General features: G+C 49.6%; 4 protein-coding genes and 2 long non-coding RNA genes across 8 annotated transcripts; 3 read left to right on the top strand and 3 right to left on the bottom strand.

Annotated features, from left to right (window-relative positions):
- The first annotated feature begins 16,243 nt into the window (after window positions 1-16,243).
- Window positions 16,244-24,863, top strand: LOC125333076 (putative P2Y purinoceptor 10). Its single transcript, XM_048318632.1, has 2 exons — window positions 16,244-16,719; window positions 21,894-24,863. The coding sequence occupies exon 2, from the start codon at window positions 21,896-21,898 to the stop codon at window positions 22,916-22,918; it is 1,023 nt and encodes a 340-aa protein (XP_048174589.1). The 5' UTR covers window positions 16,244-16,719; window positions 21,894-21,895; the 3' UTR covers window positions 22,919-24,863.
- Window positions 16,956-41,528, bottom strand: LOC125333078. The gene is made up of 3 exons (XR_007206747.1): window positions 41,187-41,528; window positions 18,833-18,922; window positions 16,956-17,914 (listed from the first exon to the last, which is right to left on the bottom strand). It is a non-coding gene; the product is annotated as an uncharacterized LOC125333078 (long non-coding RNA).
- Window positions 28,454-34,232, top strand: LOC125333074 (putative P2Y purinoceptor 10). Of its 2 annotated transcripts, XM_048318628.1 has the most exons (3): window positions 28,454-28,860; window positions 30,366-30,438; window positions 32,058-34,232. In XM_048318628.1, the coding sequence occupies exon 3, from the start codon at window positions 32,108-32,110 to the stop codon at window positions 33,221-33,223; it is 1,116 nt and encodes a 371-aa protein (XP_048174585.1). In that variant the 5' UTR covers window positions 28,454-28,860; window positions 30,366-30,438; window positions 32,058-32,107; the 3' UTR covers window positions 33,224-34,232. The 2 variants fall into 2 exon arrangements, with proteins under 2 accessions (XP_048174585.1, XP_048174584.1); XM_048318627.1 differs by lacking the exon at window positions 30,366-30,438 and having other exon boundaries at window positions 28,455-28,860.
- On the top strand, window positions 40,556-44,662 carry GPR174 (G protein-coupled receptor 174). 2 transcript variants are annotated; one of them, XM_048318633.1, is made up of 2 exons: window positions 40,556-40,596; window positions 43,222-44,662. In XM_048318633.1, exon 2 carries the CDS (start codon window positions 43,603-43,605, stop codon window positions 44,575-44,577), a length of 975 nt encoding a protein of 324 aa, XP_048174590.1. In that variant the 5' UTR covers window positions 40,556-40,596; window positions 43,222-43,602; the 3' UTR covers window positions 44,578-44,662. The 2 variants fall into 2 exon arrangements, with proteins under 2 accessions (XP_048174590.1, XP_048174591.1); XM_048318634.1 differs by lacking the exon at window positions 40,556-40,596 and adding an exon at window positions 42,774-43,000.
- Window positions 44,663-54,619: 9,957 nt separating this feature from the next.
- On the bottom strand, window positions 54,620-64,412 carry ITM2A (integral membrane protein 2A). The gene is made up of 6 exons (XM_048318947.1): window positions 64,240-64,412; window positions 60,556-60,687; window positions 60,150-60,338; window positions 58,974-59,084; window positions 57,734-57,884; window positions 54,620-55,695 (listed from the first exon to the last, which is right to left on the bottom strand). The coding sequence occupies exons 1-6, from the start codon at window positions 64,321-64,323 to the stop codon at window positions 55,607-55,609; spliced, it is 756 nt and encodes a 251-aa protein (XP_048174904.1). The 5' UTR covers window positions 64,324-64,412; the 3' UTR covers window positions 54,620-55,606.
- LOC125333197 lies at window positions 61,359-64,224 on the bottom strand. The gene is made up of 2 exons (XR_007206796.1): window positions 63,476-64,224; window positions 61,359-61,940 (listed from the first exon to the last, which is right to left on the bottom strand). It is a non-coding gene; the product is annotated as an uncharacterized LOC125333197 (long non-coding RNA).
- Window positions 64,413-69,395: the final 4,983 nt, after the last annotated feature.

Here is a 69,395-nt window from a genome sequence, read left to right as displayed (position 1 = left end):
TCAAGTGAGAACTGAGGTTAAAATACCTTGTACAGGGCTTGGGGATAACCCGGCACACTCCCAGGGGCCTTCACCAGTTCTCTCATGTCACTGGGATGGCTCAGGAGACACCACAACAAACAGAAATGCAAATTATCCCGTCTCAGATACAACTCTGGAACAGGAGCCACCTTTTCTTCCAGCTTCCATGAACAACTCAAACATGGCACACCCAAAATGGGGCTTTGCATGCTCAGCAAGGGGCTCTGACTCCTCACCTGTGATCCAAGGGGCTCACGGGGAATGGGATGTGATCAGAGATCTGTGGGCAGGTGATGCCCCTGGAACACCACAGGGCTGATCAGCTGGGGTCAGGCTGGAAGGTCATCCCAACCCTTCTGCTGTGGTCTGGAGTGGGACCCTGGGAAGGAACAGGTTCATCAGGAGCCTGTGTTTGTGCCCTGGGGGCACAGGGATGGCACCTGCTCCAGGCAGGTCCTGCTCACGGAGCCTTAGGGCACTTTTAAAGGTAGAAGCAGCCTTAGTTCTACCTTTCCAGCATCCACCTGCCCTTGGAAATCCACCTGGATGTTGCCTGGCACCTGCTGCTCCCCAAACATCTCCTCAACCTACCCTGAGCTTGGTTTTACCAGTTAAACGTGATACCCTGTGTGAAAAATCATAGGCTGGGATCAGCTAAGATGGGCTGAAGGCTTTACCTAATTAAAAAATAGAGGAGACAGAGTTCAAAGTCCTTCTGTGATCCCAGGGGAATGGAGGATACAAGGAACAATGGATAGAGATGAAAAGAGGATGTGCAGACAGCCGGGGGAAAGACATGAAGGGGTAAAAATAAAGAGATAAAAGGAAGCCTCTAAGAACTAGAGGGAAGGAGAGAGCTGCCTAGGAGCAAATGTAACAAGGCAGAAGAGGAAGGTGATGTAGGACAGATAGGAAAGAAAACCCCTAAACAAAGCATAAAACGCAAAATAACTTAAACCAGCATGAGTCACGTTGTCATAGTCAGCCCATCTATCACATGCTGAAACTGCCTCTCCCAGGCACCAGGCAAAGGGCAGAGGCTCCGAGGTCCAGAATCACTGATGATATCACCTCCTACACAGACGTTTCTCAGCCCAAAAAGCACCCACACCCCACCAGCCCATCCTGTTCCCTGCTGCAGAAATGACTGTGCTGGGGTAACGAGGCAGGAATTAAAAACACAGCAGTGCCTCTGCCAAAAAACAACAAGGTCCAGCTTTTGGGGGGATTTTGGTCTACAGGGGCAAGCCAAAACCTCCCACCACTGCTTCCTAAATAATTCCCAGGCACAAGGCAGTGAGACCCTGGCACAGCTCTGCTAAGCAGAATGCTACTGAGCTGCTGCTACTACAAGTTTACAACCCCCCTCCTCGTTAAAGTGATTGAGTTTACTCAGACTCTGCAGAGCAGATTGCTGGGGAGGCAACTGCTGATTTACTTTGAGATCGCTCAGGGCTGAGGCAGCTCCCTTGCCCAGCAGCAACCCCAGACCCCATTTTCTGCAGGATCCTTTTCCTGAAGACTTCCTGGAGCTGGTTGCTGTGCAGCCCCACAGCCCCCATCCCACCTCGAAACTCCTCAGGATCCAGATCTCCTGGATCCATTAGGAGGGCTCTGACAGCCACGGATGGGTGAGTGACTGACACCCCACTCCCACCCAACCTCCCTCCCTGCAACTCTCCCAGACTCAGCAGCATTGAGGGAGTTGCTTCCACAGAGAAGGGGCTGCTCCCTAACCCCAGACCCTGCCAGTCACCCTCTCCAGGGATTTTCTCCTGCTTTCTGCCCTGCAAAGCTTCAGGAGGTGACGAGTCATAATTCCACTGCTTAGAGATGCTGATTTCCCCCCTCCCTGCTGTTCGTGCTGCAGTCTGCAGGTGAGGGGTGCACCACTCCTAGACTTGGAAAAGGAGGGATTTTTCAGGGCTGTGTCTTGTGCTTTCCAGCAAATCAAACTCCTATTCCCTAAAGCACAGCATATTGAATTGGCAGATTACACAGCAAAACAAGAAATTAATGTTAAACCTGAGAAACCAGGACTCTTGGAGACCCCTTTTAGCAATGATGGGAAGGAGGTTTTGGCGAGTTTCAATCAATATTTTTTCCCACCCAGGGGACTGGAAGGTGGCCAGGGCTCCGGGGGAGCATTGGGGCTTTGTTTGCCTCAGTTCCCAGCCCTTGCTGTCATTAGAACCTGGGCCTCATTAATTAATCTTTTCAGGGTGGAAAGTGCTGTGCTGAGACCTGGATTCCAACATCCTGGGGCTTTCAGGACTCTCCCCAAGGCAGGCATAAATCCCTGCTGGCTTTCCCAAAGGACAGCTCTCAAAACTCCGCTGTCCTTTCCTTTTTTAAGGCAGTTTTTGTAAAAGTCTGATCCCTGAAGGTGCCAAAGGATGCTCCTCGATTTTATCCATGCGATGATTTGGGTTCTGAGCACAAGGAGATCTTTCTCCAAGGATAAATAATTCCATCCACACCATCAGTTCTTCTCTGGGGTTTAGAAAAGCAGGAACATGCTCTTTACAGAGCTTATTTTCCCACTCTTCTGCTAGAAAACATTATTTATTCACAGTTAGGTAAATGTGTGCACTCAGGGACAAAAATCTCAGGGACAAAAATCTCACTTTTAAGCCTTGAATTTCACAGGCTTTTTGCCTCTTATTTCAGTCACCTTGAAAGGGCGAATCCAAGGTGCTCCCAAATTCCTTAATCTGATTGCTTGGCTTTCTGGACCAAAAGCGTTGAAGGGAGCAGAGCTTTAATTGCAGCCCAATTAAAGAAAGAGCCACTCTTGTGGGTTTTTTTCCTGTGTGAAGTTCAGCGCATCACAAAATTGTTATATGTATAAAAAAGACAGCAAGAAATGTTAAATGAGAAGGAAAGGGGTACAGAAACTGCGAAGAACACAAATGTGGGTGTAAGAAACCGCATTTTACGGGGGAAAAAATCCATTATAACAAAATGTTGTCTTTATTAGGGCTTGTTCATTTAAGTCCTAAATTATACTTTCAAATGCAGTAATGGCACAAGAGAAGCAACATGAAACAAGCTCTCGGTAGCTGCAGGCTATGAAATCTCAATGAAAATCTGCTGAGTGATACCCAGGGACCTGCTCAGAGTTTAGAGAGCACCAGAGGGCAGCCGCGGGACACGAAAAATCTCCTCGGAGCTCAGGGAACCAGGAAAACACAGCACAAAGAGCTGCCTTCCGTAAATTCATCCCCTGACAGAAAAAAAAAAACAAACCTGAGGGTATTTTGCAGGAAAAGCATCCACATGAGCCCTGTAAGTAGAGGGAAGATAAGGAAAAAAGAATTCATGAGGGCTCTTCAAAACCAGCTCATCCAAAAGCTGCTTATCCCAGGCAGCCTGAGATGCTGCAAATCCTCTGCCATTTATTCACATCTCTCCCCCTCCAGCTGCTTTGAGGGTCCTGTTCCCCTGGGACATCTTTATCCCAGCACTGACAGATTCCTTGGATGAAAGGTTTGTTATTCCCGTGCCAGGAATGGCTTTTGCCACGGCGGTGCCCTGAGCTCCAGGGTGAGTGTCAGTCAAAGCTCGGCGTTATCTGCACAGGGGAAGCCCCATCCTGCACAAATCCCACTGGGACTCAAAGCCACAGGCACAGCCCCAGGAGGAAACTCAGCAGTGTCAGGGATAAGGGCAGAAATTAATTAAAGGGGGAAAATAAGGGATGGATTGCATTTTTATAAGGGAAAGGGAGAGATTTAGGCACAGGGGAATAAATCCTTCCTTTATCTCTTAACAGGCTACTGCAGAGGAAAGGATTAGAATTAGAGAGTCCTGGAATGGTTTGGGTTGGATGAGACCTTAAAGATGATCCCACCCCTCCCATGGGCAGGGACACCTTCCATTGTCCCAGGTTGCTCCAAGCCCTGTATAACCTGGCCTTGGACACTTCCAGGGATCCAGGGGCAGCCACAGCTTCCCTGAGCAACCTGTGCCAGGGCCTGCCCACCCTCACAGGCAGGAATTCCTTCCCAATATCCCAATTAAACCTTCCCTCCTTCAGCTTAAAGCCATTCCCCCTTGTCCTGTCCCTCCATCCCTTGTCCAAAATCCCTCTCCAGCTCTCTTGGGGCTCCCTTTAGGCACTGGAAGGGGCTCCAAGATCTCCCTGGAGCTTCTCATCTCCAGGCTGGACACACCCAACACTTTCAGCCTGCCCAAGTTTGTTTTTAGGAGTTTGTTTTCCACAACTCCCACAATTACCTGGTGCAAGCAGCGTTAAGGCACCTGCTGCCATCCCACATCCAGAGGGAAAACACTCCAGGCAAGAAAAGGAACTTTTAAGCAGCTCAGAGTAGGGGTGAGAACAGCTCTGCTGTGCAAGCCCTTCAGCTCATCCTGGAACATCAGCTACTCACTGGCACCAGTGTTTGGTGTGGATTTATTGCTCCAAGCAGCTCAGGTTGTTCGTCCAAACAACATCTAAAATGTCCCTACAGAAAGAAAGTTTCCCCCCAGCAACACTGCTGTACTTCCCCAGGGTGAGGAGCAAACCCTCCCCTCAAATGGCACCGAGAGAATCCACAGAAGGATGGTCAGAGCACAAAAAACCACCCAGAGCTACCCTAAATCCAATTATTAACCCACTCATCACACAAACTCTTCTTCTCCTGCCATCCCCATCCTGGGTCAGACCTGAGGATGAGGCTCAGGTGTGAAACAAACTCCAGCTGGGACTATTTTCCACCTTCCTTCCCACCACTTTCCCTCCTTGCCATGAGAAATTGCTCATGGATCTCAAATTGCTTCAAAGCTGCAGTTCAGAGCCACCCCTTGGCACCGAGGTGGCAGAGCCACAATGCCACAGGAAGCAGTGTCAAAATTCTGGGAAGGAGTGTGAGACCCTAAAAATCCAGGTGCTGTTTTTAGTGACTTTCCTCATGAACCCCTTTATTCAGGGTGTCCTTGCCCTCAAAGGAACCCAAGTTCCCTTGGTCATTAGAACAGACTTTTCAAACCATTACAAACAGTTTATGGACATAAAAAGGGTGAACTTCTGCTATCTTCACAATTCCCCAGTAAATCAGGAACATCCCTAGCAGACACAGCCTGAAAATCATCCCATTTCCCATGCAAAGATGATGTGAAACCCTGACCTTCAAAGCTGAAGTGGCTAACAGTACGAAAACCCCAAACCAACACATCAAAAACACCTGTTAAAGTGTCAGCCCAAGCAAAGTGATTTCTCCTTTGAGGTTTACAGAACAAAACTCTGTCTCCTCCCCACTCTCACACCATTGGGAAAGTTATTTAATTCTAAATTGAAAGCATTGATAATGACACTGGATGTCCCAGATAAATTCTGGGAGATGAATTGTGTCATGGACTCTCCTGGGTTGGAAAGGATCCCATTATCAGCACCCCTTGAAATCTATTCTTAATTAAACCAGCAGCTGTAGAGAGGAAGGAGTATGGGAGAAATGAAGCACTTGCTGAGAGAAATTTTCCCTTAAACACCCCAGGTTTGTATTTACTGCTAAAAGAAATTCAGGCTGGATAGAAAAAGTGTCAGACCAAAATTGGGAAAAGTGCTTTGTATCAAAATTCCATCAGGTTCTCTCTTTCAATAAAACATCTTTTCCTCCTCTCAAATCTTCTCAGTAACAACTCCTGCTTTCCCTACACCTTTTCGCTCTTGTTTTCATTTCAGCCAGAAAATACTAAAAGTTCATTTAAAACCACCTCAAGTGGAGGTTTTTTTTTTTTTTTGTGATTATTTTGTTGCTTTTGGTATTTTTAACAATGAGCATTTTCTTCTATTTCTTCTCCACCTCCATTTTATTCCCAGCTCCACATCCTTAGACTCCTGCATTAAAAACTCAAGACAGGATCCAGATTTTAACAGCACATTTGCAACGTTTTATATGGATAAATCCCTTCATTTCATTGCTTTCCAGTAGCTGATACCTTCCAGCCTGGGGCAAATAAGGGCTTACAGAAATTTTACTATCTCAAGTGGAACTGAAGCTGATTGTTACAAATAGTCCCATAATGAGGTTAAAAGGGCCATAAATCTTCACAAAGTCAAGTTCCTTCCTGCTCTGAAGGCACATTTTCTGCAAGGGAAAGTCTATTTAGGCAGAGCTTGGAACTGAAAAAGAAACTTAAAACAGCAAGTCCCAAGAAGCTAAAAATTCATTGTCAGAGAAATTATTTACCCTGGAAATACAAGTGTCTGAATTTGGGATGAACTCCAGGGAGCAAGAAATGGGTGCTCAGGAAGAAGGGGGAGCCACATCATCCCGTTATTGAGAGGTTCATGCTTGAAAAGAAAAAAAAAAAGCAGGCTAGGCCCTGAATTGAAGGAGAAGGGGCCCTGCTTTGACTTTCATGCCAGATGTGCCAGGTCAGAGCAAAAAAGGATTTTGGCAGCTCATGGAAAGGGAAATTGAGGAGCTGAAATTGTAAGAGATTTTCCTTTTCCCTGGGAACACGTGGGAAGCACCAACACCTTGTCAAGCTCTGCATCCACTCCAAATCCTAACATTTCCCCCTCTAACACCGGCCTCAAAGCCTACCAATCCATTATTTGCTCCAACAGCCTCCTTTGGGAGGAAGCAGCTCTCCAGGCACCCTCAGGAATTTGGGTATGGCCTTGGGCTGAGCAGGAGGCTGCCAGGGAACACGAGGGTGGCTGGGATCCACGGATAGCCCTGGCACAGGCAACACCCTCATCCCTCAGCTGAAATCCTCCTGGAGGGGCAGCTCATCCCATCAACAATCCCAGCCAGGACAAGCACAGCCCAGGGTCCATCCAGGCATTCCAGGCAGGAAAAAAGGCAACAGAGCCAGGACTGGAGACAAGGCTACAACAAGACCTCAAAACTTCCCCCAAGAGCCAGGGTCAAAACCCAGCCTGGAAACAAATTCAAATATGCATCCAAGGGTTCACCCCAGAGGGAGATTACCTGCATGGGGATGGTCTGTACTGGAGGCAGGGTCAGAGCCAAGTATGCCCAAGGCAAGGAAGGGGATGAAGGTTCCAGGCTGAGCTTAAATGGAACCGTGGGCAGGCGTGGGGAGCCCCAGGTGAGGCTGCTCAGGGCCATCAGGGGGTATTGAGGTGGCAAATATTTATGTGGAACAGCTGCTGAACGTCCCTGCAGGGGGCTGGGCAGCTCTGCAGCTTCCAGACTTTTCCACAAGAACACACTGGGCTACTCCCACACAAACTTCCATCCTTCCAGCAGCCCCCTCAAGATCTTCCTTTTCTTGCAAACCAGTGTCCTGTCTGCACAGTCGAGTCCTCTTTCCTCTCCTCGCCACCACCCTGACTGCTGATTCCAGGCTGGGAATGTGCTTCTGTGGATCCAGGACTGGTCCTTTCCCTCCAGCAGATCCCTGCTGGGTTCCTCCAAGCCCAGGGCAGGATGTGTTTGGGAATGGGTCCAGGGACTGAAGTTTGGGGTTGGAAGCACAGAAATAGGGAGAGCTCTCAGGATTCACCCCTGCTTCCCTCCCTAGACAGAACAGGGAACGGATTGAGAACCTGCTGCTGTTCCAGAGGGAAGGATTTGGGACTGCTGTGGTCTTTAGGAAGGTTAAAAGACCCCAGAATCTGTGAGGATGTTTTGGGGCCTCTGATGTGGCCCAGGGTGCATCCACTCCTGGGGTGCAGGAAGGGGACTGAGCTCTGCACAGGGAGGGCTCTCGGCAGGACAGGCAGCGCCAAAGCAAAGCCAAGCCAGCGGTGACATGAGGGGCTGAGGACAAAGGGACCAAAACCAACATGAGGAATTAGAAGAATTAAGAAGTATCTTAGCCTTTGCTGTTTCTTCATCCTCTCTGTGAAACAGAGCTCACCCCACCTCGTCACCCGCTGGGCTGAGCCCAAGAAAGGCCACGAGGCGCTCGAATAATTAATCAGAGTCGTTATCTACTACCCCAACACTTCTGCCACAGCTCGGTGGCCTGCAGACCTGGGGAGCTAACGACAGTTTAGCCACAGCTGCACGAAACCAGAAGAGGCTGTGAGCCTGCACGCAAAGCTGCAGAAATATCCCTCCACCTCCTGCTCCGGGTGCTCCTGCGGCCCCTGCTCAGGGCTGAGCACTCCGAGGGAAAAGGTTCTGCAGCAGCTGCAGCACAGGGACACGTGGGATTTGTGTCCCATGGGATTTGTGTCCCGTGGGATTATCCAACACGCCAGGGTTGGTTTGGGTTCTGGTCAGGGCTGTCACGCTCCAGTCAAACACATCAAGACGAGCAGTGGGGAGGAAAGGCCAAATTTATATAAAGGGACAGAATTCCCAACTTGCCACTCCAAAGGGAGTATTTCCTGAAGGAATGGGAAACCCCAGGGAATTCAGGCAGGCTCCTGTGCCAGTCTCAGCAGCCTTTTGCCTGAATTTACTCTTTTGTTTAGGAAAACGCATTTTCCCCTCCAAGCCGTCTTTGGTGACCTCCGTGGGGAAATCCTTTGGTGTCTTCCCTGGTCAGCAGCTTTCCATGAGCCAGGACACTCCCAGACACTCAGGCTGAAGCTGGACAAAGGACTGGGATTCTCAGGAGTGGTTTTGCTAAGAGAAGAAACAACTTGACAGCAAGTAATGGGCATTTCCTGCGCCTGACCCTTTGTCTGTCACTGCTCAGGGGCCGTGGTGACACTGGGTCCCTCCCTCCACCTGCCAGCCCAGGACTGCTCAGGACACAATGATCCCTTTCCTACGCCTTTCCCACGGCAGCATCTTCCAGCACTTCTTGCTTTCTGGGCTGTCTGAGCACCCCCAGCTGGTGAAGCTGCTCAGCCTCCGGTACTCACTTGGAAGGTCCCTCCTGCCCCGGGCGCTGCTCTCCCTGGGGAAGGCACAGCTCCCCTTCCTCCGGCGCATCTGTGAGGCTGCTGACAAAAGGCAGGATATCGTTTTCCTGAAGCCTGATGGCTCTGGCTCTGCAGAAATCTAATTAATGCATGTTAATGAGGCTAATTCTAAATCCCTGATCCAGCGACTGCCCAGCGCTTTTTCCAGACTTCTGTTCTCCTTCCAGCTAGAAAGAAAGGAAGAAAAAGGAATTAGCAGAGCTGATCTTTGCATCTTGACACTGTTACAGTTTCAGTGATGTCTAAACCACAAACCAGCAGTCTCCTTTTTTTCCCCCCTCCACCTGTACAAGAATTCTCAGAAATAAAATGATTGCATCATGAATTTATGAGCTGCAGCTCTTCCAGACAAGGTGCTTGGTCATGAGGTGACTACACTGCACAAAGGTTTTTTATCCAGACACAAAAATGATGAGACATCCTGGGAAAAGGAGAGATGGGGCTGAACTAGGTGGAAGAGGAACCTGAGAGTTACTGACGAATCTGGGAAACACCTGGGTTCTGCTTATGAAGAGAAAACAGGAAAAAACCCAACCCCAAAGCGTTTTATGTAAACTCAGCAAGCAAAAACACCAAACCAGACCCAAACAAAAAACCCCAAAGCCCCAATAACTCAGTCTGAAATGAGAAAGTGAGAAGTGCAGCTCTAATTCACAGATGATTATAATTTCCCAGTCAGAGCCCAGTGCAAACTGGGATTAGCTATGGCCTGATTTATGGGGGAATCATAGGACTGTTGTGGATTCTTCCACTGGTTTCAGGGGGAAGAGAAAGGAGGAACTTTGCTTTTAGTCTAAAATTAGACTCTTTAAGAAGCCAGTTCTGAACTGTTTGTCTCTCTCACTTTTCACTGGGATGTTCTACGTGTGGAGCCTCCCCTGTGCTCCATTTTCTCTACAGAACTTAAAGGTGGAGGAGTTATCCCAATCCCAAAAGCCTCTTCTCGATCTCCCAAATGGATTCTCAAAGGTTCTCATTTGAAAGCAGCAGGATTTGAGAGTTCCAAGCCAATTAAAACTCTTTGGAAACTGGTGGGATATTTGTTATCTGCAGAGAGGAAGGACTGCTGGGATCTGGTGCCTTAAGGAGGTATCTCAGCTGAACTGCAGATTGATTGTGGGATGTGTCTGCAGGAAACATCCCTTAAAATGGGATTTTGCCAGTTAAAGTTTGGATTTAGCCCCAGTGAAGTTGTGGTACTGGTTCAAGGGGGATGGAACTGGAAGTTGTGGTTTCCCTCTCTGAGTACAATTGGAATATGGGGGGAAATCAATTTAGACTGACTCAAAGGCAGCAAATATTCCTTCTCCCAGCTCCTGAATCTGGGAATACATGGTTGGAAACATCCATTTAGAATAAATCGCTTAGTAACTGATACCCCCTGTTCAGAAACACTATCCAAGGAATTGGTAGTTTGATACAATCCACATTATGGATAGCAAATTAAAAGTGAGACAATAAGGAAAAAAAATTGGAGAAACAGGGTGTAGCTTAACTGTTGTTTGATCCCAGAATCTGAAGGATTCTGTCTGCAAGACTGGAATGCTGCAAACATAACTTAGGTATGATAGTGCTGCATTTCCTCCCCAGGTGTCAGAGAAAACTGAGGAGTGAAAGACAAATCTGAAAGAGAAAATAGAAACAAGGGGCGAACCTAAACACAGGAGAAACCGTCAGAACACAAAGCAAAATCCAACAGGACCAATGAATTTTGGCTGCCAAGGAAATCTTGACTCCTCTGTCCAAAAGAACTCTTGTAAGAGTAAAGACTTACTCATCCTTTCCAACACCCAGCTGGATTTAACACCCTTGTGTTAATTCCAGCTGGGATGTGAGCGAAGGACAGCGCTCTCCGAGACGGGAAGCAGGCTCCAGGTGCTGCTGGCTCCTGCTCTGCTCCTCCCACCAGCTCCAGGAGACAAATCCACCTTGTGGGATGCCACAGCTCCTTCCCAGCTCTCCTTTGCCTGTTGCTGAGAACTCGCTGGACTGAAGGTCTTCAGATGTACCTCTGGAGGGCAAAAAGCTGGAGTTTGTGACTGGTGGGGTTCAGCTTCAGCAGAATCCAGGCACATCCAGGCACTTGGAGCAGGACTAAGAGCTGACAGAAGATCTTTGTAAGGCAAAATCCCCCAAACAGGTGATGCTGAGCTAATGTTTCTCAGGAAGAGCTGAGATCAAGCTGTTCCGTCAACATCTGCATGCATCATTGCACCTCTGCTGTTGGGCAGGGAAACCAAACCAGCTCCCAGGATTTTATCCTGCTCATTTAGAATCCTGGGAAGCAGGGATAGAGCAAAATCATCTCATGGCTTTTCATTATTCCAATCAGCCAGTGGAATCTGGGCTGTGGATGTTGTGATTTGTTGGTGCTGCCAGTGTTTCTGATCTTATTGAAATGATAAAATGTCTCATGAGGCTGTTCTCTCCCAGGAATCATTTTCCTCAGAGTCCTTCTCCAGCCAGGAGCACCCAGAGCAGACCTGAGACACAAGTGCTGCTGTTGATCTCTTGCTGTCAGCTGTTGATGGTATTGAATTAAATTTTTGCTCTGACCAGATTTACATCCTAGGCCCAGGCCTAAGCCTGTGTTCGTGTTTGTAACACACCCTACACGTGTCCTCTCTGGCAGCTGACTGGTTCCAAATCTGGGCTGGACAGGAATTTGAGCAACCATGTCTAGGTGGGCACCTGGAAGGTGTCCCTGCCCATGACAGGGGGTTGGAGGAGATGAGATTTAAGGTCCCCTCCAGCCCAAACAGTCCTGTGATTCAATGAATAAAACCTGACAAGAATGAGGTCCGGCCTGGCCTTGGACAGTTCCAGGGATGGGGCAGCCACAGCTTCTCTGGGCACCCTGTGCCAGGGCCTCCCCACCCTCACAGGGATTTCCTCCCAATATCCCATCTAAAAGTCCCCTAATTTTTAAATGCAATCAAGCTTTCTCTTTGCTGGAGTCTTTGCTGCTGTTCCCAGATGAATTGAAAGGGGAAGCAGAGCCTCATGAAGAAAATGTCATGAAGAACATGACTGGGGTTGATCATATTCGTTGGGAGGGGGTTTTCCGGTCTCGGGAATTCCCCGTGGAGTTCATTGGGTTTGTGTTCCAGTTCTCTTGAACATTCTCACACTTCTCTGTGCAGCCTTCATGGGGAGGCTGCACCAGTGTCACAGATGATATTTGGGACGTTGGCTTTCAGATCATGGAATCCCAGGATGGTTTGGGATGTGTCCAAGGTCACACCACGGATCTCACACTTGTCCTGCCACTACAGAGGGGTGAGTCACCTGTGGGTGAGAGGTGACAGAATTCCAGGAGATAGTTCCAGGCTGAGTTGGTTCCCTGAGCCTGATGTTCCAGCACCAGAAGATCCTTTTGCTGGAAGCTCTAAATTAACAGATATAACCTTTACATTTAGTTGGATCTCAGCACATTGCGCTGATGATTCTCCTCTGGGAAAACTGAACAATGCCCTTGGCATAAAGCTCCAGAAGGAACACAGACAATGCACTCAATTCCCTGTGCACATAAGGAAAAGGAATTTCATGTGCCAGCCTGTGGCTGCTCCAGGGTAACTCACCACTACAAAGACCCCCTTGGGAAGAGAACTTTTGCAAAGAAATTAAACTGGGCAAAGAAATTAAAACCACCTCAGGCAAAACTAAGAATTCATTTTCCTCCCCAGGTCTCTCTCCCTCAAAATTTTCATTTCTCCCCTCCAGAAAGGCTGCTGGAATCTGTCTGTCAAGGGATTCTGAGCTGCAAGGGATGAAGGAGAAGTTTCGGCAAAGAAAACCAATGATCATTTTTAGCATCAGCTGCATGGAAAATACTGCTCAGAGGCTCTGCTTGGCTAGAGGGGAAGATACATTTTCTCCTTTTTAGTTCCTGCTAAAAACCAGAATTTAGGAAGTAAAGAACTCTGTCAAAGAGCAATGGGTCCGACAGGCAAATCCTTGCGGCCGGCGTTGGCAAACCCCAGATCTGCCATTGGAAAAGCTCCTCAGATTCTCATCCAGCTCCAGGGATTCAAGGTGCTCAGCTGCTCTGAATTAAATCTGGGCTGAGCTTCCCAGGGTTTGGGCACCCCCACTTGAGAGCATTCCAAGATCTCCTTTCTCTTTCTGCTGTCAGGGAGGAACATTTTCGTTTCTTTAGGAACCCTTGGTGTGAGCGTTTTCAGCTCGTTACTTATCCCCAATTCCAAGAGCCCACGGAAGGGAACGGCTGTCGTGGGAATGCAGGGATGGGCTGAGACACAGCTACCAGGCGGCTCTGGCAGGAAAAGCTGCTGTTTTGAATTAAAAATCGATTTCTTTGGAATAGAATCAGCCTCTCTTTTGGACAGGAGGAACGTGTGTGTCTGTACTGGGGGCAGAGGAAATCGTTAACGACGTGAGTTAACGACGTGGTGCAATTGTAGCTCTGTAACAGTAGAGAGAGTGGCACTAATGAGCAATGATATTTCAGTGGCCAGCAAATGCAGGTAATTAGAAGTCATTTCTCACAGAACACAGATCTGACTTTTTGCATGTGCCTCCTGCTCCTTTTTGTTGCAAGAGAAAAAATGATTATCAACTTGAGACCCAAAAGAGAAACAAAAGGGCAGAATTTTGAAACGTTTGTCATTCTCTGTTCCTCTTTCTGTTATCTGATTTATTAGAATAAACAACACCGTTATTTAATTTAACCTCCACCCATCCATTTCACCTTCCTTTAAATAATCCTTTAAATTCTCCATAGGAAGAATCACAGAACCAGGATACAATTATTTATTTTCTCCTTGTCAGAGTACAACTTTTGACCAAACTTAGATAAATTTCTTGGTGTGATCTTTTGTTGAATATCTGCTTTTCCACACTCCAAAGGCTTGAGTTGACAGCAAAAGAAATTTGACATGAAATCTAAATCTTTCTGTTATTTATTGGCTGCTCCATCCAATATTATTATTATTATTATTATTATTTATTGGATGGCCCATCCTTGGAAATGTTCGAGGCCAGGTTGGACAGGGCTTGGAGCAGTCTGGGATAGTGGAAGGTGTCCCTTCCCATGGCAGGGGGTGGAGCTGGATGGTCTTTGAGGTCACTTCCCATCCAAATAATCCTGTGATTCTGTGATTTTAGACAAATTTTAATAATTATGTACTATTATGAATATTAATACATTAATAATACTATACAATGCACTACATTAATATTGTATATATACTAAATAACACATTTCCATAAATTACATCCCTATCTCAATAATAATTTAGCAATGCAGCTGCTTTTCCTCCGGCTCCCACTGAAGGGCTGTAATTTGTTTTACGGGAGGGTTTTTTTTCCTTATTTGATTTCTCCCCATGTAGATGGGGAAAACCTCTAAAAAACCAGTTACAAATATTCTATGGAGCAAACCACAAAAAAGCCACGGAGCAGCAGCTTAATTCTGGATTTGGGGAAAGAACTTGGAAAGGAAACAGAAACATGGAAAAGGCATGGAAACTTCTTTCTCTTTGGGATCATCACACATCAAACCCAGCTCCTCAGCAGCAAACAGGCAAAGGTGGAGCTATTTTTTTGAGTTAAAACCATGGTATTGCTCAGTTATCTGATGATGGCACTGAAGTCCGGGTGGCCTTGCAGGAGCCAAGCTCTCCTTTAATCCAGGTAATTGTGGTAATGAATACTTCTGGGAAGCCATGACCCAGAGGAGGAAGAGCGTTGGCTGCACAAATCGAAGTTTTACCCTCATAATGAGGGCAGAGAGCTCTGTAGGGAAATTCCATCTTACCCAGCATAACTGTCTGCAAAGTCTCCAGGCAGTTGTGGTTTATCGGCAGAAAAAGCCACTTCCTGAGCCCTTGTCTGCAGGATAACTGATAAACCACCCCAGCAAACAGGGCTCCAATCCTTGGGCTGCTCCAGTCCCTTTCCAGCTCTGAGGTGCTGCTCAGGTCACCCAGAGCTTTGGGACTGTTTATAATTCCCAGCCGAGCCTTCCAAAAGCCCAGCCAGCAAAAGTCCTTCCGCTTCAGGTGCTCCCCACTTTGCAACTGCACCTGTTTAAGGAAGAAGGAATTCAGCAGGATATTCTGCAGGTGCAATGAGTTCCGTTTTTAAATTTCCTGCATGGCCCTAAAACTCTCGTGTAACAACCTGCCCCGAACCAGAGACATTTATGGCCATGGGGAAGGGCAGGAATGGCAGCTGCATCTTTTCCCTCTCCTATTTTTTACAAGGATTCTGGCTTTTGCTCAGATCAGTCATGTCTGTCTTAGATGGAGGTTCATGCAGAGAAGAGCATCTGCACAAGAGCTGATAATGAGGGTGGGGAGGCCCTGGCACAGGTTCCCAGAGAAGCTGCGGCTGCCCCTGGATCCCTGGAATTGTCCAAGGCCAGGTTGGACGGGACTTGGAGCACCCTGGGCTAGTGGGAGGTGTCCCAGCCCATGGGAGGGGTGGAACAAGACAAATGCTTTAAACTCCTTTGCATTCCAAACCATGCCATGATTCTGTGATTCTCTGAGTGTTTTTCTGCGGATGCTGGTGGGGTCAGTCAGGGAAATGCTGTTCCCAAATTCTCAGCTTGCCGGGCTGCAGAGTTCTATGATTTTATGTGAAAGACAATTTTGTGATTGGATAAATTCCAGCAAATATGTTTCCATTGCTGAGGAAAAAAAAAGTCAGCTAAACAGGATGTGCTGATAAACACTGCAGCACCGGCCAGAACCTCACTATTGCTTTGCACAAGCACATATAAATAATTCTAAAATAAATGCCTGGCAAGCTCCCAACTTCTACCAACCTCCTTTGACAACTCATGGAAATGATACCATCTGGAAAGCACAGCACTGCATTTTAGGGAGTGCTCATATGGAATTTTCTGAATGAGAGCCATCAGTTTTGTTTCTGAGGTTTCTGAGCTGTCAGACATCAACACTTACATTGTCCCACATCAGGAAGGAGCTGCTGTGACGTTTGACTTCACACTCTCAAACCACAATAGAGTTCAGCTGGTGAGGACAGGGACAGTCGAGTGCCGAGAGCCAGAGAGGCAAAGCAGGGAAGATTCCTGGTGGCTTCCTGAAAGTCCAAACAGTGAGATCCTCCAAGGGGGTAAAGCTGTAGCCCCAGCTGTGTATTTATCCCCTGGGATCAGGTGAGGCTGGATCTGTGCCCGTTCCTTGAAGCAATGTCAGAAGTGCCACCCTTGGGCATTGCTGGCAGGGAGATACAGCGAGTGTAAACTGAGCTGGAAACTTATTCAGTTCAGCAGAAATGTCAGGCAAGGCTCACGCTGTGCTAAAAAAAGCTATTGGGAAGTCGGGCCTCAGCTGCAGGAGGATTGAGCAGGAGCAGAGCACCCAGCAGGTCCCCAGCCCCGGGGGCAGGAGGGGACAGCAGGGCTGAGCTGCCAGGCAGGAGCAGGCAGAAACCTCGGGAGCGTTTCCATGGTCTGCTCAGAGCTGCGCTTGGAGCGGAGGAAGAGTTGGAGGGGAGGAAGAGCTGGAGAGGAGGAAAGGGTGCCCTGCGCCCAGCTCCACTTGGGATCTTCCCAGTGGGTGCCGAGCCAACCTGGCAGGGACACCGGACAGAAAACACCTGGGACAAAAGCACATAACCCCATTTTGGGGTCACTGTGGGGACACCTGAACAGGACTGGGCTGGCGGGGCTGGGAGCAGAGAGGGGCAGCAGAGGGTCCCAGCAGAGGGGCAGGGCTGGAGCAGCACCTTTTGTGGCACCTCGTGATGTCACCCAGGTCCCCTCGCTCGTGTAAACAGCGGCGCAGGGGACATTCCACTTCCTCCTGAGCGCTCACTCGGCTGCGCTGAGCACGGCTGTGCCTGCAAAGGTAAGGCTGCTTTAAACCCTCTCCTCGGGGTCTAGAACGGCGCCCGTGCTGCTTCCTGCAGAAACCTCCCTCTCCCCGGGCTTTTCCTTAGGGGGTGGCTCTTGCCAGGAGATTTGTGGCACTTGGAGCCCCGCAGCAGCGGCAGGCGCTGCTCTCCTCGTGTGCCAGCGCTCTGGGTGAACACATGGAGGAGTTCAAGCAGCGGCTGCTGCGCCTGCAAAAACACAAATGTCAGGCGTGGGCAATTAGCGGCGCTGCAACTGTTCTCCGGTGTCATTAATAGCGATTATTTCCTTCTTTTGCCTGATTCCTCCGGGAATATATTTTGTTTTAAAGTCGTACGTGACAGTAAGGGTAACGTGCAAATCTGTTTTTTTCCAACGGTGATTTATGTTGCCGTAAAATAAAATCCATGTGCTGCCCATCTTTGTGTCATCCAGGGCTCTGTGAGTGAGCAGCGACAGGAGGAAATTAATACTAGTGAGGGGACACAAGATGACAAAAAGAGCAGGATTGCTTGGACTTGCTTTTGCTAATGAGAATCCTGAAGTGGTTTTAATTCCTAATTCAGACTGCAGTCACTGCTCTGGGTTAAAACTTAACTTCGTGGGCTGAAGCTTTTAAACTTGACTTCATGGGCTGAAGGTTTTAAACTTCATGGGCTGAAGGTTTTGAGCTTGACTTCATGGGCTGCAGGTTTGCAGCTGTACTTTGTAAAAGGTGCTTTTCTGCTGGCTTTGCTTTCATCTGCACCAGCAGCTCAGCTCTGCTGGGAGCCCAGCAAACAGCCCGTGGGGGTGGTCACAGACAGGATTTAGAGTGGGTGGCCCTTGAAACTGAGATTTCTGCAAGTGGATCAAGAGGGAATCTCTCAGAAGGTGCATCAGGATGTCAGGATCTGCAGGAGGGGATTCCTCAGCAGGCTGGAGCAGGAGCTGTGCAGGGACAGTGGGTTCTTTTCAAGGGCGTGTTTTTGGGGTCAAGTAAAAGTGCTGGGATTTTGGCCCCGGTGCCAGCATCATCAGCCATGGCAACTACATCCCATGATGGAAGTGCATCTGTGGGACAGCCCTTGCCCAGCCTGGAGGCAGCGCTCTGAGGGGGCTGTTGGTGTCTCTGCTGGAGCTGCAGGGAGGAGCTCCAGCAGTGCTGCAGAACAAAAAGACCGCAGACAACCCAGACCCGCTCTTTTTCTCTGAAAGAAAACAAAAAAAAGCACATTTAGCCGTAGAAAGTTCCACTGAGTGCAGAGGTGCTACCCTGGTGTCATGGCCATGCACTGAGGGCAGAGCATGGAGATGTTTGTGCTCCAATCAAATCAATTAACCTGGCTCTGATGGGCACCTCAGACAGATCCAGGACTGTGGAATTACATCCCTGTGATTCTCAGCCTATCCAGATGAACATCTTTTTCCTAGAAATGCCATGCTTAGCTTCCAAAGCTCCAGTAATAACACACTCACTTCTTATATCCTTACTGCAACAGCATCAGGGATACAGAATCTCACAAAAATATAAAAAATAGTGGTTGGATCTCAGCATGTTTATTTGCTACCAATTGTAAAAATAATCACATTCTGAAAGCAGTGTTGCAGTGGGAGCTGCCTGTCTGCAAGATGTAAATGAGCACTGATGAAATCTACTGGAGCTTTTCACACCCACCACGAAGTAAAGGACATTGGAGATGTAATTTTAGGACCCTCAGTGGTATCTCGAGTGTTTGCTTTTGTGCACAGGTGGGAAGAGAAGGAGTTGCTGTGGGATTAAGCCTCAGTCTCAGCCAAAGTGAGAGGAAAGGCAGAAATGCAGTAGTTTTGTGGTGTCCTGTGAGTGTCTGGGTGCATTTTGTTTAAAGAGATGGTTTAATCTCGTTATGTTTTTATGGCTTTGTAATGAAATCATTCATCCTCAGAAAGCGCCCTGCTGATGAGCCAGCAGACACCACCCCTGTGCATATTAATTGTGTTACTGTATTAATTGTGTGCACTGCCAGCCAGGTCACCCTGCTCAGACCCTGAGTTCCCTGAATGGAGAGAGGGATTTTCTGACTCCAGGGCATCCACCTCCTGTTCCCTGAGTTAGATCTGCTGGGTTGGTGGGGCTGGGACATCACCTGCAGGGTGGGTTTTGTAACCTCTTGGCTCCAAGGTTCGCCACAGCTCCATGATCTCCATCAAAGTGCAGCTTTTCGGGACTCTTCTACCTGCAAATTGAATCATAGAATCATTTAGGTTGGAAAAGACCTTTAAAGATCATCAGCAAAGATACCAGCAACCAGACCCACTCCTGGGAGCAATTTCTTCCCTAACATCAGTTATTCAGCAACGCTGGATGTTTTCAGTTTGGGATCTTCCTAAATGATGGCAACATGGACTCATCAGAGCTCCCACTGCTGCCACTCAGACAATACTTGGGGTGAGAAAAATAGCGTAGAGGGCAAAGAAATGAAATTTGGATGAACTCTGACACCTTGTGGACAATTAGCAGACGAAGGTGATGGACAAGGGGGAAGCTCTCCATGTTCTGGGCTTCCCCAGGGCCTCAGGCTCCTGCCTGGGCAGGGTTTGTCCCACCAGAGAGCCAAGGCTGAGCTCTAGGATGGAGTGTGTGCCCTCAGCATCACCCCCGTGTTCCAGGGACACATCCTGGACACTGCAGTTTGCCCAAAAACCTCTGTTCAGAGCCCAATTTGAGTCAGCAGCCCTTCACCCCATTACCTCAATTGTCCTTAGTGTCACATGAGACCTAAGTCACAGAAGCACGGAATATTCTGGGTGGGAAGGGACCAAATAAGGCCTAACTGTATTTAAGGACCTTGCTAAGCAAATTGGTTTCTGTCACTCATTGGACTGAAGAACAAGCACACACTGGGCAGCATTTAATTAGACAATTAATTATAAAAGTGTCTTTAAAGTATAACATTTTGCAGATGTACCTAATCCTGTGTGGTTGTAATGGCTATCAACCAGCTGTGTCTGGAGGAGCAGCAGGCAGGCCATCCAGCTTTGATATCCAAGGAAATCCAGGCGCACGGGGACTTGGAAAATGGTTTCTTGGCAAACGGGGAGGTGACCCGAAGGGACAGAAGGTGCAGTGGGCAGTGCTCTTACCAGAGACAAGAGCAGCAGGTGGCCATGGCCAGCTGGACAACAGCTGGAAAGGGATGAAACCTCCCAAGCAGCAGAAATTCACAGCTCTCCCAGGAAATGGGGTGTAACCCATGCCCACCACTCTGAGGGGAGGAACACCCCAGTGCTCAGCTCCATTCCCTCTTCACTCCCTTTCCCGACAACTCCAGGATGGAGAGCAGGAGGCCTCCAGTGCTGCTTCTCAGGGGAGATAAATCCATGAGCCAGATGAATCTTTCTCCTGTGTTTCCAGCACAGTTCGTGCCTCTTCTCTCCTCATGGGCCTGTTTTGGCCTCACGGCAGGAGCAAGGCTGTAGTGTCCTGGGATGGGGCTGCTGGGGAACACGGAGCAGAGCATCTTGTCCCAGAGCTCTGTGTGGGGAGGGGGACTGGGAGGGAGCTGGAGGGACAAAACCAGCTCTGAGGGCCTGGGATCCAGCATTTTGCTGAGGGAAGGGGATGAGCCAGAGAGTTTCCTGAGGGCAACACTTCCCTGATGCTCGGAGCAGCTGGAGCTGCTAAAGCTGGGGCTGCTGCAGGAGATAAACACACAGACCTGGATTTTTGAAGGCTGTGGGAACATGAAAGAGAAGCTGGAAAAGAAAAGCAAGAATCTGTTTGGGGAGCCTGCAGGAGCAGCTACCAGGCCCTGCTCACTGCCCATGTCCCATGTGGGACCTTGCCGCATCTGGGTGTTTTGGGGGCCGAATCCCAGCCCTTCCATGGCAGCCTGGAGCAGTGTCTGGATGAGCTGCCAAATGCAAGCACCACAACGATTAAGAGGCTGAAAACCCAGCTATTTGTGCTCTGTGTCACTAAGAGCTCTAAACTCAACACTTTTGGTAACACGAAGGAAAAAGCTTTAGTAACAGGGTGGGAGTTACTAATTTCTACCTACAGAGACAGTTTTTCTGGCAATTGCCCCCTGCAGGAAATGAGTCAGAGGAGTGAATCAGTGTCTGCAGTGCCACATGAAGCTGATTTTCGGTTTTAACTGTTATATTCAACATGGGAGGGAATCAGTGTAATAAGAATTATAACCCTGGGAGGAAACCCCCGATAAACCCCAACTCTTCCTGCCTGTGTCGCCTTACTGAGGACAAGTTGCCAAGCCTACTGGTCCCAGTTACAAAAGCTGGCAAGAGAAAGGTGGCCCAACAGTTGAACACATGGCATTTTGCTGATGGCTGAGAGGCAGAAATTGGCAGTACCTAAAAAATAAAATTATCTGACGGAAAAAAGAGTCAGACTGAGGCTGCCATGGTGATGAGAAATAGAAGTTGGTGGCGTGACCAGGTCTCTGTGTGTTCCATCAGCCTAAATACATTAACAGAACCCTTCAGGAGCACTGGCTGTGTTCGTAACAGTCACATTTTCCACACCCACTCCCTGCTACTCTTTTCCATGTGGTTTGTGCCCATAATGCCAGAGAAAGTGGATCCATTAGGTCCTCTGAGGGGCTCAGGAGACCTGTTCCCCACATAATGCCCAACACAGCCCAACATATCCCTGGAAGTGCTCAAGCCCAGGTTGGATGGGGCTTGGAACAGCCTGGGATAGTGGAAGGTGTCCCTGCCCATGGCAGGGGGTGGGACTGGATGGGCTTTAAGGTTCCCTCCAACCCAAATTATTCCATGATTCAGTGCTTGGCACCCACACTCTGATCGTTGGGCCATGACCATGATGGAGGCTGGGATATGGCCCACCTTTCATCCATGTATTCCAGCTCCCAGAGACCAAACCTGGTCTTGAGAGAGACCTTGAGGAGATGGCCAAAGGACAGGCAGCTTGTCCTGCTGCCCGTGTTCAGTGTGGCACAGCTTCACTGCTGCTCCTGGGACTGACACACCAGGAATGGTCTCCCACATCTGTGGGAACAGTGGGATTCCTGACAGGGCGGCTCTGAACACGATACCAGGATGTTTCATGCAGACATCATTCCCAAACCTCTGCTTTGTGCCAGACAGCCAAATGGGAAATGCAGACGTGAGTATTGACAACTCTTGCAGTGCCTTTGCCTTCACAGCCCATTTTCCTCTCCACAGGAATGACCCTCCTGCCCTACACCACCACAGCCTCTTCCAGCAACCCAGTCATGACCCAGAGCAACCAGAGCTGCTCCTCTCCCGACAACTCCTTCAAGAGCACCCTCTATGCCACCACCTACACCCTCATCTTCATCCCGGGGCTGCTGGCCAACAGCGCTGCCCTGTGGGTCCTGTGCCGCTTCATCAGCAGGAAGAGCAAAGCCGTCATCTTCATGATCAACCTGGCCGTGGCCGACCTGGCCCACGTCCTCTCACTGCCCCTGCGCATCTACTACTACATCAACCACACCTGGCCCTTCGGGGATGTCCTGTGCTTGCTGTGCTTCTACCTGAAGTACCTCAACATGTACGCCAGCATCTGCTTCCTCACCTGCATCAGCATCCAGCGCTACTTCTTCCTGTACCACCCCTTCCGAGCCAAGGACTGGAAGCGCCGCTACGACGTGGCCATCAGCGCCCTGGTCTGGCTCGTGGTGGGGGTGGCCTGCGTGCCCTTCCCCATCATGAGGAGCCACGGGCTGGAAAAAAACACCAACTCCTGCTTTGCCGACCTGCAGGTGAAGCCGATCGACAGCAAGGTGGGCACGGTGCTGATGACCGGCACCGCCGAGCTCCTGGGCTTCGTGGGCCCGCTCGTCATCATCTTATACTGCACTTGGAAAACAAGAGACTCCATCCGGGGGTTCCACATCCCGCAGGAAAACAGCGGGGAGAGGCGGAAGGCCCTCAGGATGGTTTCCATGTGCGCCATTGTGTTCTGTGTGTGTTTTGCTCCCTACCACATCAACTTCTTCTTCTACATGTTGGTGAAGGAGAAAGTCATCACCGACTGCTTCCTGAGCACCATCACGCTCTACACTCAGCCCTTCTGCCTGAGCCTCGCCAGCTTCGACTGCTGCTTGGATCCCATCATCTACTTCTTCATGACTTCTGAGTTCCAGGAACAGATTTCCAGGCACAGCAGCATGGCCATCCGGAGCCGGCTCATGAGCAAAGAGAGCGCCTCGTCAATGAAAGAATGACAAGAAAGCCACCCGGAAAAAATGAAGGTATTCGATATGAAATCTGAGACTGGTCTGGGATACTCCATTACCAACTCTGTTGTGGAAGATCCTGCAGGTTTATCCAGGGGAATTTTGTGGCAGTGGAATTTTTTCAGTGTATAGAAGATAAAACTCCATCTAAGACTGGTAGGTTGGAATCCGGTGAGTCACCCAACTGGTGTGACCATTCCCCCACTGTGCCACCCACACCTGACCTCGCTGGACTAGAAAACACACAGGAGGGAGTGACAAAACTTTTACTGGGAAATGGTGGAAAAGTCCCAGACTTTTCTTCTATTTTCCCAGTTCCAGGCTCTATGCTCAAGCCAGAGACAATCCCACATCCGTACACTGACGTCTGCTGAAGGATCTTCTCTGGGAAAACCACACAAGAACCTGAAACTGGCCAGTGGCAACCAAAGGACATTGTGGTTTGTGCAGTGAGGGCTGTGGACAGGTGAAGGTGTGCAGCTGGTTTCCATGTGCTCCTGGGTTTAGCACATCCCACTGGTCACCAGTGACCTCTGTTCCCCTTTTCCCTCTGCTCCCCCTCCCGCTCTGCTCCTCCTTTCCCTCCTCACCCAGCTCTGTTTGCTCCCTAATTGCTGACACATCCCAGAATTTGCACCCGCAGCTGGTGCAAGACCCTCTGCAAGACCCTCTGCAAATTCTCCTCAAACATCCAGAGAGTGGCACCTTCCCTTGCTCCAGGTGACTTTCTTCCCCTCCAAGCTGGCAAGGGGGACATGTGTAGGTGGCTTTTGCCTTTGGACCCCCTTGGGGCAGGACTGTGGTGGTCCTGGGGTCAGTGCAGGTGGGTTTGATGGTGCTGGTGGTACCTCACTCTCTTCTGTGTGTGGTCCAGAGGTACCTGAGATGAATCTGCCCCAAAAAAGCTCAGCTCAACCCATTCAGTTCATGCAACTTCTAAAAAAGAGAGGAATCCTTTGCCAAGGTGATTTCACTGATAGAGCAGAAGTTACATTCATAAATTATTGTGATTTTTTTCCACCAGATCCTGTCGTGATCTTAATGTTTACATTTTTAGGTAGCTATGCAAAGCAGCGACAAGGAAGGATTAATTTACCCCTTATTTTTAATTAGTTACACCTCTTCAGCCGAGTCCACCCACTCTGTAACTTCAAGGGTATCTCATGATACCTGGGGATGGATTTGGCTGAACAGTCACCAATTTATTGCCTTTGGAAATCTATTTTCAAAAGAACGTGGACAGTTTGTACAGTCTTGCAACAAAACCAGAAGAAATACCAGAAACACTTGCTATATGTATTTTAACTCCAACCATTCAATCCCACTGAGTTACATCTCAGCTCAGCCAAATATTTCCTGTATGTTGTGTTTTCCCACTTCTCTGTTTTACAAAAAAATGGGGAAAAGCCAAGAATTAACATTTAAACAACCATTTCCCTGGAGTTTCTCTAAAAGGCAACGACACCTATTACACACAATAAGCTCTCATAGTTCTCCTCCCAGGTGTGAGAAGAAGATTTTGGGCTGAGTAGGATGCGCTGGAGTCGATGGAAATGTTCTCTCTGATGTCACTGGCACAATAAACGTTTACGCTCTGCAAGGAGCCCCCTTCCAAAGGGGTGGATGCTCACGGACAGAGTTAACCTCACACAATTCAACTGTTGTCAGTTCAGGAGTCTCTCGTAAGCTACACTCTGTATAAAGTTGTCAGGGTATGACACTTCAGTTTCAGTGCTTGTTTTGAGGATTTTTATAGACCTTGCTCAGCCACCACGTGCCTGGGAGCTGCTTCCTGTCCCTTCATTTTCACACCCTTCTCCCCTTGATCAGGTGAAAACAAGCTGAGGGCACTTACGAGAACTCTGTAGCTCATTCTGTGGGTTTTACTTCCCAAGAACTGATGCTCAAAAAAATAAAGGCTGTTTTGCAAACATCTGCTGAGTTTTGTAGTCATCACTGGTACCTGGAAAACTGTTTGGGATCAGCTCCTCCTGGGATCAGGGTTCAAGCAATGGACAGCAACTTTTATTATTCTTTAACAGATTTGTTGCTTGTTTTTACTCTGAATAGTGGTAATTTATTTCATTTTTAAACCTGCCACACTTGTATTAGATTTAGGAGTACTTTGAGGATGGGAAGGTGTCCTGGACAGTGGAAGATGGACATGGCGTGGGAACACCCGCTCCAGCTGCTGAGTGTCCAGGAGCAACAGTGGCTCTCATGCCCATCATCTTAGCATGGATTTGGTGTTTCCACCAGTGATAACGTTCTCCATCTCCAGGATGGCATCTCCAAGCACCTCAGCTGCCCCCATTTTCCTGCCTCACTCACCCTCTGAACTCCCTCAGGCTCCCCAAAATGCTCCTTTTCCATACTGCAGCCCCAGCCTGTGAGGAAAGGTCACACACTCAATACTTTCAGTCCTATGGTGTGCAGGGGACCACACAACTGCGACTAAAGCTCTTTTCTGGTGTGGGGGAAAGTGCCCTGGTTTTGGTTGGGGCAGAGCTAAACCACCTCTGTGGGGTTCAGCTGCCAGATGGGATTAAACCACCAGAGAAAGTCAGTCAGGCTGGGCCAGCCTAGGGAGCAACAGCTCAGAGCAAAGAGAGATCAGGGAAAACCTGCACTTTTCCAAAAGTTCAAGATGATCCATTTGGCCTCCACAAACCCCAGAGTCTTTAGTTCAGGTCTTCCAAAACCTCAGCATACATCTCAAGAGAAGAACAGGCACTGCAGTGAGGAGGAGAGTATTCCAGCTGCCTTCCCAGCTGGCTGGTGCTGGATCTGACCCAGGCCCTGGGCTGCAGGGGCTGCTTTGCCTCACACAGTCAGAGGCACAACAAGCCTGGCTCAGGTTCCTGTAATTCACCCCATTTCCTGTGACCAAAAAACATGTTTATTATTTTGACAAGAGGAAATATAATTTCATGATGTTGCTCCTGGATTATCTCTCGTGCTGGTCCCGCTGCTCAGACTCACCAGCAGGAAAAGACTTTTCTTCCTCCTTGGGCAGAAAAAAAAGCTGTTTTTACAGGGATGCCACAGAAAGGCAGAGTCCAACCAAATCAAGAGGTTGGGTACAGCTCCACAGGTGCGTGAAGATGGATCTGAAGGGCTCCTGGGGCTGGAGCATCTCACCCTGAAGTGAACTGCTCAGGGTGGAGATGTGGTGAGGTCTCCAAGCCCCCTGCACTGGCCCAGTGCCTGTCCCCAAGGCACAGCCCTGGGCAAACACATTTCTTTTCCTCTAGAACATGAGCCATTCAGCTTTTAACAGAAGCAAATGTGTTTCTCTGCAGTGCCACCCCATCCTAACCAGGAGCAGAGGTCTGGTATCTCCTCTCCTGCTTGAAAGGGCCCTCCCGTGCATGACAACAAACATATTTGGAAGGAACTCCCGAGTGATTTAAAGCCTTTCTGCAGCTTCTGGTTGTGAGCTGCAGGATCTTGCAGTACCTCTTGCTTCCCTTAAATGAAAGTACCAGCTCTCTGCCCGGAGGAAAACCAAAATATGCTGGAAATGCAGGATAACGACTCCACAGCCAGTTCAAAACTGTGAAACCACTTCATCACACTTAAAAGATTTTGGGGATGACTGGTGCATTTTAACCGAAAATGCTGGGGTTGTGGATTAGACAAAGGCTTAGCCCAAAAAAGTAATGGAGGGATTGACAATTGCTTGCTGTAAAATAAATTGGAGCTTCCCAAAATGCTGTTCCTGCAGAGAGCTCTGTGTGACAGCGAGAGGACAATGAGCTGGGGGCTCCCCCAGCCCCGCTCAGCTCCCTGCACAAGGGTGAAGCCGCTTTGTGTGAACAAGCCTCCTCCTCCTCCTGCTTTTCATACATCCTTCAGGTGCATCCTGTCAGATATTCTCAATGCTGAGCACTTGAGAGATGCTGATCATCCGCGTTTGGCCTCCCGCCCACAGGATACCAGGCTGCAGGAGAAGAGACCTTTATCTGGAGGCCTTAGATAAAGTCTCACAGTATTAAAAACGTTATTTAAAATTCCTTTGTGCCTTCTGCCTTTGAAAGCAGAACGTTGCCAAGTGTGAAAGGCAGGTTAGTGTTGGGGATGAGTCAGAGAAACAGAAATGCTAAACAAAAACTTGCCCAGGTTGAAAGAAGAAAGGAGAGGTTGACCCCTGTGTGTTGAAGGATGAGCCTTGAGGTTTGTTTGCCCCTCAGATTTTCATGGCCAGGAATGTTGTGATCTTCTGCAAAAGCTGTCCAAAAAGCCAAGGAGTGGAAGAAGGGCTCAGCTTGGCTACAAACCCCTCGCTTGGGTCTGACATCCACTGGTCTCTCCTTCCCCAGCAGCACAGCTGGAAACAAACACCTAAAAATAGGGCTCAGGGATGGCTGGATACACTGCTGCAGACACAGAAATAGGATGTCCCGGGCAGGATATCCTGATAAAACAGCCCCTTCTCTCTGGGATTAACCTCTGCCCTCTGGAGAGGGATGGGGCACAGTGCCAGCCTCCCTTCTGTGCTCTGTGAACACTCCACAAACACACGAGCACCTCTCCTTCTTCCCAGGATCAGCACCAGCTGCTGGAAGAGATGCACAGGAAGAAAACAAGAAAACCGGGAGTGATAAACAGCTCTTGCATGTCCCAAATCCTCTGCAATGAGAGCCATGGGGATTTAGGGTGCCCAGAGAAGCTGTGGCTGCCCCATCCCTGGAAGTGTCCAAGGCTGGACAGGGCTTGGAACAACCTGGGATAGTGGGAGGTGTCCGTGCCCATGGCAGGGGCGCTGGAATCAGAGAGTCTTTAAGGTCCCCAATCCAAATCACTCTCAGATTCCATGATTTCTTGGCACAAGGAGACCTGGCAGCTGAGTGGGTGGCAGAGCTCTGGTGCACTCCTGATCCCAGCCCCTGAGTAACCCCTGGTAACTAAAGGTTTTAAGAGCTTCCTCCCTTTGTTTCTCTTCCACCATTCTGTTCCTGTTAATTTTGTGAGGTCACAGAGCCATTTACAAAAAATAGAGTAAGAATATTTCTATTTTTACATCACCTCCAGGAAGGGAAAGTTGCCAGCAGCCAAATTATCTGTCCAAGCCCTGGGCCATGAGCTGTGACCCTGCATATCAGGTAAAACTGCTCAGCTGGAAAAGAGGCAGCTCAGAAGAAGTCACACCATGAAGTTACACCACTTGTTCAGCCACGCAGGAAGGAGGTCACACTCAGCAGGCAGAAAAATAGCTAAAACCCCTATATATGTGCATAGATATAGGAAGGGAATTAAAGGAGACAAAAAGAAAAAGATCGGGAATGATGCACATCATGGTTTTTTTAAACAACAGTATTTTGGGAAAACCTCCACCTTAAACCATCACATTATTTCAGGAATAAAGTCCAAACCCTCCAGCTTTAGCCTGCAGCCTTGATAGTCTGAGGCTAACCAAGCTTCCAAGAAAATGAGGGAAAATTACTCCCTTCCAGTAACTTACACTGGCAGAGTGCTCGGTTTTCCTTCAGCGAGCACTTATTGGGAGGTTACTTCTGTATTTTACAGCTCTTCCCAGGCACAGTGACCGTGGAGAGCAGCAGGAGCAGCCGGAGGGAAGGGCACCATCCCCTCCCACAGCCCCTGTGCCCAGAGGCGACAGAAATCCATGGTCTCCATCCCTGGGCACTGGCACCAAACGACGTCATCGCCTTCCCAGCGGCTTTAACGTCATTAACTGCACACGTTTGGTGTGGAGAAGAGAAACAAAATACAGGATTTCCTGTTCTGCAGCCACTGGACCGGGCTGCAGATGCCGGCAGGATTCCAGCGCTCCGAAAACATGTGGAAGTTAAGCGAGGAGGCGCTGGGACTGCTGAGAAAATCAGTGGGAAATAAAAGCAGGACGCTGGCTGCTCCTGCTCCCTAGCGCGGCTATGACCCCCCCGGAGCATGGGAAGCACAGGAAGGTGAGTGGCATTTCTGCTCTTTTCTTCAGGGGACTGAAACCGGCACAGTTTTAGCAAGTTTATCACTTCTTTGTAGTTCTCCAAGAAAGAGATGGTATCGGGCAAGAGCTGGTGCAACATCCTCAGCCGCTTCTGCTGTGCCCACAAATTTGTCTCCGAGGGTGGGTGAGGGGAGTCGGTGCCTAGGGCAGGCTGTGGTGTGGGGGAGGACGTGGGGAGAGGCTGTTTTAGCCAAAACCCCTCAATTTTGTCCTTACTGACAGAGGCTGCCGCAAGCGACCAGCTCTATTTACGCATTTCCTATTAGTGCCTAGATTAAACAAACAAAATCATTCCTTACAACTCCAGTGCCAGAGAACTCCATGACTTAAACCAAGACCCTATTTCAAGCCATAAGTGGATTTTTTTTTTTTTTATATTTTCCCAAGCCTGCTTTTCCCACCAGCATCCCAGCACTGAAGGGAGGCAGCTCTGCCCGCATCCCCCAGCTTGGAGGGCTCTCCCCAGCCGTGCCTGGAGTTCAGCTTTAGCCTGCGTTGTCCAAGCAGCCCATGGAAAAGATGAGGGCGAGTTTGCCAATGGATCGGGAGCAGTAAATGCAGGAACAGCCCTGTGGTGTGGGGCTGGGTGGGGCACAGGCTGATTCACAGGAGCCGGGCGGTTTCCAGCACTGACAGCCACATTCGCCTCCAGGACCAGACACTGCTCCAACGCACTCCAAAAATCAACCCCGGGTGCTCCAAGAGCTGCCTTGGCCTCCTAATTAATTGCAGCGTTATTTGATGTTTAATGAATGGCGGGGCTGCATCCACAGCCAGTGCTCTGACTCCTTGGGCACTGATACTGGGCTCCCTTCTGGAATTTCAGCTGATTAAAGCTCAGCTTTGCCAAAAAAACCACCCCCTGCTCCTGCCTGTGTTTAAATCCATGCGTGGATGAAATGGGAAAATAAGCAAGGAATGGCAGGAGTATTTTATTTGTAAAATTTAAGATTTATAAAGTCGCGGGACAAAACTCTGGCCGGAGCCCATAGGAGTGTCTCTGTCCTGACACCACCAGCAGAACAGGGGGAAGCTGGAGGGATTTGGGACAAAGGGAAAACTGGAAAACAATAAAACATTTACAACTCCACCTTCCCAGGAATTGTTGTAGTGAACAAGCTCAGCCTGACCCCAGCCCAGGGTGGGGCTCTCTGCTGCTTTCCTGCCAGTGCCCTCCAAAGCGCTGCCACCCAAAGCTGTGTCGGGTACCAGGAGTGCCACCCGGCCCTCCCGCCAGGAACAGGCACTCCAGGAAAGTCAAAATACATGGGAAAACCCAGCAGGGAGGCTCCCCATGGAAGAGGTGTAGGATCTGGGCTGAGTTGCTTGGCAGGGACACCGGGGCTCTGACCCTTGCCATGAGCCCACACCAAGTGCCACCTCTGTCACTGGACAGCTGTGGCAAGAGCTGGGAACAGCTGCATTCCCCACGCTCCCTGGCAGTTTTCCCTCTCTTTCTTGCAGGGATGTGAAGATCAAGTCCTGCCACCCCTTTCCCAGGGTCAAACAGACAAGTCCCTCATGGATTTTCAGGCAGGTGAGGAGCACAGGGACACTGCCAGGACCAAGGAGCTGTTTCCCAGTATTCCCTCAGCACAGATGTCCCCTCTTCCCTGCCTTTCCCAACTCAGTGGAGCAATCACAAACCTCTGGCACAGTCGGCAACCGAGAGGGGCCTTCACCCAGCAGCCCCAGCTCCACTCCAGCCTTGCTTTGCTTGCAGCCAAAGCCTGGAAGAGCAAGGAAAAGAAAGAAGGCACTTTGGGAAGGGCTCAGTTTGGAAAGCAGGGTGTGAGCACTGACCCTCCTCACACCAGAGCTGAGCGTGGGGGGCAGCCAGCCGAGAGGCCGGGGCTGTATTTTAGATATTTATGTGCACATAAAAATATAAAATATCTAAAATAATGATTTCTTTCTGAACCTGAAAACATGGTAAGCCCACCAAAGAGCTGCCCAGGTGAGGAGGAGCAGGATGCAGGAGACTTCATCCTGTACCTTGAAGCATTGGCATGGATTCGCTCCTGGAAATCCATCCCTGTGACAAACTCTGGCTCAGGGCTCTGGGAAACAGCACCATGGCTGCTTCTTAATTAATTATCACTGCTGAGGGGCTGGGTGACAGTGACAGGAGGTGCTGAGGGCTCTGCCAGCCCCAGCTCCAGGCAGGGAAGGGCAGGGCAGGCTGCCCACCCCTCACAGGCTCCATTTCCAAGGGGAAAATCCCACTGCAACCCCTGGGTTTGTATCCTGCTGCTGCCAAATCCCCTCTTCCCAAAAGAACAGATTGTTTCCCATGGGATCTGCTCATGAATAACAAAATCCATCCCCTCTCCAGGGAGCAGCAGGAGCACCTGAACTCCCCGTGACCCGTTAATAAATCCCCTCAGCACTGGGTGAGCTGGGATGAGTAAATGGACGAGAAGAATTTCTACTTTAACTAGAAGGGAGGTGTATTTATCTCCCTGCATGTCCTGAGCAGTTGCTGAAGGATAATTCCTGCTGCTGAGGGATAATTCCTGCTGCCCCAGCGCGATGCCTGCACAATGTGCCGGGAGTTCCGGAATTGAGTTAGCAGGACCAGCAGAGCAACTGGCGTGTGCTTGGCCAGTTATTAACTTATAAATCCAGCCTTAACTCTGGAGCCGGAGCTGATGGATCTGTCTGCAGCTGTCCCCAGCCTCAGCTGCCTGCGGATGTTAATTACTGCCTTTGCTGCCGATTCACATCACATCCCTGCACAGATCTGCAAAGACAGTGCCTAAATCCATTTCAAATCCCTATTTATTTACAGTCCAGCTGAAATTGCTCATAGATGTAGAGCACCAATTTGACAGAGTGTGATGGAAAACTTGATGAATTAAAAGTGGTCCTGGAAAACCCAGGTAGCTGCAGAAGCTCTCTGGCAATAAAGGGAGGGATGTTACGGAGCTCAGTGTGTTCACTGTAATTGGGGCATCTCACGAGATCCCACAGAGCACCTCTGCAAGGAGAGGGTGGAAGATGCCTGGAATCCCTCCCTGGGAGTGGGGTCCCCCTTCCCCACTCACACTCACACTGACTTGCACACACACCCACACACATCTTACTCTTCTGTCCTAAAGCGCATTTACTCCGTGGAGAGATTTTGGCTTTACAGCACCTTTTTCCCCACTCCAGAACGCCTCCCCCTGCTGTGACCGCCCCATGAGTGAAGAGACCCGGCCAGGATGGAGAGCAACGTGTCCTCCGGGAACTGTTCTGACCCCCAGATGTCCTTCCAGTCCACCCTCTACGCCACCACCTACACCCTCATCTTCATCCCGGGGCTGCTGGCCAACAGCGCTGCCCTGTGGGTCCTGTGCCGGTTCCTCAGCAGGAAGAGCAAAGCCGTCATCTTCATGATCAACCTGGCCGTGGCCGACCTGGCCCACGTCCTCTCACTGCCCCTGCGGACTTACTACTACATCAACCACACCTGGCCCTTCGGGAGCTTCCTGTGCCAGGTGTGCTTCTACCTGAAGTACCTCAACATGTACGCCAGCATCTGCTTCCTCACCTGCATCAGCATCCAGCGGTACCTGTTCCTGCTGCACCCCTTCCGAGCCAAGAGCTGGAAGCGCCGCTACGACGTGGCCATCAGCGCCCTGGTCTGGCTCCTGGTGGGGGCCGCCTGCCTGCCCCTCATCATCGTCAGGAGCCCAGCCCTGTCCAACTCCATCAACAGCTGCTTCTCGGACCTTGGCGTGAAGCAGCTCAGCCCAGGGGCCGCCATCGCGCTGGTGACGGTGGCAGAGCTGTTCGGCTTCGTCATCCCCTTCAGCACCATCGCCTGGTGCACGTGGAGGATGTGGCATTCCCTGCGGGACGGCCCCACGGCGCTGCAGGACGCTGGCGAGAAGCGGAAGGCCCTGAGGATGGTCCTCATGTGCGCCGCCGTCTTCTTCATCTGCTTCACCCCCTACCACATCAACTTCCCCTTCTTCATGATGGTGATCGAGAACATCATCCGGGGCTGCGCTGTGCACCGGAGCGCGCTGCGCTTCCACCCCATCTCCCTGTGCCTGGCCAGCCTCAACTGCTGCCTGGACCCTGTCCTCTACTACTTCATGACCTCCGAGTTCCAGGCGCAGCTGCTGCGCCACGGCTGCGTGGCCCTGCGAGCACGGCTCCCGCCCCGCCGGAGCAGCGCCTCTGGCACCGACACTGCCCATGACATCCGCGTCAGGAAGAGGAATCTCCCTCGCTTCAAGTTCTGGTCTCTTCCCAAGTTCTTTGGCCAAATAAACAGCATGGACATCCCCCCCGTGCCGCCCGACGAGCTGCTGCTGGAGTCCATCTCGTGAGCATCAGCCAGCCCTGTCCGTGCAGGGGCTTCCCAGAGCTGCAGTGAGGACTGGGGCACTCTCCAATTGTCCTCGTGTGCTGCAGGTGCCAGGACCTGATCCATAAGGACATTGTGATGCCAAAAGGTTTGATGGTTGTGTTGTTGCTGCTGGGGACTGTTGCCTTCTATCCCCTCGAAAGCCGTTGTTGATGCTGAAGTTTCTCCTGTGCTGAACTGCAGTGGCTTCAGGTGCCTCATTTCAGGTGTTTCTGTGCTTCTGCATATTTGCCATTTTTGGGAATCCTTCTGAATCCTGAGCTGTGAGTGAGCAGCTCAGCCTTGGCACAGCTCTGGGAATTCCAGCCCCGATCCCGGGTACCTACAGCCACTGTCACCTGGAGCATCCACCACGCTCACACAAGGCTCTGGATCAGGATGGTTCATTATATCCTCATAAACTGAACCTTTTTCCACTACAAAAATTCCATTGCCTGGGTCCGATCCAGCCTAATCCGGACTGCACGACTATAACTGTACCAAGCAGAGAGTATTAACCTATACCACATCAGTGTTACAGGGAGAGCTCAAACAAACTGGGCTCAGCTCATGCTGCTGGAAAAGGGACCCAGAGCTGAGCAAAGGGATCCACCTGGCTCCTGGCAGCTGCAGGTGCTCGGCTGATTATGGGGGATCAATATTTGGAAGACAAATTGTGATAGATATGCCACGAGCAAAGAGGGAGATGTGACACCTCCCAGGGCACATTAACTCACATTAGAGCTCTGGTGTGAGCTGCAAAAACGGGGACCTGTTGTTGGTGTCTCTTGTGTTGTTGGGAGTCGTGTGTTATTTGTCATGTTGCTGACGCATGTGGTTGCACATTAAGATGTTATCCAAACCTTCAGTTTTGCTTTGAACACCAAAAACTATCCCAACCCTCGCTGGGTACAGAGAAAATCTACAAAACTGACTCCAGTACACCCTGAAAGCTTCAAACCCTGAGGAAATAAAAATGATCCCAATGTGTATTTGAGCTTCAGGAGTGTTATTTTAAGTGCTTAGAAATATTTTGCCCCACATTTGCTCTTAGAGCAGTGACATAATTTGGGGGGGACACCCCAGTTTGGGGCTCAGAGAGGCCTCGAACAGTGGCCTGTGCAGGGGTTCTGAGGTCTCCTCCTCCCAAAAAGCCCTCAGGGAATTTTATAAGTAAACATAGGCAGAGAGGGATTGATAGAAAACAGCTTTTCCCATGATTGGATGCACATTTCCACCCCGCGCAGCGTTTCTGGGAAGCACGGAATGGGTGGTGGTTTGCCCTCACAGTGCTGAGGCTGGATGGGGGGAGACCAGATGGGAGATCCAGACAAACTGGAGGAATTTGCTTTGGTACTTAAAGTGTGCCAGAGACAGGCAGCAAACCCCGGCAACAGGCAGCAAACGCCGGGAACAGGCAGCAAACGCCGGGAACAGGCAGAAAAGCCGCTGCCCTGAGGCTCATACTGTCTTAAATCTCCTCCTCCTCTCACAAAAAATATAAATAACAAAAGGCCATGTTTTCCTTGTTTGCTGGGGGGGGAGGGCGGGTTGGAAAAAGAGCTTTCAGGGCTGGCAAAATGCTGTTTCAGATGGCCCAAACCCAGCAGCGGGCAGAGGCAAAACAGGAAACCCAAGGAAACCTCACCGATGCCGGGACTGGCTCCAGGCAGCTCCCACAGACAGGACAAGCCACAGCAGCAGGATCTTCACCAGGAGTGTGGCTTTTCCCGGGTGCTTTGGGAATGGCACAACCCCGAAAAGACGGGCTGGGCATCCAGGTGGCCCTCAGTGACCAGAGACAAGTCATTTATAAGCCCCACTGAGCAACAGCAAATCCTGGATTGTGGCTCCAGCTTCACTAGCAGCACCAGCTCCAGGTTTCCCAGGAGCTCCAGTTCCCACTGGGATTTTGCCAGGTTGTTTTTCAGATTGCTTTTCTGACATTTCTGCAACACAGCTTGCCCTTTCCAAACAGAGCACAGGAAAGAGAAAGCAAACCCAAAACTCTCACTAATCTGTCACGTGGAGACTCAGCATCAAACCCTCCCTCGGGCTGTCCCTGCCCCAGGCACGGGAAATGCAGCGGAAGAATCCCTCGCTGGGTTGGACACCTGGATAGCAGGGATTCTGCTGGGTTTTCTGTAAATCAGTCCCTGAAGAAATCTCCTTTTCCGGTACAAACTGGTGCTTCCTGCCCTTCCAATGCCTGCCAGCCTCCTGTTTTATCAGTCACAGGATCATCATGGAATGGTTTGCATTGGGAGAGACGTCACAGCTCATCCCATTCCACCCCCTGCCATGGGCAGGGACACCTCCCACTATCCCAGGCTGCTCCAAGCCCCATCCAACCTGGCTTTGGACACTTCCAGGGATCCAGGGGCAGCCACAGCTTCTCTGGGCACCCTGTGCCAGGGCCTCCCCACCCTCACAGGGAACAATTTTTTCCCAAGATCCCATCTAACTCTACACTTACATATCCCTAAAATTATGCAGTACTTGGGAGTATCCAAGCTGTCCCTTGCACGGCACATTTCAGGGCCCCACAGGGAGGGATGGAAGCTGCTTTTCTCCTTGCTAAAAATACCTTTATCCTCCCTCCATGAGCACATGCTCCCAGTCCAGCCCCAAATTTTTGCCTCTGGAAATCCCAGTATTGCCTCTGGAAAACCACTCAGGCTCTGCAGAGTCCTCACCACCAAGCTTCAGACTCCTTTCCTGATTTTTGGCACCACTGCTGGCAAGGAGCAGCTCCTCCACCCACCCACCTCGTGCTGGAGAGGGGAAGTGCTGTCCCTGGCAAGGGAACAAACACCAACAGCTCCAATCCTGAGCACAACTCCAACGCACGGAAAGTGAATTTTGCTGCTTCAAACCCAGCCGAGCCAGGGAGAGGTTCTCCAAGCCAGGGAGCCGTTTTCCAGACAGCCATGATTTCATCAGATCCCAATCCAATTTTTTATTCATGTGCTCAGCCAGCAACACCCTGCAAAGCCCAAGTTTGGGGTGTGGTGGGACAGCACTGTGTGATGGCCCCAGGTGTGTCCATCAGCCCCTCCCATGCTCCAGGGTCCTGTTCAGGGCACAGGGGAGAGGATTTGGGAATTCTGCGTGGATGCCGTGGCAGCGTTCAGCACTGGGAGGGTGCTCAGCATTCCAAGGAACAGCCAAAGCCTCATCCCTGCACAGCCAGCACATCCTTCCCAGCAGGCGCTGCCACGCCATCGCTCAGCCCTGCTCCTTCTGCAGGGATTTTTTGGTTTTTAAAGAGAATTCCCTGCTGCAGGCACACAGGGCAGGAAAATCCAGCAGTTTTTAGCCCTCAGCCTGGTGTCAGCAGCACGGCTGCATCCCTGGCTCCACGTGAGCCCTGCTGATGCCGGGAGCTGCATCCATGGACCTGTGCCTGCTCCCCGTTTCCAGACACGCCCTTCCCCTGGGGCAGCCCCAGCCGTGCGGAGAGCAGACAGACAACCTCTTCCCAGGAATTATTTCTATTAAAGACAGGCAGTGCAGCTCAGAAAGACCTGAGCTGGCTCTCTCTGGGGATCTCCCACAAGGTCACGAAGCACAAGCTTAAATAAACTGAGAACTTCCAATTCTTATAAGATAAAAATGTAAGTAAAGATAAAAATATAACAATTTTAAAATTTTACTCTATGCGGTAAAATAATTGTTTTGGGATTTGGTGCCCAGCTCCAAGACCTCCTGATTTTTAGTGGCCTCAACTACAGCAGGATTGGGAGGTCCAGCCAGGGTTTTTCCTGGCGACAGCAGAACTCAGAGACTGGCACTTGCCTGCTGGTAAAGGCACCCTCAGTTCCCGCCCCACACCCCAGGAACACTCCCAGAGTGATGGGAAATGGGATGGATGCTGATGGCAGCGCCCATGGAGCGTGGCACCAGCAAAACTGGATTTGGGGGTGCTCTGCAAGGTGGTTTTGAAACAAAACCTCCCTCAGCACCCTGCATCCACTCACTGCCCCGAGCTCAGGCTCTGCCTTGCCATAACCAGGCTGGCTGCTGTGGAAACGGAAGTGAAACAGAGCATCCATCACATGCCAGAGGGGGAAAAGCAAAGGAGCCCATCCCCGAGCCCAGGTGCTGCTCAGCCCCAGGGGTTTGGTGATTCCTGGACTGGCCTCAATTTTGTTGTCTGTTAAAGTCACCTCCAAACCATCCCCCTCGATCCTTGCGGGAGGCAGGGAGGTGCCAGGGTCACACAAGGAAATGCTGGTGGGGCAAGGGGAGCTTGGGGACCCCCAGGTGTCACATCACACAGTTCTGGGGAGAGGGAGAGGAAATAAATGAGAGCACAGCAGAGGCAGCTGCTGGGAGGTGCTGGGAAAGTTTCACATCCCAGATCCTGCTGAAATTAGGGAAACAGCCCTGGTCTGACATGAGCTGAGGCAGCATCCTCCATGGAGAGCTCTGTGAGACCTCAACACCAACGAGCCCCCTAAACCCCAACCCCCCTGCTGCCAGCCCAAAAGCATCAGGCCAAAACCCAGCCCTGCACCACGGGGACAGCTCTGACCAGAAGATCCCACAGTGCTGAAAGCTTTGACTCCCACATTAATTAAAACCCATCAAATCATCAGCAGCTTCAGAATAAAGCTGGAAGCTTTAACCAGCAGGAGCATCAGCTGTTGGAACAGGGCTGCATTTTTGGGAGATGGGATCCACAGAGCCTTAGAGAGGGGCTGGGCCACCACAGGGTGACAAATCCTGTGCTCTGCAAGGCTGTAAGAGCCATCAACCTCCTGCAAACCACCATAAAAAGGAGTGTAAAGAGCTACAGAGCCTAAGTTGGAATTGTGATATGAGTAAATCAATGGTGCTTTAAAGGAGCAGGTGTAATGTAATATAATGTATGTATGATGTATAATATATAATATATGTATGCTGCTCTCCTGGGAAGGTGCGTAAGAAAAATGAATAAACGCAAATTTAAAAGTTGCAAATCTCTTCAGAACTTCTCCAGAATTGGGTTTAAAAGTCACTTTTTCAGATTAAGCAATTGAATCGTTGCTCCCTCTTGATCTTAGCAAGAACTCTTGATGTTTCGTGAGCTGGAGTCCTCCGCCGGATAAGCAGAGAAGTGCTGCTTTTCAACCTCAAAGCGCAGCCAGCTCTGCCCTCTGCCGATGGCCGGGGACCACGATGGTCCAGGGATGTGGCCGTGGGTGACACCACTTCATGGCACGTTTGGAAAAGGAGAGCCCTTGGAGCTCACCCTGCTTTGCTCCATGAGAGCTGCGGGAATCCCCTGAATAAGGTAATAATGACTAAGGAGAACTCGCTGCTTTTGGGGAGCCCAAACCTTCCCACGATCAGCCTCGGGGGGACCCTAAAGCCCCCCAAAGCACCGGGAGCAGGGACTGCAGCACAGGGGTGGGAACATCCAGGCGAGAGGGAAGGAGTCTTTCCCAGCAGGCTACGGAAGGAAAATAATGGATGAATTCTCTCGTTCCCTCGGCCTCAGCTCCGTGCCCGTCACAGAGGGGCTCTGCCAGCGGGTCCCTGTCCCCGGTAGCTGAGGGGTCAAGCCCCCCTAACCCCCACGCCCGGCAGCAGGACCAGCTGCTGGGATGACACCAACCTCACAGCGACAGCTCCCAAAACACCCCGAGACCACCACAGCAGCCAAAACACCCCGAGGCCACCAGCACCTTTACGAACATCTGTAAAACCGCAAAAAGAGAAGGAAAGCGGGCGATGCCAGGCAGGATCCGGGGCAGGGACACCCCGAAGCGGCGCCGCGGGCCCCGCCGTGCCCGTCCCGCTCCCCACGGCGCAGCCGCTCCCCGCAGTTGCGCTTTTGCTTTGCGCGGCGAGGGAGGGACCCGCCGGGGGACCTGCTGCAGCCCCGCGGGGACACACGGCAGCAGCCCCCGGGACACCAAAGGTAGGGCTGATCTCCTCCGTCCCGGCCACCTTCGGCTCAGGCCGGGCGGGTTAAATTGGGCTTTTTTCGATTGTTGTGCCGTAGATTTGGCGCGGCTCCTCCGGGAGTGCTGAGAGGGGATGGGACAGCCCGGGGACAGCCAGGGGGGTCCTGCCTTCACCACAGACCTGGTGCGACTCCCAGAGTAAAAGGGTAGAAGGGAGGCGATTCAGAGTCAGCCCAGCTATAGGTAAGGAGCTAATAGCTCATTTATTGAAGAGCTCCTGTGTGTGCCCGTGGGACGCTCTGAGCATCTGAGGGAGAGGAGGGGGATGGCTGGAGCTAAAACACCCAGCCTTGAAGACTGAAACTGTGTTTTCTGCTACCATTGTGTGAGCAGCTGAATGTAAGGATCAACCCCAACTCCAGCGATTCTCAGCCTCTGGAAACCCAGCACTACCTGGGATGGGACTCGACTGTAAGGGGCCTCTGAGGCCACACAGCCCCATCCCCCCAGCACAGGGATAACTGACCCAATTCCCACGGCTCCGGGTTTTCCTTGGGTTTGTCTCCCTCTATTTGTCCCACGAGTTTTCCCAAGTGGCCTGTTCCTCACAAGTGGCACCACGCTGATTTTCCACGGGCCAATTTCCATCTAATTACAAGAAGCAGGGAGGAAGAGGACAGGGTTATCACAGCACAGGGACACGGCTGTGCATCCCTGGGGGGCATGTGCTGAGGGTTTGAGGGGATAACTCACGACTTTGGTGCCAGGAACATCTTCCAGGGACATCAGGGTTTGCCAGGAAGGGAGAAGGACGGTGGGGGATTAGGCTGACACACAGCACTGCTGCTCCAGGTTATTTTCCCTTCTTAACCAGGATAAATATTAACAAAGGAGGACAAGAGCTTTTGCAAAGGATTAAAAGGCAAAAGCAGAGTATTTCACATGGCATTAAACCAGAGCATTTATCTTTTTCCGGCATATTCTTGGAATTTAGTTAGCACAGCAAGGGGCAACCTCGCTCCTATGGAGAAAGATCTAAATCCCAAATATCTACCAGGAAACTACTTCAAGGCAGAGAAGCCTCTTCCTCTGTCATTTGTTAACAGAACAAAAAGCCAACCCCATGCAACATTCAGTTTCTGGTTTTATCACTTCTATTTTCAGTTCATACTTTGTAAATTCTACTTCCTGCCAAAGCAGGACAGCAGCACTTCAGGTGAGCCAGAGAACAGAGTGGGCACTGGGAGAAGCCCAGCCCACCCCTGGGCCAGCTGTCCCCTCCCCACAGGGCCCCTTTGGAGGGACAGAGCCACCCTCACCCCACCTCCACTCACACAGGAAACTGAATTTCCATTTGATGTTTCCCTGGTGCATGTTCTGCTTTTGTTTTAGGTTGTGGAGGAGAAGAAGGGAAAACACAAGAGACGCAGCAGGCACAACCCGGCCCAGCTCCCTCAGGAGGGTAAGTGAGCAGGGAACACCAGGGTGCTGCTGCTGTGCCCCAGCCACCGGTTTTATGTGTTCTTAAAACACCCCCCACACTGAACACTGAGAGCCTGAGCACCCCCAGCTCACCTGGGCCAGCAGCAAGAGCAGGGCTTGGTGGAGGATCCATCCAGGCTGGTCCCTCACTGGCTCTGGGGAGGAGCAGGAGGCGCTGGCAGATCCCAGCTCTGAGAGGGCTCCAGGCACGAGGCTGCAGGAGGGACAGCACCCACAAACCGAGCCCAGCCAGGAGCTGCTTTCAAACCCTCTTCCCCCCAGCTGGGTTTAGGAGCTGCTGTGGGTTAAACTCCCCAGGATTTGCTAAGGAGGATCCACATTGGCCTGGACACCTCTAACTAGCCTCAGGCGAGGGGCCTGAGCTCCGCTGAGGGTGTGGGAGCAGCCCCTCATCCTGGTCACAGGTGGGCTCTGTCCCACACCCCCGGCTCCTGAGGGGGCTTTCACGGAGCAGAGGGATACACGGCTGCCCTCCAGCACACGGAAAATGCTTTACCCAGGATGTGTCCAGCTCTCACCAGCTGATTTTAGGCTGGCTGCAACCCTTACCTGCTGTTCTGGCTCATTAGGCACAAATCTTCATCCAGTGCCCCAGCATGGCTGATTTGGGGGGTACCCATGGAAAAATCAGGGGGAAAAGCTGCTCAGGGGAAGAAGGAGGCTGTGCCTGTGGAGAGTCTCTCACCCACCCCCTCGCAGTGAGGGGAAGCGAGCACAGAGCATGAAAACCCAAATTTCCTCTTTCTGGAGATTTTTTTAGCATCCTGCTGGTTTTTTACACAGCACATGGGGCTGAACTCTGTGATGTTGCTGCTTGGAATTTCCAAAGCACCGTTTCTCACACTGCTGTGTTTTTACACCCCCTCCCCAGCTCCAAGGGTGCCTCTGGGTGCCCAGGCTGAGCCCCCTCGCTGCTCCTCACCTTCAGCTGGGCCTTGGGGACCCCTCGTGCCACAGGGAGAGGAAGAAAGTGCTGCAAGTGCCTCCCTGCCCCAGGGCCTGGCTGGAGGGAGCAGGGAATGGAGTTCCAGCAAAGCTGCTGTGCAGTGGGGATGGGGAAGGGCAGGAGCTGGGGGGCAGCAGGAAAAATAAGATGTGCACATGTGGAAGGGCTGAGGCTGCACCTTGTCCTTCCCCTTGTGTGTGCCATGGTCCAGAGATGGAGTTGAGGTGGGTTTTCCCACGTGGGAATGCGGCCGGAGGAAAAGGAGCATGATTGAGTCTTCCTGAGTGGGTGACAGGAGCCCCTGCCAACAGGAGAGGAAAGACAAGCTAGTAGAAATTAATAAGAAAAATTACTAAAATAAAAAATGTGATAAATTGTCACTTCTGAAGCATAACAGGATCATTTCACAAGCCATTTTACTCCACTGGTTGGGTTAGATGCTCCCTCTCTAGAAGGAAGGAAGAAAGACATCTCAGTTTCCTTGGCGAGTGAAAATACAAAAGTAGACATGTTTCCTTTTGTAGCAGATTTTCTGTTTCCACTCAAAACTACTTCAAAGTTTCAGTGCCAGCACGTGTTGAACACCATTAATAAGTGTTCACATTTTGTACCTCAGCACTGGAAAAAAAACAAGCAGGGACTGCAGCAGATGTCACTTTATCTTTAAAATTAAAATTAAAAAAATTAAATTTAAAAAATTAAATTTAAAAAATTGAAACGTTTTAAATCAAGTAAATGTGCCTTTGGCATCTGGGATGGTACCTATGAACTTCTCCCACTTAGAGCTGGAGGATAATCCTTCATGTGGAAGCCAAAGAAAAACCTGAGAGGGTCTGGGAAGAGATCTGAATTTCCTCTAGATTTATCAGATCTGGCTGAGGTTTTTGTGTCTGACACATTCAGATAACATCACCTGTTTGGCCTGCAAACAATTTAAAATAAAATCCACCTCCAGCCTCCTTAGTACCGGTTCTGGTATTACCAACAGCCGCAGACGTGCACAGTGGGTAAGGACAGGCTTAGAAAAAGCAGCTGTGAGAAACTCGAATTGGATGAAATGCAGGGTAGTTCTGCAAAGGATGATTCATGTCCTATTTATAAAAGCAAAATCAAAAAGTTGACCCTGGTTTGGTGAAAGCCACTGACCTGGGACTTCCACCCACAGTGAGGCAGCAGCGGTGGCTGCAGCGGGGCAAAGGTTTGGGTGCGCATGTGTTACACGAGCACATTTCCTTCTGTCATCTGCAGCTGGGGAGGGCGGGAACCTCCAGAGGGCTTTCCCGGGAAGCCAGGGGATGTTCCCCTCAGGAGTCTGTGGGAAGTGAGAGTATCCCCAGCGAGGGAGGTGGGTCCGGCGCTCACCGGAGCATCTCAGCACTGACCACGTGCTTGGACACAGGAAGAGCAATGCCCCCAGGTTTGTAGCACAAAATGAACACAATTTCTATTTATTGGTGGTTTTGCATCTCCACTGGACAGGGCATGGTGCTTGCTGGGCAGCAGAAGAGCTGATCAGCACCAAAGCCACACAGGTTTCTGCTGGAGAGATGCTCCAGCTCCTTCCAGTTCTCCCATAACTCTTGCTCTGTTCCACCCCATCTCCCAACAATGCTCCAACTGCACCTTTCTGTCTTCCAGCTGCGGGGCTGCGTCAGTTGTTGAACCCTTGTGCTGAGAGAAGAGGCTGAAATGCCACCCAAAAGGTGACAGAGACACAGCTCCGGTGAGGAAGTGTCCACTCGGGCACAGGGCGATGCTTTTCCCAGTGTGGATCCCTCCTGCTCATCCTGCAAGTGACCCCAGCGAGCTCTGACCCAGAGCATGAGCAGGGCACGAGGGCAGGACTTGAATTAACTCCCCCCACGCCAAAGCCCCCCACGATGAGCCGGTGAGCAGAGCCTCCCACAGGGATTCCAGGGCTGGACTGTTCCCTTTGGATCCTGAGGCCACCCTGGCTGCAGGACAGGCGGGATGGACGTGTTATGATGCCGGGGCTGAGCACGGAGCTGGAGAACAACCATGAGCAACAGCTCCAATTGCAGTGAGACAGACCTCAAGGCCTACTACGCTGTCACCTACACCGTGATCCTGATCCCTGGGCTCATCGGGAACACCCTGGCCTTGTGGGTCTTCTATGGATACATGAAAGAGACTAAAAGGGCTGTGATATTTATGATCAATTTAGCCATTGCTGACTTATCACAGGTGCTGTCCTTGCCCCTGAGGATTTTTTACTACCTGACGGGCACGTGGGAGTTCGGAGGAGGCCTCTGCATGCTCTGCTTCTACCTGAAGTACGTCAATATGTATGCTAGCATCTACTTCTTGGTGTGCATCAGCGTGAGGAGGTACCTGTTCCTCATGCACCCCTTCAAATTCAGCGACTGCAGGCGTATCTGCGACGTCTACATCAGCATCGTGGGCTGGGTCGTGGTCTGTGTGGGCTGCCTGCCTTTCCCACTCCTCAGGCTGCACCAGGATGATAAAAACACCTGTTTCGTGGATCTTCCCATCAAGAAACTCGACCTCCCCACCTCCATCACACTGATGACCTTAGGGGAGTTGGTGGGGTTTGTGACCCCCCTGCTCATCATCCTGTACTGCTCCTGGAAGACAGTCTTATCACTAAAGGAGAGGAACTCTGCTTCTCGGGACCTGGGAGAGAAGAAAAAGGCTTTAAAGATGATCCTCACCTGCGCCCTGGTGTTCCTGATTTGCTTTGCACCTTATCACATCAGCTTCCCGCTGGATTTCTTTGTAAAAACCAGGCAGATCCAGGAGGGCTGCGTGCAGATCTCGGTGTTCCACGCTGTGGCTTTGTGCCTGGCCAGCCTCAACTCCTGCGTGGATCCCGTCATCTACTACTTCACCACGGATGAGTTCAGGAGACGCCTCTCCAGGCAGGATCTGCAGGACAGCATCCAGCTCCAGCCCCTCAGCTACGGCAGGAAGCACTCCAGGGATGTGCTCGGGGAGGACACCATGGAATACTAGAGCTGCCCTTCCCAAACAGCTGCCAGCACTCCCAATATTCATTAAATTTTGGCCTTTGCCACAATTTTTTCCCTCAGGACGCTGCAAACAACAACTCAAACTTCTGCTTTCAGTGAGGGTTGGAATAAACGAACAACACCCCCCCCAAAAACCCCAAACCTGACCAAAAAAACCCCAAACCTGACCTGATTTAATACTTCAGTTGCAAATTTTCACTGAATACAAACAGGAGCATTTCTATTCCTCAGCTGGGCAGCAGGAGGTCACGGACCCATGGCAGAGATGACACCATGCCCCACCGTGACCCATGGCATCACCCAGCCATGCCCTGATCAGCAAGAAACAGCAAAGATTCGAGGTCTTGCTGTGCAGAAAGAATTTGATCCTAAAAAGTACTGGATGCCACAATATTCTGTTTCTGAAGCACAAGACAATCCAGCAGAGACTGCTTCTCCAGAAAGTGCCCAGAGCCTGCTCCAGCCACGCTGAGCACGGAGTGAGGAGCAGAAGGTTCTTCCCATTTAAATAATTAATGAAGCCTTATTTTGGGGTGCAGCAAATGCCATCACCCCAAATCACACAGTCAGTGAAGCTTCCACACACTATTTTTGTGCCATCAGTTCCCACTTCTGTATGGAAAGAAGGGTTGGAGCCATGCCATGAGTATTGAACCATGGGGTTGTGAATTTTGAACCACGGGGTTGTGGATTTTGAACCACGGGGTTTTGCATGGAGGGTATTTATTCAAGCCAGGTGTCCATCAAGCCTTTCAGGTCCTCTTTTCACCAAAAACGGGGCAAATTATTTCCCTTTTGCTGATAACTGACCTATAGCCATCACATCCACTCCTCATCAACAGCAGCAGGATTCAAACAGAGGATCCAAACTTTTCCGAAGTTTGCTGTAATGGGAACTCCCTGGAAGCAGAGTCAAAGGTGCCACAAGAGATTTTTAAGAAAGGCTCAAATATGGATGTATTTTTAATAACATTTGCTTTAAATTCAAACCACGGAACCTTCGGGCTTGACTTTGGTATTTCGTTTGCACCTTCTTGTAAAATGCTATTTTTCTGTGAACATTGGAAACGTTACATTTGGAAGCGTAAAATACTGTGACAGTATTGGTTTTTATTTATGCAAATGTTGTTTTATAATTTATATAAGGGACATACACATTGTAGGAAAATGATGTGAAGGTGATGTTCCTGTCAGAACACAGGAAGTTTTCTTTTTCTTTTCAAAAACTCTTTCACATAATAAAAGAAAACTCCACCACCTCTTCCCTACAGGAATCTGAGCCGGTGCCTGATGGCTGAGCAAGCACTGATAATTCATGGAAACCACGAAGCACATGCAGAGTGATGAAAAAAAATATTTATTTTTATATTTCCTGTTGTATATAATAAAATAATAATTTCTAAAAAATGTTTTTTAAATGTAATTCATGGTTCCTTCTCCCCCCTGCATCACCAATACACACGAACATGTGGCAGCACCTGGATTTGATGCCTCTTGAGCACCTGCAGAACATTTTAGATGCTTTTCTGAAATGACTTTACCCTTCTTCTTGCACTGGCGAGAAAAGCCAAGGGACAGGTTTCCCAAGATAATGGGAATTCCTCCAGCTGCAAGAATCCAGCCCATCGCTGTCCTTTTTGGCCCCCGTGGGAGGGGAGCAGGGTGGCCCTGTCCAACCCCCCCAGAGTCACTTTTAGCTCCTGAGGGGAAAAAGCTGTTACATAAAGTGGTGTCAGAAGTTCAGAAATCGTTCAATGAGAGAAACCTCAGGCAGCTGAAGTTTTCCACCCAGAAAATCCCGTGGGTGCAGCAGCGCCTTCCCCTCCTGCCACGGCAACGGGGCTTATTCAAATGAGCATTAATTATCTCTTTTGACGGGAAGTTGATGCAATGGCCGGGGTTGGTGACACGAGACAAATTCAGGGGACACCGCCCTGCCCTCCCCCAGGGCACCTCTGCTCCAGGGGGGATCTGCTGGAGCCACACTGAGGCCTCACAAACCCCTGGTGATGCTGCTACCAACACCTGGAGAATCAAGATACTCCTCAGATTACCAGGAGGTGGATTTTCATGACATGCGTATTTTTTCCATGCCTCTGTATTTTCACTGTCTCAGGATCCACAAACTGGACTCAGTGATCCTTGGGAGTCCCTTCCAACTCAGAATATTCTGTGAATCGCTAAAATAATCTGAATAATCTGGTCTGCAGCACTGGAATGGGAATCTATGAATGAGAATGTAACCGAGAATAAAAAACCCCAAACCCCAAAATATCCCCTTTATTCTGCAGGAAGGGTTTCCTTTGGTCGCAGCCCTCCCCCAGGGCGTTGTTATCACCGAGCAGCAAAGCACTGAGCTCTCTGCCAGTGCCCTCACCAGGCTGGCTCTGCGCTGAAGTGACAAGCGGCTTTTGGGCACAGAACCAGGTTTAATTCGTGCTGGGCCAAAAGGAAAGTCATTGTGGCAAGGGCGCAGCCTCAGGGGTGGTTTGAGGGATGCCCGGGGAGCTCGAGCTGTTCAGAAGCAGCAGAGAGTGCTCTGGGAGGCACAAGGTGCGTGAGGGCGGCAGGGTCAGGGGGAAGCAGAGCTCTGGGTCTGCTCCGACCCTGCCCCGCTCCCACCGCCTGCCCCACGCTCCCAGCCCAGCACCAGCTGCACAACCTCCCACCGCCCTCGGGCACCGCCTCCTCCCCGGCCGCCGTCCCCGTGAGGAGAGACACAGCTTTTTGGGGCTTTTTGGGAGCGTGCTGAGGCTCAGCGCTGCCCCTGCACGGGAGGCTGGCACGGACAGCGGCGAGCGCAGCCCGCTGGGATCAGAGCCCACCCCCTGCCTGGCCACCAGCCTGAGCCCCCGGTGATCCCCGAGCTCTGGGGCTCATGAATTCCCTGGTTTCGTTCCATGTCGTTGCTGCTCTGAGCCATCCCACGACGGCACCTTTGGGTGTCCCTCCCTGCTGCTTCCCTTTTCACCTCCTCTGCGGGATTTGTGCCCCAGCCTCGGGGGAGGGGACACCTCACAATGCTCAGAATCCCCAGCCACTCCTGCCCCCGAGCTGGGAGCGGGGCCACGTGTCCTCCAACATTTCCAGTGCCCTCTGCATCCTCTGCCATCACCACGAGCCATCCATGGAATCCCAAAGATCTCCTTTCACCATGAAAGGGGCTGATTTACAGCTTCTCTTACCAAAGCAGAATTTTTGTCCCCTCACACATCTTTTACCAGCACTGTTTTATTTGCTGTTTTGTCACATGGTTGCTCAACATCCTGAGCAGAGTCCCCGTTTCTCTGTAACTCTGTAACTCGTTAGGTTTTCCTGCTGGGGTTAAGGCAGCTTTGGCACGTTTTACTGCACTGCTTACTTCCTTTTCACTTTGCTGTTAAAAATGAGCCTCAGCCCCAGCTCGTTGGGTGTAAATAAACACACAGAGCACCCCTGGCACTGCTGGACTCTGCTCCTCAGATCTCAATAACCAAAAACAACCTCCAGAGAGTGACCCAAATATGAGCCCACCCCATCGAATACAAAAACAAAAAGCTGAAATCTTGTCAGAGATGTTTTGATAAAGACCATGACCAAAAGTAAGCCAGACCCATCAGGGCAGTGCCTGGTTCATGCTGCCAGTTACATCAGGGCAGAGGAGCTGCAGCCTTTGGGGTGATAAACTCTGAGAATTTGATCTACATGATCAACAGCTGTGGCCAAAAATCTGATTTAGAAAAAAAGATTTGGTTATGTAAAGCCATGAGAACAAAATAACGGTGATAAAATGTAGTAATGTCACTGCCTCAGAGGGGAAGGCCTGGTTCTGGTTCCTGCTTCCAGCTCTGTTCCTGCACCTTAGGTCAGACCAAGCCAGTCAGGGCCAGTGTTGGGTCTGGGCTCCGCAGAGGTGCCACCATGAGGTTAAAGGGAGGGGGAGACTGAAGATCCTTGGAGGTCAGGTACGTCCATGGTCACCATGTGGTAGAGCTCCAATTGTCAAGATGATCATTTTTGATGCCATTTTGCTCAAGTTTCCTTCTACTCCCACTTTTTCCCCCCTGAATTCAGAGAAGAAAATGAAAAGCCCAAGCAACCAGCAAAGGCAGGATGAACACAATGACATAATCGAGTGCCATAAGGAATTGTGAGCATGAACCACTCTTAACTCATCTCCCATTTTCCCAGTGGCCCAACAGTGCTGTGAAAAGGGAATATCTTGGTGAGGCTCATGGAGGTCATGGCTTTTACCACCCACAATGTGCAGCTTTGCCTCCCCACTTGTGCTCCCACAGGTCCTAAGGGAAAAAACTTATTTTAAAGATTTTAACCCACCCAAACTCTGGTTTTGGCTGACTTGTTTCCCTCATATGCTGTCAGATCAGCAGTCCTGTGATCAGTGCCATTATCTGGGACAAATCCACAGTCACAGGACACTGGATATTAAAGGGCACGCAAAAGTCGGCACAGCTCCAGAGAAAGTTCCCAGGAGACCTGAGTGAAACAGAAGCTGAAACTCAGAGAGCTCTGAGGTTCTGGTTGAATGAGGTTTCTTATTTAAGTGAATCAACACAAACCATCCAAGCCCACAGCCCAGCCTGTTCCTGCTGCTTAACAGCCTAAAAATCCTAAAGCGGCACCATCCCAAACCCAAAAAGGACAGCAGCACTGGCAACGTTGGTGTCATGCTGCTCTTTGAGTTCCTTCACCCAAAATTTCTCCCTCTGGGCTCATCTGCCCCAGCCCATGAGTCTCTCATGGAACTTCAAATCCCTGGTGAGATCTGGTTCAAATCATCACCGTGCTCTGCCATAAATCCCAGCTCTGCAGCGAGGACACATCTTGCCTTCGAGCACAAGAGGGTTCTGGTTGGTTTTTTCAAAGAAAATATAAATGAAAACACAAAAACTCAAGAAAATAAAATGATATGAAGAAAGCAGAATGAAGAGTTTTGTGGAGGGACACCATCAGCTGCACTGAGAAACAACAAATACTGGGAGTCTGCAAAAGGATAAATGCCTATGTTATCCAATACATCTGCAAATGGGATATTTATTGGAGAAACACAAAGTGTTCCTGGTCCAGGAACCTGGTCGAGTGGGAGGTAAACTGGCAGGGGGGTTGGAACTAGATGGGCTTTAAGGTTCCTTCCAACCCAAACCATTCTGGGATTCTAAAGGCTGGGAAGATCTGGAGCTCACTTTTTACTCAGACAGCCACAAATCAAAGGTCTTGATCCAGGGGGAAAACAGAGCCAGCAGGCAGCAATCCTGGGGCAAGCTGTGCTCAGCCACCTCCACCAGTGCAGCCTCACCACGGCAAACCCTTGGAGATGGGCGGGAAGAGAAGGAGCCGTGGCTCTGGAGCATCCTCCAGGGATCCAGCAGTGCCCTGCGACTCCTCACGGGAGCGGTGAGGGGAGCAAGAGGACTCGTCCCCACAGGAAGGCAGCTCACAGTGAGGCACAGATGGATCTGATAAGCACAGAGCCTTCCTGTGCCCCGAGGCTGCTCACGGGTGAGAAGTAGCAGCAGCAGCTCCGCTCACCACGGAAGTGTCAGCCTTGGGTTGTGTGAAAGTCTGATCCTCCTGCCTGTTTGGGGGTTTTTTGTCATGATATGAGGCAAAGCTGTAACTGCTTCCAGCTTCAGGCTGGGTGACAATGCACACTGGTAAAGGAAGTGTGGTCTGAAGTGGGGCTTCTACATCACTCTTATTTAAAAAAAAAGTAAGGCTTAATTAGGGCAAAGGGCTGAGAACATGAGATGACAAAAGCTACGATTCCCAAGGGCAGAGAATCCAAAGTAGTGAATTACTTATCACCAAGTGACCACTGAGATCATCAACCCACAGAACCACACACCCTCCACAGCCCTTCCCTCCCAAGGGATTTTGGGGCACCAGGTGGAAGGCGTAGGTTTATCCACAGAACCATGGAATGGCTTGGGTGGGAAGGGACCTTTAAGGTAATCTCATTCCACTGCCATGAGCAGGGACACCTTCCACTAGCCCAGGTTGCTCCAAACCCATCCAACCTGGCCTTGGACACTGCCAGGGATCCAGGGGCAGCCACAGCTTCTCTGGGCACCCTGTGCCAGGGCCTCCCCACCCTCACAGGGAAGGATTTCTTCCCAATATCCCTCTTAAACCTTCTCCATGCATGGATCTGTTTGTGATGAATCCCACATGCTGACACTCTCATTCCAGAATAAAAGCACTGGGTTCCACACCAACAAGGGATTTGGTCTGTAGGAAGGAAGTTCCATGTTCCAGAGTCAGGTGTCCACCCATGGATTTAGCCCACAACAGCTTCGAACATCAACAAGCCCTAAAACGGAACAGCAGCTCAGGAGAACCCAAACATTTCTGCAAGACACAAACCACCATCCACAGTGAGAATGAGCCTGCAGACAGGAAACTCACTTTTGCATCTGTTCAGGTGGAATTCAGGGCTGTCACAGCACAAAAAGAGAGAATACCCATTTAAGTAAACAGAATAGTTGAACTACAAGAAATAATTTCCTTGGGAGGTGGAGTGGTGGGTAGAAAGCCTCTAATTACTCTCAAGACAGGAAATACACCCATCCTATTGCCTAGGTAATAACACAAATATATACTCATAATGAAGAAATAATGTTAATGCAATAATGTCACTGTAATTATCCGTATCGTAATTATTTTGGTGGCAGCCTGGAAGCTTCAATCAGTGCTGGCATTTGGGTTCTGTGCCACAGCTGGCAGCAGAGCCATCCCCCACCCGGCCTGGAATGAGGACAGGCAAAGCAGCTTTAATCCCTCCAAGCCTGACCTCGAGCTCAGCCCTCCCAGGGGGGTAATTCACATACGAAGTGGAGGGTTTGGGGGCTGCACCCCATTTATCTGGTCCTGCACAGCTCTGCTGAGGCCCCACCTGCAGTGCTGTGTCCAGTGCTGGTGTCCCCAACATCAGAAGGACAGGGAGCTGCTGGAATGAGTCCAGAGGAGGCCAAGTTGTTAAGCGGACTGCAGCACGTCCCCTGTGGAGACAGGCTGGGAGAGCTGGGGCTGCTCAGCCTACAGAAAAGAAGGTTCTGGAGGAAGAGACCTTCCAGTGTCTGAGGGACTACAAGGAGGCTGGAGAGGGACTGTTCATCAGGAAGTAGTGACAGGACACTGTTGGGTTCACACTGAGAGATGGGAAATTCAGATATACCGAAGAAATTCTTCCCTGGCACAGGGTGCCCAGAGCAGCTGTGGTTGCCCCTGGATCCCTGGAAGTGTCCAAGGCCAGGTTGGACGGGGCTTGGAGCAACCTGGGATAGGGAAGATGTCCCTGCCCATGGCAGGGGGTGGCACTGGATGGGCTTTAAGGTCCCTTGCAACCCAAACATCCTGGGATTCTGGGACACGAGTTCTCCTCAGGGCCGGGCTGTTCAGTGCTGAGATTTCAGCCATCACTGACCCCAGACTCTGCTGAGCACAGCTGGATTTTGGGGAGTTTTCCCGAGAACTAATCAAGTCCACAGGAGCCAGCCCAGTCTTGCTGGAGTCCCAGCAGGCTCTTTGCTCCCCAGACCCCTGCACAGACCCTGGGAGTGCTGCTGTGGGTGGGAGGTGACAGTTTCTCACTGCCACACCAAGCACAGCCGTGCTGCAACAGGCTGCAGCACAGAGCTGAGCTTACGGCCAGAAAAGCCTGGTTGAGACAAGCAGTTTATCAAGTCTGAGGTGCTAAAGCTCCTTTTCATACCAGCCTGAGGCCTCAGGGGGTTTTTCAAAGGTCTCCACACTCCCCCTATTTTTTTTTCTCCAGCTCTTCACCTCAAGATATTTATATATGCAAAGAAGTTCAATTTTTATAGATTTTTATCAACAGTAAGGCTGGAGGAGACTGAAGTTCTAATTTAGACTATTACATACTCTAATGGAAGAGTCTGTCACCACAGCCACCCACACCTCAGCAGTCACACAGAGCAGCAGGTTCTGTAAGGGCAACAGCATCTCCTCCGAGAACCAAAACCAACTGTGTTCTTAATGATTTCTCATGTGCTTTTCTGGTTAGAAAAACCCCAAACGAACCCACATGTCATGCTGCAAGAGGAAATATCCAAAGCACTGCATTGCCAGCTTCACGCTGATAGAAGTATTTAAATTTTACATCTAATTTTTAATTTATAGGGTCAGAAAATGAACCTGCCAGCTCCCCCAACGAAGCAGTCCGATGTGCCTGCAGAGATCCTGCTGGTTGTGCCATACCCACAGGATGCTTTTGCAGTAAACACAGATGTAAATGAAACTCTTACAGTAAATGAGTTTGCATTTGCATCCCGGCAGTGTCACGCCCTCAGTCACCACACCCATGCCTGCAGTACAGTTCTACTCAGATACTAACAGGGTTTTACACAGTTACAGCTCTATTATAAAAATGTTCCTTACTATAGACACAAACTAAGCCAAGACACGAAGCACCAGGTGGAGGAAGCTTTGATCAAACCATTTTTAGGTTTAATTTTGGTAAAATAGCTGAAAAACTGTCTGTTGGATGAACGCACCAAGTTTTGACCAGTTATGCACACTTTACACCCAAGTGTTTGCTGCCTGTGCCATCTACTGGTGCAAAGGACTCCTCCAACTCGTGCTCCCTCCTGCTTCGACAGCCCAGCTGAACACAGCAGCTGCTCAAAGCCGAACACAGCAGCTGCTCAAAGCCGAACACAGCATTAGAAGATCCCAGGAGTACCTGAAAATTCCATTTTGGCTTGGACAGCCCCAGCCTAAAACGCTTAGGGATAGGTAACAAGCCCAGCAGAGCACACGTGTGACCAAATCCAGCTCCCTGCTCACCTCAGAGCAGGTGAGAACAATCTGTTCCTGCTGTCCCTGGCTCCCTGCCTGGAACATCCAATAACATCTGAAAGAACTGACTTCACTTCGTTCCAAAGGTATAGAAAGTGTTCCAGCCCATGTGGAAGCAGGTCCAGCATTCCTGGCTGGAGGTGCATCCACTCCATGGACACTCTGAGCTGGAAAGAGCAACTCCTGGGGTTTCTTTTCCATATAATCACACCTCACTGCTACAAGCAGATGCTTCTTGCTCTCCACAACCAACACATCTCCAAGTCCTTCCGCTCAAGGTTATGAAAAGAACCCATCCTGGTTATCCTCCCATCCAATGCAGAGGAGCAGGAAATCACCCCTTGTCCAAAGGCACAAAATCTGGAGGAAAAACTTCCCAGCACAGCTGCTTCTCCCAGTAACACCCCGTGAGTGAAAGAAACCTGGCTCACAGTGACAGGAATCAGAGCTTTCTACAGCATTTTATTTCATTATACACTTCAATTTACTGAAATACTCTCCTACACACACTATTCTAGAGCCAAAGCTCTGGTTTTGGGACACATCCTTGGGGGAAGAGCTGTGTTAGTTTCTGTGCTAAAAGTCCTGTGTTCTCCTTTCTCCTGCAGTTTCCTGGGCAATGAGAGAGCAGCAACTCCTACAGGCACGTCTCCCTCCCCACGGCTCTCTGTGCAGAAATCCTGCTGCTTTCCTTCCAGCTGCACAATCCCAGGCACTTTCCAGGAAAGCTACAAGGGTTCAGCAACACTTTAGCTCGGAGCCCCAGAAGTTTCAGGGCAGGACTTTCCTGTCTGAGCTTCCAGCAAAGCTCAGGGTCAGAGCTAAACATTCATTAACCTCTGCCTCTCCCGATGTGCTGAACAGCCCCTCATTAACACCCATGAACAGCCTGGGACAGGCAAACCTTCAATCACAGCCTCATCACCAGCAATATTCAAATGAATTGTAAATACATCCTGCCCTTGCAGTGAACACCCCCCGAGCTGCCCCTGGGGGATGCTGTTTGGAGAGAGCTGTCTGTTCTACCCTCTGTTCCTCGAGCTTGTCTGGCACCACAAAGCATTTCCACAGCACCAGAAGAGGAAGTTCAGCTTCACAAGCTCAAAAACAAGTTAAGAGGGGTAAGAGAAGAGCACTGCACGACGCCTCAGGCCCACAGCATCACCCCCCTCACCTCTGAGCACCAGGAAATCACACAAACACCGAAGTTTTAGAGAAACATTTATTATAGGGTTGCAGAATTTATGCCAATATAAAGTCCCTTAATAAAACTCTCAGGTTTATCAACTGCAGGACACTAACTCTTCATTCTCTTTAGACTGCAGCTTTCCAAAAAAAGGGAACAATGCTCTGACTGCAGCAGTAATGCTACTTGCTCATAAAAAGTTGATCTAAAAAGTTTATATAAGCCCAAGTAGTTTAAGTTTACAACTACAGTCACGTTCACAAGTGAGCTATACCAGAACAGACCCTGGAAATAGGAAGTTACAGGATAAATCAAGTCATAACCAAAAATACTGACAAGCTTTAAGAGCAACTCTATCTGATCTAACAACTAAATGCCACAAAACCAAACTAAGGGAGAAGAACTCAACGTAAGCTCAGGGAAGGTTCCAAATATACATACGATTCAATACAGTAATTGCACAAAAAGAAATAGGGTAGTGTTAAAGGTTTCTGATCACTGAGCTTGGATTTTACATGCTGCACACATGGTCGTTAAAATAAACCTTTAATGAGCCAGATCAGGAAGGTTTCTGAGCCAGGATACGGAGTGCAGAGCTATTCTACAGAACTACACAAGATGTGCAAACCACAGATTATTAATATTAATCATTCTGTGAAAGTTAAGGTGAACATAACTGGTTCCAGCCAAGGAACTGGTTAACATTTTTATATATATATATTTTTCTGCCATTCCCAGATTACACTAAATCAAACACATTCAACAGATAAACTGATATTAGCTTTCTAAAAAAACCTTACTCAAATTTAAGTTTTACATGAGACAACTAAAAAGTTATACCAAGGATCAACGAAAGCTGAAATGGTGACTTTGTCTTCTGAAATACAAGCAATACACAGAAAATGCATAAGGCTTTTGATTATCACTGCACGGTTTAATTGCAGAAGTCGATGTCTAACGCTGACTTCTCCAAGAAGGTGTGACCTGGTCACCTCCCATCCGTCACCTTTCACTGCTGACAAATCTTCGTCTCAACCACGAAAGAGTTTTCAAAGTGTCTGATTGAGTGACAGTTCTCCGCTGCCCGTTTCTGCACACCTGGGGACGAGAGACGACAAGAGGCTGAGTGAAGAGCAAGCATTGCCAGCTTCCATCATTACAAGACACAATCATTCCGTGCATTGTGTTTCTCCAGCCAGGAATTGCCACCAGAGCCTGCTATGGGCTTGTTTTCCATCCCAAATCCCTAGCCCAATGTGCATTTGCACAGGGTGTGCTTTGCAGAGCACTTCACCTTGGGAGGATTTACCTCACTCTAGTTCTTCCTAACACTATTGGAGTGATTTTTCTCTATTTCAGGACATGCCAGCACTGCGTCTGACCCAGGCAGTTTACTTGTATCAGCTGTGGCTCAGTAAGAGACAAGAACACAGCAGTCCTACCATCAAAGAGCTGCTCTCCTCAATCACTTCCATTTGCAGTAATTCAGAGAAGATTTAGTTTGTTTAATTAGAAGAGAATTGTTCAGAGTAAGCAAGAGAAGCACCACCTCTTTACCTAACCCCAGCAGGGCACTGCTTTGGTTTATTAACACCTAAAATCCCGGCTGTCCTTCAATTCAAAGGCATCAGGATGGAGGTGAAGTTTCCAATGCCCACCCAACAGGATAACCTGGGTTCCTCCTATGCCTCCAAGTTACAAGTCCAGGAAATTGCCACAGCACCTGAGGTCAGTTTAACAGATGAACACACAAACTCCACAAAAGCTGAGAGCCAAGGCAACACCAGCAAAATGAGAAGAAATGAGAAGACTTTCCCAGAGAAGTTCCAGGAGTTTATCCATTGCAGTCTCATTTCTGTGACATGGCTCATACACTGTGTGCTAGAAATGAGGTGGGGAAGGCAAGGCAAGACTGGCCCCTGAACAATTTTCTCCTCACTTTGATTAGATTTCCCACCCTCTCCCCTCCACAGGCAAAGAGGGAGAGTTACAGCACAGCAGCTGTACCAGGAAGCATTTTCCATTTACCAGAATCCTTTTGTGCAAGTGCTCTGCAGGAATCTTTTGCTCTGCGGCAAAGATGTCAACAACGCGTTAGAGCAGGATGATTTCAGGGAACATCATAAACACTCTTCACAGGGCTGTCTACAGACACAGCAGCTGTCAATTTAGCCTTGTTCCCAAAATCATCCTCACAACAGCTCAGTCACACGCCTCTGCCTCCCATGAGGACAGCATTTAGCGTTCCTTCATGTGCCCTACACAGAACCCCTTTGCTGCTCCCACAGAGGGAGCCTTCCTTCCATCCACAACAGGATGTTGTGTGCAGCAAGCAGCAGATGTGGCTCCTGATGCTGCAACTGGGCTGAGGAAACTCTTGCCTAAGAGCTTGGCAGCCAAACCAGAGCACAGAGTCCTGACAAACCAAACATCTGCATTCTGAAAGGCTCTAACTGACTAAGGGTTAGCTCGCTCTGTTTGGTGGGAGCAGCAAATATGAAATGCTTTGAGCTACACTGAAGCAAAACTCACAGCACCAGATTTCTGTCCCCCAGGCCTCGTCCCAGTAGGTCGGAGCACAGACACCTCAGCTCAGTCCCTGTCACAGAGTGGCAGGAGCACACAGGCAATAAAGAACCAGAGCTCAGCAGTTCCTCTGGAGTGTTCTTCCTCTTTCAGAGAGGAAGTCTGGGATGTCCGGAGCTCACTGTTCAATTACTTTTTTTTTCAGAGCAAGTAAAGCAGAAGAAAATGTTTTTATTTGGTGCTCCTGTAACCCAGTTTTAGATAGGACAGGGACAGAATGAGCTGTGCCTACAGAGACTCACATTATCTGATGGATTATATGGATTTTGGGGTCAAACTAACTTTTAAGTTCAACCAAAAGATAGAACAAAAACAGACTTAAATTTGGTTTGGGCATGTAGCCTGTAATTGTGTAACTGAAACTTTTTCAGCATGTTCAAATGACACTTCACATTCAGACATGAAGGGAGGGGAAATACCCAGCAGGATCAGGAGTAGCCTCAGCTTCTGCTGAGCACTCAGATTCCCAAGACTAAAAACTCCCCAGGTTTAAGTATTTACCCCTTCCCTAGTTAAACAATACCTTTGCTTTTTCCTGAGGGGAACTTACCCATGATTTGGTCTCTGCGCTGAAGCCTGAAGGTCTCTTTTCCCACACAGAGCTGGTAGATGAAGATGCCCAGATCAGACACGTTATCAATCTCCTCTGTAACCACCATCTCCTCACGCACCAGGTACGTCTGGGGCAGGTAAGAGCCAGTCTGGAAGAGACAAAACCTGCAGGTACAGACTGCTGCTTACCACTACATTTTACTCTTTGCTTTGGAAGGGATTCAAGCAGGAGAGTCCAGCCTTCCTGATTTTTAATACCAAGATATGCTGAGCTCAACCAGTCGCATACCAGGGAAGTTAAAAACTGGCAGAGGCCATTTCAAACAGCTGCAGTTACATCCAAACAAGGCACAATTAACCTCAACTCTGCAAGCCTCATGTGAAGCAAATGTAAATAGAACCTGGTCAGGTTTATCTGTACACAAAATTTGCAGCTAAAAGAGAAACAAAGTATTGTGAAAGACTCCAGGTTTGAGGCAATGTATTTCTAATATAAAAAAGGCAGGCCAACCTACAAAAGGCTTCACCAGATGCTCCCAGCACTACTGAGACAGCTTCCTACCCCTCAACTCCTAAAACAGGGGCAGGGACATACACTTACAGCTTATCTTCATGGAGCTAAAAAAAATACTGCAACAAGCTAAACTAGACCAGTGGCCTCTAGAACCAGATGTAAGAGAGTCAATGATTTTCTTAAAAAGTCCATTTGACACATGACAGCCAAGTATTGCATTTAAGTGGGAAGCAGCAACAAATTCTGTTAACTTGACCCACAAATCATCTTGGAAGAACACCAGTTTTAGTCACTGAAGAGTCAAATGCTTGTGGTGATCTCATAACTGCAGCGCCAATAACTGGGGAACAAGTTCACATTGTTCTTTTCAGCAAAACCCTCACGGGGCGACCGAGCTTGCTGGGAGTAACTCTCAGGTTTAGGCTTTCAGTGATATTTGGAGCTTTATCAAATTCCTTTCTAACAGCTAAATTTAGCCTTATCTGCTGGTTGCTTTCAGCTCTCATAAAGCCAGGTATTAATAAGAGCATTAGGCATGAATCTACTCAACATAATATACACTGACAGCTGGCCTTAACTTCAGTGCAGTGACTGAGCTGGGGGATTATGGACTCTGATGGAGGGAGGACTGTTCTAGCAAGGGCCTGAAGTTCAGGAGCAGCACCCAGCACTCTTAGCAAAAGGCAGCCTGTCAGCAGAACCCAGCAGCAAAGCTCCCACGTACCGCCAGCTTGGCGAAGAGATCCATCAGATTCCTTGGAGGCATGACTATGGAAGTGTTCAGCGGGATCACGTAGCAGTTCCCCAGCTGCAGGTCGAGATACGCTGTCAAAAGCTGTTTTAAAAAAAGTTTTCAGTTAGTCAGGGAGCCTTCAATTAGCAGAACACAATTCTACCAGGAGCAAGGCAAGCTAAAATAGCTGGATATCACTCACAGCTACTACAGAAGTGATGCATTCAGGAACTGCTCCGTGTAAGAACTGAACTGTTACCACTTTGGTAAACCAAGCGGTTACAGCAATAGTTTAAAAAACTTTCGCAGATAAGAGAAAGCTGAATGGAAAAGCAGCTTCTGCCATAATTGTAAAGGAGTACAGTTTGTACTAACACAGAGGAAGTATTTGGGAGTATGATCTCATAACTGAAAAGGTCTAATTAAGCACAGTACAAACAAAAGGTATCCAGCTGCCAATAACAATCGTTCCCTTTAAATAGTTCTTCAGGAAAAGTATTAGTCCCTACAATAATCTCATCAGCATTGCCACTGAGCACAAGAACTGCAGCAACTAGAATTACCTGTTTATTCTATCTGCATTGCCAAGGCTGGATTTACAACCAACCTCTGAGAGCTTTTACAGCTGACTGAGGATAAATGTTAACACTATCAACACAACTTTAATAAAAAAGTCAAATGAAAGCCATCCTCTCCTCTTCGCCTTACACAAACTCCATGCAACTACACAGCATTGTCAGGTTCCAAGTTTCAGCTGCTTGAAGTGATTTTTCAATGCCCTTCTCCAAGGCCCACACCTGTTTGCAATCCAACAATTTGCTGTGACATTGTGCTGCATCCTTAGCCCCTTAACACACATTTAGGATGTCCTCCATTTACATGGGATTCTTGACCAAACAGCAAGAGGCACTTCCAGATATCCCACAGGTACCAGTAGAGTTGCACAGCACTGAGATGCATTTTTCTGGGAAACAACTCAGAGTTCCTACCCACAGTGACTGTACCACCACTGCAGTTAATCCCACTGTTACAGAGTTCACAGGGTCAGCTGTGTCACACTAAAACCCAAGCAGCACTCGCGCTGACAGCGAGCTTTAAAGCCCCGAGCGCAATCCCCCGAGCGGTGCGTGCCTGTCCCCGGTCCCGGCCGTGCCCCCGGACACTGACCCTGTCGAAGTCGTGCACGATGGCGGCGGGGTCGCTGTCGGAGAACTTGGGGACGGGCACATCGATGATGGCGATGTTGTCGTCCTCGCGGATGTCGGCCTCCTCGGCAATGGGCAGGAAGTACGGCTCCACCGCGCGCTCCCGGCCCTCGTTCTCAAAGTAGCACATCTCCCCACGGTACACCTTGTGCTGGGACATGAGCAAGGGCAGTTACCTCACAGCAAACCAGCTCTTAACACTGCATTTCTGTCTGCCGAGACTGAGCACAGCTCCGTCACACCCAAAAGACACACAATCTTCATGGCCCCGTGATCCTTCTTTCCCCTTCATCTTTCCAGTCTAGTGATAACCCATTTACACCTTTTTTAATCAATGCTGTTTAAATAAAAAAGAACTCTCACATTACCTTTGGCATGAAGTACTTGTAGATGCAGGCTCCACCCACAACAACCCCTGCCAAAATGAACGCCAGGCCCAGCAGAGTCAAGAGACATCTTCCAGATGAGTTTTCAGCCCTGTGTGTGGCAACTTCTGGGTCCTTTAAATAAAGAAAGGTGAGAACTTAGAAAGGGCAGCTGCTCTGAATTTAAAGTGCATTGTTATCAACTGCTTCACTTTGACCCACCATCTTCTACTTCTTCTAGGTGCAGGAATTACAAGTCAGAATCATAAAATAAGAAAACACTCACATGAAACGTTACTGCATCAGATTAAGATCAGTTTTCAAACAGCACCAAGAGTATTTTCTGAGTTAGAGGATGTTTTTCTAGACAAACCTTTGTCCAGGAACTATTTGAATTGTAAGAAAGTTAAATAACTGTAACAAAAGATACTGTGCTGCAGCCACGGTCTAGTACAAGAAAGCAGGATTTGTAGATCAAGGTCATTAAAGGTACACAGCGTCTTCAGGCCTTTTGGTAAAGCCTCTTTCCCCTCCTCCTCTCACTATCACTTGCATTAACATTACTTTTCCTCCCAAAGCTGGATTAACAGAAGAAGCCAAGATGCAACTTTGTCTCTTGGCTGGGGAACAGACAACTGACACGAGTCACCAGGTTTTGGAACTTTTAATATGCACAAGCAAAGTCCATTATGAAAGAAAACCACTCGTCAGCTTAAACACAGCTTCCAATTATGCCAAATGAAAACAAGTCCCTGTGGCACATCCTACCCTGCAGCCTCAAAATAACCTCTCTCCTACCCAAATCCCAGGAAGTTTTGTTTCCAACAGCCTGAAACTTCCCTCTTTAGCTCAGCAGCTTGTTTTCCCCCGCCCAATGTTCTCTCAAACAAGGATGACTGCACCCAAAGGAAACTACTCTCAGGTAGGTGGCGAGTTGTGCAATCCTCACTGCAAAGGCAGAGGTGGTGTCTGAAAGGAAAGTTTAACCCTCCAGAGCTCCCACAGCATCTTCCCAGACTTCCAGCTTCAAGGCTCAGGCAAGCCAAGTGAAGAGAACAGCAAAAGTACTGTCAAATACTAAACAACCAGAAGAGACATTCCCTCCTGGAATCACACATTGGGCTTGAGTCTTTAAAAGGAAAAAACAAAACACAAAAACAACCACCAAACCCAAAATGTTTAGATAACCTCTATATTCGGTCAAGAAGGTCCCTTTAATGATTCCTGACTCCAGGATTTAATAGCTTGCTTTCAAGATCTGCTCTTTGTCCTGGTCAGGAAGGAAGAAAATTGGATTTCGCAGTAAAAGAGCTTTTCCTTTGAGGTGTTCCCAGAATCAGTGGCTGGGCTGGGCACAACAGCTTCCATGGCCTTTCTTTATTTGGGTCCTGCAGAACACAACACATTTAATGACCTGTGCTCCCAACAAGCGCCAGCATTATCACCGAGGTTGCAATATTTCCATGCTCAGCAAGATGCAGCAGCATAAAAGTCAAAGCCATCAGTTATGCAAGCACTGAAACAAACCCCAAGCTGTTTTGTGAAAGTCAATACTCCCACATTCCACTCGCGCATCCTCCAAACACAAAAATGTTGGTTCAGCAGGACACGAGCTGCTACAATTGGCATGTGAAGCATTTGTTAAAAAAGAAACAAACTACAAAAACAAAGCCAAACCCTGGTTTCAAGTCAGAATGATGCCAAATTTCTATGGCACTGCGTGAAAATCATCTTTCAGGGTTAAGCAGCTGTAAGATGGAGATTAATTCTGTTCTCTCCATGTTCACCTCCACCTTGGAGGTCCTTACTCATCCAGCCTGTCCCTACTTGAACACACCAGTCTGCACCAGTTTTGGCACTCCAGCCATCCCAGTGCAGGGATGATGTCGACATCTAATTAGCTACACTTGCACTACACCTATTTCAAACAAAGCAAAGGTGGTTCAGCATATTAAGCAGCAATGTGGGCAGCTGAATCTGAGAGGGAGGAGTTGACAGAGCTGCTAAGAGAACACAATAGGAAGATTTTGCTCCAGCAGGTTACAAAACCTCTGCACAAAAGTAACAGATAAAAGTCATCAAAAACCTACAAAGAAAATGCAGTTCTAAGCCATAACAAGCAGAGAAAACGAGGGATAAGAGACAAGAAGAAAAGTCACTTGTTTTAACACTGCTGACAGCCCCAAAGAACCTGCAGGGAGAATATTCTGCAAGCTCAAGGGTTTTGTGCAGATACTCCAGGGGACTTTTATTGTGCTGTTTCAGCCAACACTAGCCTTTAAGCTTGTTTGCTCTGCACAAATATTCCAGCAAAAGAAGACATTAACAACCACTCCAACAAGTCTGTCTTGGAATAAAATTATGAACTTGATGTTTACACGCAATTCCAAGCCCTCAAGCCAGAGTGAAGAGTTGTTAAAAACCCAAGTACGTGTGTGCAAACACACAGGATATTCCAAATTGAGAGGAGCAGCTCTCATGAGAACACAAAAAGGGGTGTGTTTATTAGAACTATTCCAGTCAAAGCTTTCACAGTACAGGGCTAGTAAATGTATGTACAACCAGTTGCCTCAGGAGTAGCTGAGGAGTTTGTCCCACAAGAAATTGGCCAGGCTAATGACATCTTCAAATTTTAAATCATTTATCTACCCCGTTTTCCTACTTTCTCTCTTTTTGATCCTGTAATTCAGTGCTACTATATTAAATGTGCACACATCAAGCTCTGACAGCTCAGAAGAGTGCACTGAGCAGGAAAATCACTCTGCATCCCTTCTCCTTCCAAAGGGAGGCTATTTCAGGTGAGGCTGTGTAGGCTGGAAGGGAAGCTGCTTTCCTGATTACAGCTTAGAAGGGAAAAAAAAAAAAAAAAAGGAAGAACTAGAGCCCAACTCCACAAGTTTTGTTGTTTTAAAAATTTTCTTACCTTCCAATTTCAAATAAACTCAGCCCGTGCCATCTTCCCCGTCTAGAACCACTGATGTATTTACCTACAGGCTGAGCTTCTCCACCTGCCTAAAACGCAAGACACCTTCAAAACAAATTTCCCACAAATTGGGAAAGTTCCACTCAAGCCAGCGACGCGCAGCTCGCTGGGAAGGAAAAGCCAACCACAGGGTGCTAGCCTGGGTTTCTATTTAAAACCCTTTATGGCAGGTTTCTTAATTTAAGCGCGACACCGACGCCTCACCGCAGCTGCCGGGAGGCTCCGAGCGCCGCCAGGAGCGGAGGACGAGCCTCAGCCCGCTTTGTTCGCCTGCAAGGCGCCGGCCGACCGCTGCCCACGCCGGGGGGAGCTCTCCCTGCGCTTCCCCGGCCGGCCCAGGGCCGAGCTGGGAGCTTTAAAGCGCCGTCAGGAAACGCGGCGCTGGCACGGGCCCAACTCGAGATAAACACCCGGTGCCGGCGCTGGCCCGGGGGTGTCACGGGACATCGCACCGCGACGGGGCTGCGGAGAGGGACAACACCGCGGCACCGGGGCCCCGCAGCCTCTGGCGGCTGACGGGAGACGCTCCCGCAGCCGCGGGCAGGGCGCGCCGGGGCAGCCGCCACAGGAGCGCGAGCCCCGCGGCCGCCGCCGCCTCCCCCGGCCGCGAGAAAATGGCGGCGGCTTCGTCTCCTCGCGCCCCCCCTCACACCGCCCCGCTCCTCCCCCCGCCGCCGCTGGCCAGGACACCCTTGTGCCCGCACCTTGTCGGCCACCAGCGCCTCGGCCGCCTCCTTTTTGGGCTCATCCTTGAGGGCGAAGGGCGAGTTGAAGGCGATCTTCACCATGGCGCCGGCGCTGCTGCCGCGTCCCGGAGCGGCAGCGGGGACAGCGCGGAGGGCGGGGCGGGGTCTGCGATGGCCACGCCCCCTCCAGCCCCGCCCACGGGCCCGCGGGAGCGCCCCCTGCCGGCCGCGCCGTCACACGGCTCCATTTCCCCGCCGCACCTCGCCTCGGGCGCCGGGAGCTGCTCCCGACGTGGCGTGACGGGATCAGAGAGGCTGGAAAAGGCCTCCGAGACCACCGAGTCCAACCTGTGACCGATCCCCACCTTGTCACCAGCCCAGAGCACCGAGTGCCACGTCCAGACCTTCCTCGGACACCTCCAGGGATAGGGACTCCACCACCTCGCTGGGCAGCCCCTGCCAAGGCCTGACCGCCCTTTCCATGCAAAAATTCCTCCTGCTGTCCAACCTGACCCTCCCGTGGTGCAGCCTGAGGCCGTTCCCTCTCATCCCGTCCCTGTTTCCTGGGAGCAGAGCCCGATCCCCCCGGCTGCCCCCTCCTGTCAGGGAATTGTGCAGAGCCACAAGGTCCCCCCTGAGCCTCCTTTGCTCCAGGCTGAGCCCCTTTCCCAGCTCCCTCAGCTGCTCCTGCTGCTCTCTGGGCGCCTGTCCCAGTGCTCTGCCCCCTCCGTGGAAAGAAATTCTTCCTCATGTCGACGTGGAACTTCTTATGGTTTGGTTTATGGCCATTGCTCCTTGTCCTGTCACTGGCACCACTGAACAGAGCCTGGCACCATCCTCTGGCACCCCTTGGAGATACTGGTATGGATGGATGAGATCCTCTCCCAGTCTTCCCTTCTCCAGACTAATCAAGCCCAGCTCCCACAGCTTCTCCTCACCAGGGAGATGCTCCAGACTCCTCATCACCTTTGTGGCCTCCACTGGGCCATTTCCAGCAGTTCCTTGTCTTTCTTGTCCTCTTTCTTGTCCTCCTCAAGGAGCCCAGACCTGGGCACAGCCCTCCAGATGTGCCTCAGAAGGGAGAATGAAACACTTAATGAATTAGACTGTGTGAAACAATCTGCTCCTTCATATGGATGGAAATCTGTGTCCGTCTCGCTAGAATTTGACTTTACAGCTCTACAAAGAAATTTGGTTTGAATCTGGTGCCCACACCATGGAATCCTCCCTCGCAGACAGCCATAATTAAACAGAGCTGAACACTTATGCAAATATTGCAATAAGTAATTCTTCTAAGTGTAAACAACATGCAGTGTGTATTCCAGCATTCAAAGCATGTTCCTGTTATTCCACAGATGGAATACACTGTGTTTCCTTTCAAGATCATAGGTTTGATATTGCTGCCTTTCATGTTCGTAAGAATTTTGACTTTGACTTCAGTCAGAGAAGAACAAAGTGTTTTATGTCTATTTAGCCTGACTTGGTCTAGTAACAGAAAACACTCTAACTTCATTTTACCAAGAAACCAGTGCAAAATCAATTTTCATACTTCCTAGATTTAGCATGTTGGGAATAAGTCAAGCTCTACTCTCAAAGTCCCTGGAACACAGATTTAGGACAAATTAAGAAGTTTCCTGTATGGCCAATGCAATATTTGTATTCTCCAAACTGGCAGCTGATAAATGCTATGAATAATTTTTGGTATCTTAATCTAATGTAATTACTTCATGCTTAAACAAATTGACTTTATCTTCCAATTACCCTCTATTTGAAAAATAAGACAGAAATAAAACTAGAATAAAACACAAATAGACCCTTGCTTTTTTTCAAGACCAGTGGCTGTACATCCCAGCTGCCTCCCTGTCCATGTTCTGTTGCAAGGGGTAGACACACCTGGAAATAATTGTGCTCAGAAAATAAAAAAGTTAAAGAATAGAAGAGTTTTTTTATATTTGTCTGCACTCAAATTCGCAAAACTGGAACTTTCATAAGAGTTGTTACAGATTTCTTTTTAATGTGCATTTCTGTAGTGTTTGTGACAATAATCTGTCTTACCATGTTCAAAACTTATTTAAAATCTGCAGTGTCTGGGGGAAAGTAATTCCAATATCACCAAACAATTTTACACAGCTGATGCTGGCAGTTCAGCCAGTACCAACTCCTTCCAAACACATCTCCTCCTGCACAATCAGAGTGTGTTTTGTAGAATACCAAGTTGGGAAGACATAAGAAAACTCAGGGTTTTTTTCCATCGAGAAATCATCAGGCTGTTTGACTGAATAAATATCAGAATACTCCATGGGTGACTTCCCCACTTCACCCCTAAAATGCTTTTTCACCTTAGTCCTGGCCCAGTTTTCTGTCAGGCTTTTGCCATGTACTGATTGCAGTTAGGCCTGGAAATCTCAAGCCATCTAAAGAAGTCATATCGCTTCTTCTTTTGAATTCTGCAATATTTCTGCTTTTCTTTACTATTAAAATACTCTGGGGTTAATTTACTGGTATTTATTCTGACATCATCTTTATCACCTTGGCAGGCAAGAGATTATCCCCTGATGCTTAATTATCTTTTCAATCCTTCTGGTGTCTGTAAAGTTAAAGCAACACTGCTTTAAAAAAAAATGACAAATACATGGAGCAAGTAGTCTTAGAGATGGGAGAAATTTGGCTAAAAAAAAAAAACAACTGGAATGCGATGGTGGCTGTGATTCTGTTACCTTTACCCACAGAGAACAGAACTGTTTTTCTTAGAAGTGCCACTAAACCCCAACGCCTCCCTTTTAGCAGTAGTGATGACATAAGGAGCCCAGACAGTCTAAGAATATTAAAGACCAGGCTTTGGAAGGTGAGGTTGTACCTTGTATTGCACCAGGCAGTGACTCAGCAGATAATCCCACTGGAAGCTCTTTTTTTGAGCAATCCTGAATTAATTTTTAACATGTAGGAGTTTTTTAACTCTTCTCATACACTTTTTAAAAATTCCAGCCTTAAGATGTGTTCACATTTATTCTATCTCCTCTTTTTTTTATGCCAGGAGAACCCTTCCTTACCTTCTGGGAACAATGGGATGTTCTGTTTATCCTAGTTTTTGAAGTATTCTCACACTTGGAAGTAGAAGGTGCTGTGTGTGTGCATAATCCCGACTGTGTATCTTGTCCTGGCTCAAACAGAGCTGGGAGGAGGAGGAGGCTGCAGGCTGGCAGGACATGTGAGCACATGTTCTGCATTTCAGTGGTCACTCACAGGTCCTTAAACCTGATTAAGTGTTTTGTTAGACCTAAATCCATGCACAGAGTTCAGCACTGAAGTGTAAATTCACTTAGCTGAGCTTCACACCCTCACTGGCACTGCAGGAGCTCACAGGGACAAGGACTCTCAGAGCTCCAACCTGGACTCGAGGTGTAAAGAAACAGTAATTAATACAGGTAATAATTAACAGTTTTAAGTATACACTTTATCCAGCAGTTGGTTTTTTTATGAGCAGTGTAATTACTGACAGAAGTGCCATTAAAGTGAACACGTGTGTCAAGCAGGGCTGTTAAAAATGAAAGAGAAATGACAAACTCTCTCCAAAAGACCTTTTCCCAGTTTGGTATTTTATATTTATCTAGATGTCTGAAATTCTGCTTTTTGCCTCCAGTCATTTCCCAGTTCTCTTGCTAAGCATTCCTCCTTCACCACCTCCTCCCGCTTTCCCTCACTCTCTAGCTCTGGTATTCCATCTCCATTCCTTCCCTAATCAGTGACCTGGGACCTCTTTTACCTTTCTACCTTTTTCCTAAGGCTGTTGATACCGAATCCATCTGGATTTCAGACCACAAAACTGCAAAACTGGGAGCTGCCAGTGTAAACTTTTGCAGAGGAAAGTTCTCCCACCAAATTTGGGCCCTTGAGTGGGGATCTGTGTGTCTGGAGAGGAAATGTTGTTTGCTCCGCTGCCTTCCCCTGCTGCCTGGCAGGCTTTTCTCCACTGCAGCAGTGTTAGATTAGGATCTGTGGCAAAGAAAACACACATTACTCACTTCTACTGATGCCTTGTTACAAAACACTACAACAGGAATGTTGGTTACGTGGAAAGTTGCCTATTTCCATGCAAGGAGAAGTCAGGAGTCCCTTTTCTCTGCAGTGTCCAGCTGTGGGAGGGATGAGAAGAGGCAGCCTGAAGAACAGAGATCCTGTTGATGTGGTCAGGTCAGTGTTGAGGAGACCTCGCTTCCCACACAGCTATTGCCTCACAGAGCAGAATTCCACAAGAAATTCCAGTCCTCTGGAACATCTGCCAAGTGAGCAGCACGCCCAGAGCGATCAGCAGCCCCAGAGAATGGAAGGGCCAAATGTGCCTGTGGTGTAACTGCAGTGAGGCAAGCAGAGATCTGTCAGGAACCCAGAGTCCTGGCAGGTCTGTAACAACATTGCCACACTCTGCTGCTGGAGGAAACCCAACAGTCAGCTCAAAGCTCAAAGTGTCTTCTGCTGAACTGGCCAAAAAGACATTTTTGGACAGAGATTCGTGTTTGCCTTGGCACTGAGGGGTGGCATCCGGGATTCCCCCATTTTCCTTTCAGGCAGGCTTACCCCCAAACCCACTCCAGGAGTTCTCCCTCTGGCCAGGTGGGCTGGCAGAGGCTCAGCTCTTCCTGGAGCTGTCATAGGGGAGGACCCCCAGACCGGGTTTGGTTTTGTTTGAATGGGGGCTGTTACCTGTTGGACACCCTAAATGGGCAAGTGCTGAAGAAAACCTGCCCCTTCATCCTTGGCATTCTTCCTGTCTGCTGATCCCTACTTGAGCAGGAACTTCAGTGGCCCTGCCATCCTGCTGGAATGCTGCACTTTAGGAGAGCCCACACCTCCACATGCAGCCTCCTCTCAAACAGCTCAGGCTTGGCTCTGCTGTGACCAAGTCATGTTTGAGCTCAGTTTAGTGATGAGTGTGGACGTGGGGATGTCTTGTTTGGCTGTGCTGTCCAAAACGCGATGCTGTCCCTGCCCTGGGCCGGGTGAGGATGTTCCCAGATGCACAGGGCTGTGCTGGCAGAGGTCCCCAGTGCCCTGGCAGAACTCTGCAGCGACTGGTGAAGCTTGTTCAGCTTGTTCCCTGTGGGTTTGCTCTGCGCCTGTCGATAGGGCTGTGCACACAAGGACAGCTCTTTCCTGCCTTAATGGAAGTAGCACCT

This window comes from Corvus hawaiiensis, chromosome 14 (genome assembly GCF_020740725.1).
Source record: "Corvus hawaiiensis isolate bCorHaw1 chromosome 14, bCorHaw1.pri.cur, whole genome shotgun sequence".
Classification (NCBI taxonomy): domain Eukaryota; kingdom Metazoa; phylum Chordata; class Aves; order Passeriformes; family Corvidae; genus Corvus; species Corvus hawaiiensis.
Note: the sequence above shows the minus strand (reverse complement) of the source record. Positions and strands in the feature narration are given on the sequence as shown.

What these genes read in the sequence shown, in the direction of transcription:
- LOC125333076 (XM_048318632.1), top strand. Translation starts at nt 21,896, where the DNA reads ATGACCCTCCTGCCCTACACCACCACAGCCTCTTCCAGCAACCCAGTC.
- LOC125333074 (XM_048318628.1), top strand. Translation starts at nt 32,108, where the DNA reads ATGGAGAGCAACGTGTCCTCCGGGAACTGTTCTGACCCCCAGATGTCC.
- GPR174 (XM_048318633.1), top strand. Translation starts at nt 43,603, where the DNA reads ATGAGCAACAGCTCCAATTGCAGTGAGACAGACCTCAAGGCCTACTAC.
- ITM2A (XM_048318947.1), bottom strand. Translation starts at nt 64,323, where the DNA reads ATGGTGAAGATCGCCTTCAACTCGCCCTTCGCCCTCAAGGATGAGCCC. An exon ending in ACAAGTACTTCATGCCAAAG is followed by an intron (nt 60,339 to 60,555) that starts GTAATGTGAGAG and finishes CTCATGTCCCAG; the next exon opens with CACAAGGTGTACCGTGGGGA. An exon ending in ATCTCTTCGCCAAGCTGGCG is followed by an intron (nt 57,885 to 58,973) that starts GTACGTGGGAGC and finishes TGTCTCTTCCAG; the next exon opens with ACTGGCTCTTACCTGCCCCA.